The 58,582-nt window shown below is 47.7% G+C and overlaps 8 protein-coding genes and 1 pseudogene across 14 annotated transcripts; 5 read left to right on the top strand and 4 right to left on the bottom strand.

Moving 5' to 3' along the window:
- Positions 1 to 6,184: 6,184 nt before the first annotated feature.
- Positions 6,185 to 11,447, top strand: LOC112877980 (probable protein arginine N-methyltransferase 6.2). 2 transcript variants are annotated; one of them, XR_003225620.1, is made up of 13 exons: positions 6,185 to 6,415; positions 6,869 to 6,934; positions 7,057 to 7,125; positions 8,291 to 8,326; positions 8,926 to 8,991; positions 9,217 to 9,285; positions 9,385 to 9,462; positions 9,558 to 9,636; positions 9,746 to 9,840; positions 10,027 to 10,111; positions 10,515 to 10,708; positions 10,782 to 10,947; positions 11,061 to 11,447. XR_003225620.1 is itself a non-coding variant. In XM_025942357.1 (13 exons), exons 1-13 carry the CDS (start codon positions 6,206 to 6,208, stop codon positions 11,101 to 11,103), a joined length of 1,209 nt encoding a protein of 402 aa, XP_025798142.1. In that variant the 5' UTR covers positions 6,185 to 6,205; the 3' UTR covers positions 11,104 to 11,447. The 2 variants fall into 2 exon arrangements, 1 of the variants encoding a protein (XP_025798142.1); XM_025942357.1 differs by having other exon boundaries at positions 10,829 to 10,947.
- Positions 11,448 to 18,003: 6,556 nt separating this feature from the next.
- On the bottom strand, positions 18,004 to 19,068 carry LOC112872815 (BTB/POZ and MATH domain-containing protein 2-like). The gene has a single exon (XM_025935857.1). It carries the CDS (start codon positions 19,066 to 19,068, stop codon positions 18,004 to 18,006), a length of 1,065 nt encoding a protein of 354 aa, XP_025791642.1.
- A 13,287-nt stretch (positions 19,069 to 32,355) lies between these two features.
- On the bottom strand, positions 32,356 to 39,680 carry LOC112875101 (DNA ligase 1). 6 transcript variants are annotated; one of them, XM_025938811.1, is made up of 18 exons: positions 38,511 to 39,680; positions 38,303 to 38,419; positions 37,959 to 38,060; positions 37,765 to 37,878; positions 36,928 to 37,158; positions 36,747 to 36,841; positions 36,113 to 36,200; positions 35,776 to 35,907; positions 35,252 to 35,364; positions 34,300 to 34,401; positions 33,967 to 34,028; positions 33,725 to 33,796; positions 33,569 to 33,642; positions 33,413 to 33,469; positions 33,110 to 33,187; positions 32,941 to 33,018; positions 32,753 to 32,862; positions 32,356 to 32,661 (listed from the first exon to the last, which is right to left on the bottom strand). In XM_025938811.1, the coding sequence occupies exons 1-17, from the start codon at positions 39,663 to 39,665 to the stop codon at positions 32,794 to 32,796; spliced, it is 2,739 nt and encodes a 912-aa protein (XP_025794596.1). In that variant the 5' UTR covers positions 39,666 to 39,680; the 3' UTR covers positions 32,356 to 32,661; positions 32,753 to 32,793. The 6 variants fall into 6 exon arrangements, 3 of the variants coding, with proteins under 3 accessions (XP_025794596.1, XP_025794597.1, XP_025794598.1); XR_003225120.1 differs by lacking the exons at positions 32,356 to 32,661; positions 32,753 to 32,862; positions 32,941 to 33,018; positions 33,110 to 33,187; positions 33,413 to 33,469 and adding an exon at positions 34,485 to 34,661 and having other exon boundaries at positions 33,623 to 33,642; XR_003225119.1 differs by lacking the exons at positions 32,356 to 32,661; positions 32,753 to 32,862; positions 32,941 to 33,018; positions 33,110 to 33,187; positions 33,413 to 33,469 and having other exon boundaries at positions 33,612 to 33,642; positions 34,300 to 34,661.
- A 962-nt stretch (positions 39,681 to 40,642) lies between these two features.
- On the top strand, positions 40,643 to 41,095 carry LOC112872813 (putative ripening-related protein 6). The gene has a single exon (XM_025935855.1). The coding sequence runs from the start codon at positions 40,643 to 40,645 to the stop codon at positions 41,093 to 41,095; it is 453 nt and encodes a 150-aa protein (XP_025791640.1).
- A 990-nt stretch (positions 41,096 to 42,085) lies between these two features.
- LOC112872812 lies at positions 42,086 to 42,636 on the bottom strand (annotated as a pseudogene).
- Positions 42,637 to 47,144: 4,508 nt separating this feature from the next.
- On the top strand, positions 47,145 to 47,699 carry LOC112872811 (putative ripening-related protein 6). Its single transcript, XM_025935854.1, has one exon. The coding sequence runs from the start codon at positions 47,145 to 47,147 to the stop codon at positions 47,697 to 47,699; it is 555 nt and encodes a 184-aa protein (XP_025791639.1).
- A 2,149-nt stretch (positions 47,700 to 49,848) lies between these two features.
- Positions 49,849 to 50,440, bottom strand: LOC112872810 (putative ripening-related protein 6). Its single transcript, XM_025935853.1, has one exon. The coding sequence runs from the start codon at positions 50,438 to 50,440 to the stop codon at positions 50,006 to 50,008; it is 435 nt and encodes a 144-aa protein (XP_025791638.1). The 3' UTR covers positions 49,849 to 50,005.
- A 3,809-nt stretch (positions 50,441 to 54,249) lies between these two features.
- On the top strand, positions 54,250 to 54,705 carry LOC112877585 (putative ripening-related protein 6). Its single transcript, XM_025941926.1, has one exon. It carries the CDS (start codon positions 54,277 to 54,279, stop codon positions 54,703 to 54,705), a length of 429 nt encoding a protein of 142 aa, XP_025797711.1. The 5' UTR covers positions 54,250 to 54,276.
- A 3,105-nt stretch (positions 54,706 to 57,810) lies between these two features.
- LOC112872809 (putative ripening-related protein 6) lies at positions 57,811 to 58,356 on the top strand. The gene has a single exon (XM_025935852.1). It carries the CDS (start codon positions 57,811 to 57,813, stop codon positions 58,354 to 58,356), a length of 546 nt encoding a protein of 181 aa, XP_025791637.1.
- The last annotated feature ends 226 nt before the right edge of the window (positions 58,357 to 58,582 follow it).

The following is a 58,582-nucleotide window of genomic DNA, read 5'->3' as shown; positions in this document are numbered from 1 at the left end:
CCGGCGGGCCATTCCCGTTGCTCGCGCCCCCGCCCTGTCATGCCGCTTCTGTCGCAGCAGCTGGCGCTTCCTGGTGCCGCGTCTGCCCTGCCGCACCCTCCCTTCCCTTCCTCCACCCGCGACCGGCGGCTCCTGCCACCTTCCGCCCTCCCAGTTCCCGCCGCCGCCGCCGCCCTCCCAGTTCCCGCTGTCGCCGCACTCTGGTTCTCGCTGGCGTCACCCTCGCCACGGACCCCGCCCATCCGGTTGTCTTCCGCCGACCCCCGCCACCGTCTCGCCCACCACCGCCACTAGGCCAACCAGCCACCCCGGACCTTCTTCTCAGCCGGCGGCCACCGGAGGACCCCCCCAACTACGAACCCTAACCCTAACACATCAACGGCGGCGGCGCACATGCACCTCAGGAGCAGCCAGTGGAGGGAGGAGCCAGATCGGACGGTCCTAAAAGGTAAAAACATGCACGAATATCCAACACCGGTTTCTTAAAACCTGGTGAAGTTTGCTGCTCCGTCCACGTTTCACGCACCCAGCGCTGCCTTGGCGTGCTGACGCGTGGCCAGGCTGCTGCGTGCGCTTCCGAAAGTTTATTCAATTCGAGTCGTGACCCATCCTTATTCTTGGCCCGCACTTAGTGTCTGTTTGGTTGGAGAACCTGGTAGGACGGAACCGTTCCATTCCAGATTCTTGAATTGGAATGGTTCCATTTCTTGTTTGGTAGCCGGAACGGAACCGTTCTAGTTTTTTGTTTGGTTCGAGAATCAAGTGGAACGGAATGGTTCCATTTCTTGTTTGGTTTGAGAATCAGGTGGTACAATCACCTTAGCAGCACCTTGGGTGAGCTTACCACCATATTGGTAATCACATACTCCATACAAACATAAACTAAACATTGACACAAGTATAATAACACATACAAATATTCCAAATTTAAAGGCACATATGCCCACTTAATTAAAAAGTACATAGGTCCAAAAGTACATAGATCACTTAATTAATAGTACATAGGTCCATATTAGAGGAAGATACACAAGCAATCAACTAGAAGTTCGCATTAATAAACGTGGTCATCTGATCTTGTACAACAGTGGTAAGTCGGCAAACGCTCTAGCAATATCAGGATTAGCCACCAAGTAACCGTAGTACCTTGACTTGTCTTGAATCTCAAAACCTGGAAGATTGTCCACAATTTTAAACAATCCTTCCGGTAAAGCACGGTTTGCTACAGCAGCTTCCTTGATAGCGTTGGCTAATGTTTGAGTGCTACGCTCCAAAACTCCAGCCAAACTCTCGTTTGCAGCCTCCACAACCTTGGCTTTCTTGTATGGTCTAGTGGCAGCACTACATGATACCCCATTGTCATCATTTACATCACTTTGTGCCTGTCCATTAGTCATCGCTGTAGCAGCCCCATTGTCTTCATTTTCAGCAGTGCAATCCGCATCTACACCAAGGGGTTCATTTAAGCTCTTTGTAAACTGCCCTGTAGCAACACTATTGCCAAATATTGTTGCTAGATTCCCATAATAAGGCAAAGGCTTGTTAATATATTCATCATCACCCTTGTTTTTGGGATTCTATCAACAAACAAAATATTTATTAGAAGATGACAGCAACAATATATGCAATTATAATAGAAGATGGCAGCAACAATATATGCAATTATAATAGAAGATGGCAGCAACAATATATGCAATTATAATAGAAGATGGCAACAACATTTTTACCTCAAAATGGTTCCGGTAGTGCTCATGATCAAGAGAAATAATGTATTGATCTTCATCCCAAAGTGCACCACTCAAACTTCTAAGTTGGTTGATTTTGACATACCTTCTCCTCAATGTCTTCAAGTGATTACCAATATGATCACCTGTCCTATTAAGTTTAAACTTTTCATTCAAAGCCTCAGCACACTTGTTGAGATGGACCTTCTTGAAACCAGTAGATGTTTTGAGGCCCTCATCTATAAAGTTTGCAAGAAAAGTGTGCACAAAGGTTGACTGACTTGCTGTCCAAACTATTTGCCCAGCAGCACTTTTGGACTCTACCTCCATTGGATGAAGCTTTGTAACACCAAAGTAAAGTAAATTTGAGCAAACATAGGTCCATAAACACACAAAGATACATAGGTCCATAAACAAAAAAAAGATACATAGGTCCATAAACACACAAAGATACATAGGTCCATAAACAAAAAAAAGATACATAGATCACATATTGTTGGCATGATAGTTAAGTCGGTCTTGCCACATGGTATTGGCAATTTTCTGCCTAAAATTAATCATAAAGGCATGTTCAACAGCTTGCCCATGTGATGATCTTTCGTGGCTAATAGTAGGCACTTCCTCATCCTCCGGAATTATGAACTCATCACCCCCATCATCCATAACCCAGTTGTGAATAATGCAGCAAGCAACAACAATTTCAACTTATGTAGCAAAAGGAAAATGTGGAGTAGCATCATCAAGAATCTTGAACCTTCTCTTCAATGACCCAAAACCGCATTCTACTGTTTGGCGGAGAGATGCATGTCTACGGTTGAACAATTCTTTCTCATTTTGCACAGGATTGTTGCCCCACTCGTTTAAGTGATACCGCACACCACGGTAAGGAGGCAAAAATCCTGGTTTAGCTCCATATCCGGCATCCACTAGGTTGAAGTTGCCTATCATATAAGGGAGATGTGTGTGACAATACTAGCATGGCTATATCATGATTAAAATGGTTGAGCTAACACATTAATTTTTACCTTGTGGAACACGAAGACCATTTTGTCGTTCTAAAGCATTCCGTAAGATAAATGCATCATGGGCTGTCCCCTCCCATCCGGCCAAGACAAATGTAAATCGAAGATCAAAATCAATGGCTGGCTGCCATTACATTTTGGGTAGGGTAACTTTTCCTACCACGGAAGGCTGCCTCCATTGCCTTAGGAACTGTGGCTCGTACATGTGTACCATCAATAGCCCCGATACAATCCTATTGTAGCAGTATAAGAGCATATAAGCACCCAAAAAATGACTTATGACCTGAAAAATGATATGAAGATAGAGTTGAACCTTAAAATAAGGATCCCACTTCGGGTTCCCTGCAATTTTAGCTGGTGTTGCCGACGATGGTGGCCTAATGTAGTCCTTTCGTAGCTCCCCAACAGCATGCAATACTTTATTGAAGTAGCGACTAACAGTTTCACTAGACCTACCAAAATTGGTAGCAATTACCCTATTCCTAACATTGTGACCGATTGTGTGCAAAAACATGGCAACTTGTTGCTCGACACACATATGAATGGTGTCTTCCAAAAGGCAACGGTTTCTAAAAAGTTCACAAAAATGGAAGAATGATGCCCTAGTAAGTCTTAGCATGCTTACACAAGTTACATCATCCCTCCATATCTTAGTATTGAGATAATTGAGTCTTATCCTATCCCTCTCATCAATTGGAGCATAAGTAATCCTTCCTACAGGAGCATGACGTTCTTTTTGCAGATTCAATCACCAAGGCCATCATTGAAAGAAAATGATGTGCAGCAGCGACAAAAACTAATAGTTGGTTCTCACTATCCATCATCTATATTATACAACAAACATACAATCATTTGGCAACACACAAACTATAAATTGACAACATATAAATGTTAAGTTTCAGATATACCTTGAGCTCGCGACTCGTTGCCTCTGTTACCAATCAAAAGGGAGGTCGTTCCTGCAAAAAAGATAAGAAAATCAAACGTTTGCATCAGTGGTAAGGTATGGCAACCGCCATATCTACGCTCGGGAATCGGGAAAAAAAATTTAGGCCGCCCCTGCCCCTGCTCCCCCGCGCGCCACCGCCCCCTGCTCCCCCCGCGCCGCCGCCGCCCCTTGCTGGCCTGCTCCCCCCCCCACGCCGCCGCCCCCTGCTCCTCCCCGCGCGCCGATGCTGCCCCCTGCGCGCCGCCGCCCCTGCTCCCCCCCCCCCCCGCGCCCAGCCGCCCCTGCTCCCCCGCGCGCCGCCGCCGCCGCCTGCTGGCCTGCTCCCCCCCCCCCCCCTCCTGCGCGGCTTCTCCCTGGTTGAGGGCGGCGCCCATGGAGGAGAGGACGGAGGAAGCCACGAGGAGGAGGAAGAAGAGGGAAAAGAGGAGGGGAGGTGGCAGATCTACGGCGGCAGAGGAGGGGAGGCGGCAGATCTCACCGGAGGAGGCAGGACGGCCGGCAGCCGGCGGCCCTGGGGCGACGGGGTCAGGCGGTGAAGAGGAGTCGGGGTGGGGGCGGTGAGAAGAGAGATGCGGGGGCGGTGTCTCGTATCTGGATCGCGAGTTGGGGACGCGGGGCTGGGACGCGCTCGTTCTGGAACGGACGGGTACCTCCGATTTTTTTGGTATGGACCGGTTCCGCATATGTATGGAATATTCCATACGGAACCGATCGGTTCCACCTTGTCCAGCAACCGAGCAACCCAAAAAATGGGATGGAATGGTTCCGTCCCACCCGATCCCTCCAACCAAACGGACCGTTATTCTTGGCTGCAGGGCACGCTTCCTGCCCGAGCACCAGCCACCAGGAGCAGCGGACAGCAGGACCGAGTGGCTGAAGCAAGGCATGCAATTCCCAATTTTTCTATTACTCTGATTAATTTTCAAATATTATCATGCATCAAATTTCTCTATTACTCTGATTAGTGAATCATTTTGATAGCATTCTAAAAATGTGTGCTCTCAGCAAAGTGCCAAAGTAGAGAGAGCTTAATTCAAGGCACAAAGCTTCTACGAGACATGCACGGTGGATGTGCCGTAAGCCTCCTGATTTAATAGCTGATCAGCAACAGCGGTGGACTAAATAGTTTCTAGAAATCTTGTTCTACGAAGACCCAGGTCATCTCGATTTTGACTTTTCTAAATCTTTGAATAGTCCAATGCCTATAGTTTTGGAGGAACATAACTAGGGTACACACAGAATCTGTATATGAAAGTACAATATCTCGACACACAGAATTCATGCTCAAAAGCAAACCGCAGGGTTGAAAACCTCAATCACAATCGGGTTTCTTAAATGTTACTGCTTGAGCTCTGTCCGCGCTTCCCGCGACGCGTGGCGTCCGCTGCGAGCTCTACGGCTCAAGCGATGAGAGTCTGCAAGGATGCGACCAACAAAAACTGTGCGCTTTAGATAACACATTAATGAAAGGAAACACCCGCATATCATTAGAACATTGTGCAATAAAATCTTTAACTACAGATTTCTTCAGTTCTGAGTAACAATGAACTTTTTTTTTCTTGTACACATAAGAAGTAAAATATTTGCATATAGAGCTGCCCATGATATATCTAATCAACTGGGAAAAAAAGAACACTATAGCTAATTTAGGCATGGTGTGGTAGTCTATTGGTGATAATTTTCTGAGTAGCTGAGTTGTAGCGATCTTAATATTTTAAATAGCAGGCTATAAAATTTAGCGGCGGGGTTCTCAAACCGCTATTAGCACCACTATAGCCTACTATTGCATGTTATAGCGCGCTATTTTGTACTGCATTGGTTATAGTGGCACCTCCGTGAAATCAAGGCGCTCTTGTAGTACCACTGGAACCCGCTATTTAAAATATTAAGTGACCTTAATTGTTTATTTTATGATAAATACCTGCTATGTTCGATATGCATTCATGATGGACTAAGGGAGTGCTTCTTAAGTTTCTTTTTTATTTTAATTTGCTATGCTGGTTGGATGGTTTAGAGTAAGTATATTATGTTTTTTTATTTTAACAATTAGATATTTAATATTAGAGTTATAATAGTTAAAAAAGATATTAGTATTATAATAGGGTGCGCAAAGCGCGTCGAATATTCTACTTGAAAGACGTTGAAAGACGAATGAGCTTCCCACGTTTCGGAAAATGAATGGTCTTAACCAGGATGCTCGTGCAGACCGCAGGCCGCGAGCAAGTCAGGCTCGGTCGGTTGGCCCATCCATTGCGCCAGACATCCGCCGAAGTGGCAAGGCCGCCACTTCGGCCCATGTCTGTTGCCTGATCAAATCTTCACGCCACGGGCCATAATCTCTACCCACCTGATACTGGTTGGCCCAAACACGAAAATGGGCCCGATTGATTTTCACTGCTAGGTATCATCGAGGAGCTAAGGCCAGCCCAGGCCCAACGATGGAGTCTAAACTAGTCAGTCGCCTTCTCCGCTCTCCAGCCCCCTTCACTCGCGACGCGACAACTTTCCCCCTCATGTTTACCGGCGGTGCTGACGGCAACGGCCACCTGCCACGGCCGCGCAGGCCGCGGCGGGGAGGCCTCGGCGGCGGGGGCATCGGGTCTCCACCTGGACAGGGGTCATCGACGGTGCAGCCGTACCCCGCCGCCCCGCCGTGTACCGACTATGACATGGCCTACTTCAAGGCCTACTCCCACATCGGCGTCCACGAGGAAATGCTCAAGGTCAGACCATTCCCTCTACCGATTTCGCTAGCTCCGACCTGGTGGAGAATTGGGTGGCTGTGCTGGATAGTGCGTCGTTGGGTCTAGGGTTTTATTTCGTTCAGCAATTTTGTGGATCGGATTCGTGGCGCCATCTGTGAACTAATGCTTGTCCAAATGTGAGCGTCATTTAGTAGAACATTAACTGAAGATACCATGCCTCGCACTGAGTGGCATTGTTTGCTATGCTTGTCTTTCATATGTAGCCTAATGTGAAAGTGTTGCCCCTACTTGCTCACCGGTACTCGTACTTGTGTTCCTCTTTGTTATTTATGTTGTATGGGTGGTTTAAAGTGTCCGTAGAATATTCAGTTCTGGAAAAGAAAAGGCAAACAGGGAAGGAAACAGATATCTAGTTAGACATATATTACCATGTTTCTAATTTTGTGCTGATTTTTAGGTTGCTGATTGCAGGATCATGTGAGAACTAGTACTTATAGAAATGCTATCATGCATCATCAAGATCTAATTTCAGGCAAGGTAAGATCTACGAATATATATGTTTTCTGGACCGAATGATATTCTTGGCATAATACTGTATGTGATATAGCTATCTGTTCAGCTCAACTAACTATTGTATCTGTCAAAATGAAAATATTCAGGTCGTTTTGGATGTGGGCTGCGGCACTGGTGTTCTTTCCATATTTTGTGCTTTTGCTGGTGCCACTCGGGTAACTTGTTAGTTATTAACTTTGCACACATGTATTGCTGTCACATAGGGCAATTTCCTTATATGCTTTTGCGCTAACTGATGGATTTTCTTTGTATCCCTCGCTTACTCTATAGTTGTTTGTTGCATTCCTTATATTTGTTGCTTTTGTGCCTGCACCATCCATCCACATAGAACTTCAGTACCCAAAAGAACCACCACCTTGCTGATACTTAGCAGACAAACATTGATAATTGTATGATGATTTATCCAGATTCAGTTATTTGCATCTTTATTGTCCATTTGAAAGTCATATGCCGAACCAAGAATTCATTATTATTATATTGGTTCTTAATGTTAAAATAGTAGCATTCTCTATATCACACGCACTGACAGGTGGGACAGGCCACATCTCAGTAAGTGAATTTGGTGGCAAAAACAGTATTTTCCCTTATGAGCCTTCACATGTCACTGGAAACTGGAAAGTGTCATGATACCAGATATTACATGCCTGTGTCTGTGAAAGATTGTTCCTGGACACACATGCCATTGTCCCAATCGATGACATATCTGGGATTGGCACAGTTTCTGGGTGTCATGTAAGGAATGACCCGAAACAATATTTTTTATTCAACGTGGCAAAACTGTTGCTTTCCACTGCTACTGTTCCAGGAAATGGAACATCGTCTCATACTTGATTTCCTCCCAAGCCCTGCACTTTGTTGTATGCTAATTAAGTGCGATAAACTTGGACAATTAAGTGTGATGAACTTTGACATAATTTACTTCACTCTTTTTGAAATACAAGAGTAATAGTTGGATACTTGGCTTGAGAAGTTGTGCATTTTCTCATTTCAATTAGACACAAAGTTGCTTCAATGCATTGCTCATTTGTACTGTACAAGAGCATCTCTAGTACTAGATGTCTACTAAATACTAGCAGCATTCATGTTTAGTCTTGGTTTTTTAAGCTTTATGTTTGTTACAGTGAGACCTTTTCATTTTTTGAGAAAACATGTAGTATGTAGTGTTTTTTTTTGAAGGTATAGTATGTAGTGTAATATGAATTCTTTTCTGCATGAGTGCTGTAAATTGTTCTTAAGTTATCTATATTTGGTATTTATTTCCTTGTGTAAATGAAATATTCTGTAGTTGTTTTATTCATTTATAATTCATCTTCTTGTCAGGTTTACGCCGTCGATGCTAGTGATATTGCAATACAGGTAGATCCGTCTCACCACCTCTTTTCCCTTTTAGTTGAGATTGCCAATCTACTATCATACATTGCTGAGATACAGTAATTTTTTGCTGCACAGATATATTAATTTACGTTGTCAAATTGGAGAATAAACCTTGTATCAAAAAGGTCCATTCTCCCAGCCCTCCTTTGTGCCTACTTAACAACTTATAACTAAATATATCAGTGTTTACGAGCATTTCGTGCTGGTCCCAGTAGGAAGGGTGCCAGACCAAGGACACCCTACCCTTCTGGTATTGTTCGTGAAGTGCGCACGAAAAACTGAGCAATGGCTTGGTTGATAGAACCTCCAGATGAGAGGCCCTCCCACTCGGGCTCGAACTGGGTTGCTTGCAGATCTCTTGAATATCCCTAAAGGGTTCTGTACTGTCCTGTCTTAAGACAGCCAGGGGACTTATTCTCCCCGTGGTCGAGTTTTTCCCTTTTTTAAATTCTATGTTTGTCCTTATCCTTAAAATTGCCATTTCCATTTTCGCTGATTACCATCTGTAGTTTCACTTCTCTGGATTTTGGTATTAGCTTCTATAAATTCTATTGTTGATTTTTAATATTCTTTTAATCTAGGCTATGGAGATTGTGAGAGAGAATGAGCTATCTGATAAAGTTGTGGTTTTGCACGGACGAATTGAGGTATTTGTTTCTATCTAAACTTAGCTATTTTGTTGCCATTTGTGTATACCTGATGCTTTATTGTACTTTAATGTTAGGCTTCGATTTTCTCATGCTTTTGAGACCATAACCATAAGTTAGTATCCATGAAATTTGATCCTGCTGTCATTTGTCATTTTCTTTAAAATTCTACTTTCGGGGCTTCAATGTGTTACGCAATATGAGTGTTTGAATATAAAATTCCAGGATGTAAATATTGAAGAAAAAGTTGATGTAATCGTATCTGAATGGATGGGATACATGCTTCTATATGAGGTACCTTTCAATATCTGTATAGTTTGGACAAACTGGGCTAATCCCATGCTCATTTTATGATGGTTTGTGTGAACTTTAAATCTAGTCTTGTTGATGCAGAGTATGCTGGGAAGTGTAATTTTTGCTAGGGATAAATGGCTTAAGCCAGGAGGTCTTATTCTTCCATCACATGCATCGGTATGAATTCAAGACAAGTATTATCTAGCAACTAGGTAGTTGAAGTTGGTCTGAACAATTTTAGCTGACATACAAGATATACTTTTTTGTTGAAGCTTTACATGGCACCTATAACAAATTCTCAGCGATATCATGATAGCGTTTACTTCTGGCGGGATGTATATGGTATAAAAAGTGAGTTGCATTGTCACATTCTCTCTCAAATTATATAATATTTCTGTTTAACTACAGCAGATTCCAAAAATATGAGAACGTAACTTTACCTTTTTTTACCTAACTTCAGTGTCCTCTATGATGCCTCTTGCAAAACAATGTGCATTCATGGAGCCATCCGTTGAGACAATTAGTGGAGAGAATGTATTGACGTGGCCAACTGTGGTGAGTCCCAATTATAAATTGTTCTAGTAGAAGCGTGTGTTCTTGTCTGCTTGCCTTACGTTTTATGCACAGATCACTCTTACACCTCAGCGTATAATGCTTGTTGATTTAATCCTGCATTTTGTTGCTCTCCAAGTGTAAGGTGAGCTTATCTTTTTGGCTGAAGTACTTGGATTCCTGGAGCAGGTGTCACAGGTGGACTGTTATACCATACAAGCTCAGGAGCTTGAAACCATTACCGCCACATTTAAATTTACATCAATGTTGCAAGGTAAGTTGTACTAGTTCCTTTTGTACATGGTGAAAAGACAAAAGGGTCCATGACTCTAGATTTAACAACTATTTGCCTTGGCTGATGATTTGACCAGTAAAGACCACATAGTCAAATTATAAACTCCTAACAGGAACAAGTGCACTTTTGCTACCCTGTCATGATCTAAAGCACCCTCTATCTATAGTTTTATTGTTTGGTTGGTCTTTTTCTGTTGTCATGTCTCGCTTAGCTGCTTTCCTAAATCAATCTGTCAGTTTCATTGCCTTTAACCTTTGCTTAGCAAATGGTCACTGGAAGTTATGCTGATTTTATGTACTTGATAATTGTCAAGACTGTTTCTTTCATGTGTAGGGCAAATGTACTAATCTTACTCTCCATATCTTATTTAATGCCTTTTTAGCTCCGTTACATGGTTTTGCATTTTGGTTCGATGTTGAGTTCAACGGACCAGTTCGCCAGAAATCCAAGAAGCTAGCAAGCCAATCATTGGATGGGAACACCCAAAATGCTAGTCCAAGCAGTAAAAAGAAAAAACCAGATGTATCAATTGTTCTCTCAACTGCACCAGAAGATACCCCTACCCACTGGCAGCAGGTGATTTTTCCTGCAGTGCCAGCCTTTTTTGTTTTAGTATATATATAATATGGTTAGTTTGACATTTCCACAGGACCGCAATGGGAACAACCATAATATTGACTGGTACTCCTTTTGCAGACCCTATTGTACTTATTTGAACCTATAGAACTAAAAAAAGACCAGAACATTGAAGGTTCTGTTACCATATCTCAGAGCCTGCAACATGCTCGCTTCCTTAACATCTGTCTGAAATATTTGTGAGTCTTCTTGCTCTGGTGCCATCGTGCTAGTCAGTTCTCTCATGTCTTCTTCTGTTACTTGGAAGCTTGATATATGTAACTCTGAATTCCGCTCATGTTCTCTTTTGCAGTACTGGTGATCAGTGGTACGTCAAAGAATCCGTGATGCGATAACACGGGGAAAACTCCAACATCGAAATGTTCTTTCTAAATAGATTCCAATCTATTGCTGCGCATCATAAACCTCGCTGCCGGTCATTGCAATTTTGGAGCACTCTGGCTTGCAGCAGGGCGTCGTGATCGCAAGTTGATCAGAACGGAGTGGCATTTGCTGTTAGGATTTTGTAGGAAACCTCTTTGATTGATATTAAAATCCCTGTCTCCAAACTCTAGTGTTCCTTTTTTACCAAATTGATGTCGAACGGGACATAGGAAAAACTACATGTTGACCAGAGTAGTACAGGTACCCCTCCTGTTGTTTTGACATTTTAGTTCATATATCATTTGATTCCCTGGCACTTCGTTGTTTTTAAGAACTGTGTGTTAAAAACTTTTATGATTTTCCGGATGGTCGTATTAAAGATGAACGGGTGGAGTTTGTTTTGTGTGGGCTGGAGAAGCCGAGCAGGAGATCTGGTCATCGGGCAGGGGCGCAAGTGCGGTGGAGGGAGCGAGACTTCGAGGGCCCCACCTGCCAGGGATACAGAGACTCGTCCGACTGGGAGAGCGCCAAGAGGGTAGGAAACAATGGAGGAAGGATAGCCCGTAGAGGGGGCAGGAAGCGGAGGCGGTTCAGCCGTTCCGTGCTGTGTCTGACGGGACACTGCCTCGGGACAAGGATTGCAGCCGGCAGGGAGAAGACGCGCGGAGAACAGGGGAGGAGGAAGAGGCGGTGCGTACGATCTCTTGCTCCCGACTGACAACGCCTGCCTGCCGTGGCGTGTTGACTTGGAGAGGTGCTGGTCTAGACAGCGACAGGCGGTAGTTGCTCCTTTTTACAGCAATAACAGCCGCAGTAACTTCTTGCTCTGCATAATAGAAAGAAAGAAAGATCATGTTCGCACCTAGCTGGATAGTTGAGTACTGTACTAATTAACTGATGCATTCATCCAAATAACCTCCATCATATAGAATGTTTGGATATCAATTAGAGCCTATTTGACATCTCGAGACTAAAATTTAGTCACGTCACATCGAATGTTTGACATCAATTAGAAGTATTAAATATAGACTAATTACAAAATTCATTATATAAATAGAGACTAATTCGCGAGATGAATCCATTAAGCCTAATTAGTTCTTGATTTGATAATATTGTGTTACAGTAAATATGTGCTAGTTATGAATTAATTATGCTTAATAAATTCATCTCGTGACTTAATCTCTATTTATACAATTGATTTTACAGTTAGCTCATCTTTAATCCTTCTAATTAGCATCAAATATCCTATGTTATCCGGAATAAAAATTAATCCCTGGATCAAACACTCCCTAAATTAAAACCACAAGTAGAAGTCGTTGTAGAACATAAGTCGTCTTACCTTTCTCGTCCAGGAAGTTAAATTGCTCGCTGAGTAGCAACGGAGGTGAAGTTTTTACACTGTAGTAGAAACTAGAACAATATTGCATATGTTTTAACTCAAGAATGTTTGTAGAGAGATGTGGGTAATAATGTGGTTGCTGCATACTTCTAAGTTTATTGAACACATAATGTGTGCAGATTGTAATCTGAACAGCACTTAGGGTACGTTTGGTTCCAATGGCATAAAGTTTAGACAAGCACTTTTAATCTTATTTTAGACCTTGAAGAACTAAATAGGTGGGCCAAAAGTGCTTGTCTAAACTTTATACCCTATTAGCCCCTCTTGAAGCGACTAAAAAATCTAAAAGTGGTTCAAGGGGTGCAAAGACACACTCTACCCTCCCACCAATCCCCTCTCTCTATCACCCTTGGGGTAAAGGGGTATTTTTAACACCCTAAACTTTAACCCTCTATTTGAGGGGCTACTAAAGTTTAGCCCAAGGTATCCAAACAGGGTCTTAATAAAATCACATCTGTGTTTTATAAAAAAGAAGTAGAAGCCGTGGTAAGCAACTAAGTATTAAGCCGGTGTTTGGTCAGCTTGATTCAGGAGTTGCGGTAATTCTTGTTCGGTCTGTTGTGAAGTTAGTGCTCTTGTCCTAATTTTGTGTCAGGCTAGTAAATAGGCTCAAAACTAAGGCCCTAACAGTGAGAAAGGCCCATGAATAATAAATAAGCACAGCCAAACGCGTTTCTAGCCTGTTTTAACAGAAGTTGCTAAGCGGGCTCCCTTGTAGCCCATCGGTCGAACACCTTTCACTTGGCAGCCTAGCTCAAATCCCTTGTGGCCCATTGTTCTGAATATGCCATACTAGGCCGGATTTCCTATATATATCTTCCGGTAGATCTTAGCTTCCCCATCTTCCAGTATTTGAGATTTTACAAACAATTACGCTCGTTGGATCCCACATCCAAACCTTAGCTGCCCATCTCCTAACCACGCCGCCACCACCCTCTGCGCCGCCAGCCGCCGCCGCGCGCTGCCACGCCGCGCCGCACGGTCCGCCGATGCCCGCGCCGGCGGCTACCGCGCCGCACCGCGTGCTGCCACCTAGCTCGCCGGAGAAGAAGCGGCCCAAGTCGCCGTTCAACATTTCGAATTCAACATTTCAACATTTCATGCTTTTAGTTTCAACATTTCATCTTTACAATTTCAACATTTCGAACATCAAAATATTGAGCATGTTTACCCCCCCCCCGGCTCAGCTAATTGGGCCTTGATGGGCTTTAAAGTTAGGTGCCTTATCTGCCTTCCGGAAGCTACATAGGAGGTCCCTTAAGCAACCTGATGAATATTTCAAAATGTCCTTTTATTATTCTTGTGGGCAAACATTTTAATTTCTGCAATTAAAAATATCTAAAAAGGCGCACATAGGCTGGCTACTGGATGAGAGGATTCTTGGAATCGCAGCACGCAGCGCCAGCGCCAACCGCCAAGCCTCGTCGCCCACTCGCCCTTGTTGGGGCCACGCCAGCGCCTCTCCCCCTCCCCATCCCTTCTCCTTCTCGCGCTTTCTTCCATGCGCGCCCTTGCCACCTTGAGCACCGCCCTTGATGAGAAGCACACAAGGTACCTTTCAAAAAAGAAGAAGAAAAAGAAGAAGAAGCAGATAAGATGTTCGACCAATTGCTTGGCCGCCACTCCGCCAGCTCGGTCGTTCGGCAAGGAGGGGATGGGAGATGGGAAGGGCAAGGACAAGGGGTATCATGGAGTACTGGATCGACGACCCTGCGCGCGAGGGTGTGCGGAGCACGTCAACCGGGGTGGCGAGGACGGCAACAGCTCCACCTCCACGAGCGCGTCCGAAGGCTCGCCCATCCGAGGTGGGGTGTCCAAGGTGCGCGCCTTCTTCTTGCGAAGCTATGGAGTTGTGAGCTCATTTCTTGGTTCCTGCAGACAACACCGGCCCAAACGCCTGCTTAGCGCTCCGCCCCGGTTGCCAACCATTTGCACGTCCGCCCGGTGGGACAGCAGCCCGCCCCGCGCCATGGGCTCAAAACTAAGGTCCTGAAGTTGCTAAGCGGGCACCCTTGTGGCCCATTGGTCGAACAGCTTTCGCTTGAAAGCCCAGCTCCGATCCCGTTCGCGTCATCATCTCCTTTACCCATAAATCAATTTCGCCTGCACGCGGTGCCAACCGCCTAGCCGCAAACGGCAATCCCCAGTGCTGGCCTTCTATAAAGCCTCGTCTCCCTCCTCCTTCATCGTCGTCGCAGCCCCTCCCTTTCCTTCTCGTATTCCCACTTCCTAGAACTCCTTTCGTCTTGGGAGAAGCAAAGAAGTAGGTGTTCGAGTTCAACCGATTGCAAGGCCCGACGCCGTCGAGATGGCCGACCGGGACCCCACCAGGCGCAACGACAAGTGGAAGGCGGCTGAGTACGAGGACGGCGAGTCGTCGGCCGTCCGGAGGAGGGTGGTGAGGGAGTTGACTAGGCAATATGGCGTAGGGGACGGCAACCTGCCCATGATATGGGAGCACCAGGACTAGGTGTGTGCCCGACAGCCGTACCTTGATTCTTGCTTCCCTCTTGCGGTTTTGAAGCTCTGGTTTTTTGGTTTGGCTGCAGCGACCTTCGGCCAGGACGCCCCGCGCCTCACACAGGTTGTAAACCAGCCGCACGGCCACCTGATGGGGCAGCAGGCTCGCCAATACCCTCCTCCTCCGCTTCCGGCATACCAGATGCAAGGTCACCAGAGGACGATCATGGGGTCATATGGCGCCGTAGCTGTGGCCGGCCCGCTGCAAATCCAAGGTGTGTGCCTGACAATACCGAGCGCGATATTGTTCATTCTTGCTTTTGGCTTGTTGCAGTTTTGGATTTCTGAAGTTCTGATGCATTCCTTGGTCTACTGCAGGAACCCTGGCCAGAACGCGTCGCCCTTCGCGCCGGCCGTGAACCACCCGCACGGCCACCTGATGAGGCAGCACGCTCGCCAACACCCTCCTCCTCCGTTTCGGCATACCAGAAGCAAGGTCCCTGGAGAACGATCATAGCGCATATGGCGCCATGGCCGTAGCCGGCCCGCTGCAAATCCAAGGTGTGTGCGTGAAGCGCGTGTTTGTTCATTCTCGCTTTCGTCTTGTTGCAGTTTTGGATTTCTGATTACTTGGTTTGTTGCAGGGAACAATCAGCCGCCGGCGCAGCCAATTTCTCGGAAGGCGATGAAGTTTTGGGCAAAAGGATGGCGGCGAGCACCGGGAAACTGCGGTTCCGAGGTGGGTGCCCAAGGAATCCGACGCGTGCCTTCTTCTTGCTCCCCTCTTCTTGCGCTGTTCTGACTTCTGAGTTCTGGTTCGTTTCTTGGTTTGCTGCAGATGACACCGGCCAGAAGGCAGGGGGGTCCAAGGTGTGCGATTCTGCGCGGGCGGCCGTTCCAGCAAGCATGGACCTTCCGCCTCCTCAACCCCGCCATCAACATCCCTTCGACCTCAACAGCACCCACAACCTCCTCCACCCGTCGGTGCCGGCGTGCAGCAGCTCCAGTGCCAGCCCGCGGTCGGCAACCACCCGGTGGGGCAGCACGGCGAGGCGCCCTGAGGGGACGCCGCCCAACTCGAGCATCCAGTGCTCCCCGCCGACCAGCCCGGTCCCGGCCCCATCAATGAAGATGAATGCGACAGCTGCTCGGTCTGCGGTAAGCATCCGGCGCCAGTGCGGTCTCAACCACGGAGGCATGTCTGCGTGTGCCCTAACTGGCCTCTCAGACACCATCGAGTGTGTGGTGTGCACCTACGATCAGTAGAGGCCTTCTCAGGTTTCTGTGAGAAGATTGCGTCTTCTATGACAGGTTTCTATAGTTTTTGAAACTGATTAGGCAGTGGTTACGTTTCTGCAGTAATTGGCTCTTTCAGATGTTCTTTTTTTTCTGTCAGAGTTAGTATGTCTGAGATGCAATATCGTTTGGGGGAATGCAGAGGTTAGGTGATTTTGATGGATGCAATTGTCTCTTTGGATACTCTGTTTTCACACGAATCATCATCAGCCAATACAATATCATTTTCTGCACTCCGTCTATAATGTTATATGTGTGTGTGATTGTGATTTCTGATCAGCTAATTTCCTTGTGAATGCATAGCTGAATTCACTTACTGTCAGTCTGTCACTGAAAAGAGAAGCACAGTTATGATACTTGTTGCATTATGTCACTGGAATTAAACAACTGATATGTAACTGACATATGTTTCTCTGACTGAAGGTGTCTTTTAGTTGTTTTGAATTTGGTTTGAAGAAGTCTCACATTCTCATCTCATGTCCCCTCTCTGACTGAATTACAAAAGTCATTCTGAATGTTTTGTGACAGGCCAGTAGGCTCAAAATTTGTAGGCCTGCTCGATTCTGTGAGACCGATTGCAATTTCTCTTATGTTTCTCTGAGCTTTTTAGAACAGATTAAGCGGTTGTTACGCCTGTGCAGTAACGCCGTTTCCTGGTGTGTTTTTAGACTTATAGTAGAGTTAAGAAACTTTATGCTGTAGCAGTGGATGATGCGGTGTTTTTGATGCATACTACTAACAATTGTGAAAGCTATGAGATTAGGTGACTCATTTGTGTTCTCTGTTTGACATAAATCATACCCTGCAAACGTGTCTGGTTGTGATTTCTGAATGCTGAGGGTGAATTTCCTTCTGATGGTACTGCATATGGTTTCCAATTATAACATAGTCTGTTTTGCCACTGAATAGAGGATCGCAGTGATATTATTTGTCATTGTGATACTGTAACAGCATAAGTGATATTTTGGTTGTTTGGCAGTTTGGGAGGATAGCCTCTGAAATGAGAAGCACGATTACCGTAATGGCAAATTTATGTCGGTATTAATTACATTCGGCTGTGGTTGGTTGCATGGAGATGAAGAGGTCCCATACTCCCATTTCATGCCCCTCTAACTGAATTTACAAAAGGAAGTGTATTCCGGTTTGTCAGCTCCAGAAATTTCAGTGCCCCGCGGTTCCTTCTGTCAGGAATGTCAACTCTGAAGAGGTGCAGTTACTGAAGAATTGCAGTTACAGCAAGTTCAGAGAAGCGCCAAGACCAAGTCGCCGTTGCTGTGAACTCTTTGCCGACTTCAGTCGTGCACAGGAACTTGTTGCTGTGAATCCCGTCGAAGAACAGAGGAGGAAATGTTTAGAATGTACACAGAATAAGCCGAGATATCAAACGACATTTGTTTTCTAGTTTCGTTCACCTATATGAATTCTAGGGGCACAAAAATATGAAGCATGAAGTACAACTGTTGGGTGGTTTAAGTTGTATACGGAACTAGAAACCAGATGAATGCTTATTCTGACGTTGCACCTGTATAGCACGATCATTTATTATCCCAAAGGATGAAAAACCAAGATTAAAAAAATCTCAAAACCGCTGCAGACAGTCAAAGCTTCAGGTTTACACGGTTCAAATATATAATAATATATTTTAAGAAAAGAGCAAGGAGACAAGTAGATAACTGAAACCGCAGGCTAGGGTCCTTGATAGTCTTTTGATCATGTGTCAGCGGGCAGCGAGCTCGGAGATTAACTCCCTCAAAAGAGCAGGGAAGCTTTGGATCAGATGCTCAAAGCCACTGGTTGCCATGACCGCTTCCAAGGATTCAGTAGATTTAAGGAACTGAATGCAAGCCACCTTAAGCCTGTCACAGCAATGTTGGTCAGCCAACACCAACGTGTTTGCAACTGTGTTCATGTCTAAGCACCGGCACAGTTTTTCCTCACAAATCTGCTTGAGCCTCTGTATGGCATACCTGTCTGCCGCTTCCAACAAATGTTGAGCCATGATGAGAACCTCTTCTTCTTGGCCAGTCATCTCCGGCAATGCATCAGTGTATATGAAATGCAGCAAGGCATTGAATGCCCGGGGTACAATATCATCGATCTGTATGCAAACCCCTGTGCCGATGCTCTCTCTCATGGCGCCGAAGAGCTGCGCCTTGAAGACCGGCGACCGAGCCGCCAGAATACACTTGTGCGCGCCGAACGTCTCGCCGGCGACTTGGAACGTGACGTCGGCGCCCTCCTTGGCCACGAGGAGGTCGCCGGGATGGTGATGCAGGTTGGACGGTGGCACCATGAACGTCCAAGATCCCCTCTTCTCCCAGCGGAACGGATTCATCACCGTGACGTCGCACCTGAGCTTGAAGCAGTCGTTCACGACGAGATTCGGCGACGCCTCCACGGCCGCCTTCTCGAAGACGACGCCAACAGCCGGGGCGTCGGGGAGCGAGTAGTCACGCCAGCCTACGCTCTGGGTGCAGGCCGGCACCTCGTTCCCGGCCTGGTCGAGCAGAACGAACCTTGCTCGCGCGCACGCGGGGTAAGGGATGGTGTCGACGAGGAGGAGCCCGACGCCTATGTGGCCGGGGTACCTGACTCCCAGGGGGCACGGGCTCGGGAGGTACCGAAGGCGACACGTCCGGCCCCCGACGTTGAAAGATTCGGAGTCCGCGGTCTCGTCGGGGAGCAGCAGCTCCTTGGCGCGCGAGTAGCCCTCGATGTGGAGGAGGTGGCTCCCGGTCACGCTACCGCCGATGATGGCCGAGGCGGAGTCGGACGTCGGCATGGCGGCGAGAGCTTTGGCGACCAGCAGCTAGCGTCGGCGATGGCGACGACGCTTCTCGACTCAACTAACTATAGAAACTTGCTAGGGCTGCGGCCGATGGAATGGGCCGCTACTACGCACGGTCCGGCCTGGTGGGCCAGCCGCACGCGCGCCGGCCGCTGATCCTCCCCCGTTCAGGGAGATGGACGCGGTCACCGTGCCTGCTTCTCCTCGCGATCATGGACGCCCCTCAACCTCACGATCGGCGTCAACAGCACCCGCAACCTCCTCCACCCGTCGGCGCCGGCGTGCGTCAGCCACCGCATGCGCGTCCTGCAGTGCCCGGCGGCGACGACCAGCCCGTGGTGCCGTGGGGGCGGGGCGTCATGGGACTCTTCCTGCACGAGCCCATGCCCGTCCCCGAGGACCTCAGGTGCGCTTCTTGCCGTGCCTGTCCGGGATGGTTGGCGATCCACTCGCCGCAGCATGTCTGCCTGTGCGACATCTGCCGCTTCTACGGCGTCGTGTGCCGGGTTTGCGCCTCCGCTCAGGCGGCGGCTCCGCAAGGGGGCGTCTAGTTCTAGACCTGCTCGTCGCGGAGGGCCTTGGATGCAGTGAGAACGATTGCGTTCTCTCTGAATGTTTTCTGAGCTTCAAGGAACAGAATAAGCAGAGGCAATTACTGCAGAATATTCTGAAATATATAAGTGATTTACTGCTAGATTTACCGCCTTTCCCTACATTCCAAGTTCCAACCAATCATTTACGGCTAGATTTATATGACGCATGGGTACTTTAACTGAGTTTGCTGTCTGACAATTCTGTAACTTTCAATAACCAGTAATATTGGTTCATTAAATGTAGAGCTTGTTTGTCTTTTCCAGGAATTCTGTAGCTCTTAATAACCAGCGTTAGCTCACACATTACTTTGAATAACCAAGTAGCTCTTGACCTATTACTAAAGATATCTCTACAGTTCAGGAATTTCTTAGATCAGATTACATCTCATGAGCAAAAAGGACAGGCTGATTTGAAATACCATTTATGGTTGCATTAGACAGAGATCAGATTATATTTGCATGTAGTCTTTTTGCGTTGGCAGTAAGTTGGATCATGTTTCTTTTTAGGAAGTCAGGAGGGGAGACCCCCACCTAAAATTTCATTGCAAGAGAAAAGCTTTACAAAAGTCGAGTACACATTCATCAGTGCAACAATGCATCGAAAGGAAAAAAGAAAGGAAAACACACAAAAAGAAGAGGAGAATTTTTTTAAAAGGATGTAAAAGGAAATGCAGGGAACTGATGTTTGCAGTAAGCTTTTCTTGATCAAATCGTGGAGGAATCTGTATTACAGCATTTTGATCTCAATTCTAAATCCAGTCTTTTGTTACGTTTCTCCTTGTTTCCTTTTTAAGTTGTATGCTTCCAAAGTGTTATCTGCAGTTAACCTTGATCACTGAAGTTAGAACCGTGACGACTGACGACGCCAAATATTTCCAATTTCTCACAAGCCACATATTCCAGGAAACTGCGATTATGGTTCTAGGCAATTCAGTTCCTTGTTGTTGGTGTGTTTGTCTATGCTCTTAGTTGAGCCGTGCTGTTCTCATATAAGAATAGAAGACTGTAGAGAAACCCAACTGTGTCCAAAATTGCATTGCCTGAGGGCATGTGAACAGCATGTGATCAACTGTTTCCTCTTCATTGCTTCCATACGGGCAAGATGTTCTTTTCTTTCTATTCTTTCTTAGCAAGAACAGCTCCAGTTTGCAGTCGTCCTTTCATAGCTAGCCAAGCGAAGATCTTACAGTCGTTTGGTGCTAAAGATGTCCATATGACCAGTGTAAATATGGACGGATTATTCCTCCAAATTTGAATATATAATAACAGGATTTCACTTCGAATTCTTTTGTAGGACCAAATCTCATTTCTGTCTGGCCTTCTTCATTTAATTGTAATTGGTTAATTTCAGAAGTTGCGGCAAGCCTTCTTCATCGGGCAGTGTCAGGTTGCTTGAGGGCCAGTTTTTTTTCGCTTTTATTTTTACTGAATGTATGAATCTAGTCATAGATTGCCTTATCCTTTACCATCGAGATGATGTTAGGTCTTCATTACTCTGTGGCACTTCAAACATATGGGCTAGGTGTCAGAAATCTTCACGGTTTGCCTCTGCTAATTAGACCTAGGGTTTATCAGTTCAAAAGTTCAGTTCTCTTATTAGACAAACAAATTCGATTAGCAGAACGATTGATTTTTTAGTGTTCTCTAGAAACTTTCACGCAAAATGTTAATTCAGGTTGGGAAAAAAATGCCAGTGTTCTTTTCATGTGATCTTTTGATATTTGCTAGCTGCATAATGTAAAGTGCTCATGTAGCTATACCGAGGTCGCCTCATAACGCCAATGGCATTGACGCTAAAGCCATTATACAATAGCGCAACATACGCTAGTGTTGAACCATGGGTTAAACAAAATATAATAATTTGGAACGAAAATAGCATTTTAATGTGTATTAAAGAATTTTTTCAAAAAAGGTCATTCTTTATATTTATCGGGCTATTAAATACTAAACAAATTTAAGAAATGAGAGAATTCAAAATAGCTACCAGAAAGACTAATCCAATCCATAATAATATACCGGAAAATACAACGTTTAGCGGGAGAAGCAAATACAAGGGGTACACTAATTACTAAGACTGAGGAAGTCATAATTAATGCAAAAATAGCTAATTAAAAAGCAATAGTCATATTTAAAATCCTCCAAACTACCTTCCAATAAAATTACTGTACAGATTCAAGAAAAAGAATCATACTGAAAATTTATGTTAGGCGTAGGCTCAAAAGTCAGAACTAAGGCCCTGACAGTGAGAAAGTCCCATGAATAATAAATAAGCACAACGAAACGCTGGTTTCTAGCCTGTTTTACCAGAAGTTGCTAAGCGGGCTCCCTTGTGGCCCATTGGTCGAACACCTTTCGCTTTGCAGCCCAGCTCAAACCCTGTTGGGGTGGGTGGATCATCTCCTTCCCTTCCCCCAAAATCGATTTCGCCTGCACGCAGCGCCGACCGCCTAGCCGAAAGCGGCAATCCCCAGTGCTCGCCTTCTATAAAGCATCGTCTCCTGCCCTCGTCGTCGTCGCTCCCCCCTCCCATTCCTTCTCGTTCTCCCTCTTCCTTGAACTCCTCGTCTCGGGAGAAGCAAAGAAGAGAAGGTGTTCGAGCTCTCGACCGATCGCAAATCCCCACGCCGTTGGCGACGGTGGGAGGAGTCCGAGGGGTGGCGAGATGGCAGACCAGGACCCCACCAGGCGCAAGGACAAGAGGAAGGCGGACGAGTACGAGGACGGCGAGTCGTCGGCCGTCCGGAGGAGGGTGGTGAGGGAGTTGACAAGGCAATATGGCGGCGGGGACGGCAACCCAGGACCAGGTGTGTGCCCAAGAAAATCCGAGCCCGCCCGCCTTGTTTCTTGCTTCGCTTTCTTGCGGTTTTGAAGCTCTGGTTTCTTGGTCTCGTTGCAGGGATCCCCGGCCAGGACGCCCCGCTCCTCGTCAACCAGCCTCACGGCCACCTGATGGGGCAGCAGCAGCAGCACGGAGGGAGTAGCTCCCGTCACGGCCTTCAGCTGCAGGCGCCGGCCTTGGGGGACTCGCAGCTTCAGCCCATGGGTTCTCTTCCACAATCCCCTCTGCTTCCTCAATACTCGGCGCCGGCGGCCGCGTCCGGGGCGCTGCAAACCGGAGGTGGGTACTGGGCGACGGTTTGGGAGGTGAGTCGCCTTTGCCAAGACCCTATGGTGCGACGACAGTTCCAAGATCGCGACCAGCAGTACAAGATGACGCACCCCAGCCCCGTCCCCGAGGACCGGAGGTGCCCGACTTGCCATTACTATGAGAGGTGGATGGAGGATCTCCCGCGGCGGCATGACTGCCCGTGCGCCGTCTGCCACATCCTCTACGCCGTCGTGTGCGTGGAGTGTCTCTCCGCGTCCTCTGCCCCAGCGGGCATGGGCCTTCCCGGCCAGGACCAGGCCGCGGTCGCCAGCCGCCCGGTGGGACAGCGTGGGGTGGGGCCCGGAGGGTCCGCCGCCCAACTCGGGCAGCCCGACCTTCAGCCGGGACAGCAGGCATGTCCAGTGCTCCCCGCCGACCAGCCCGTGGGACTCCGTCGCCAGACCGCACCCCCTCGTCCTCATCAACACCCGCGACCTCCTCCACCCGTCGGTGCCGGCGTGCAGCAGCCCCAGAACCAGCTCGCGGTCGCCATCCGCCCGGTGGGACGACAGCGCGGCGAGGTGCCCGGAGGGTCCGCCTTCCAACCCTGCTGGCGTCCCGGCCTTCAGCCGCCACCGCTGGCGGCGCATCCTGTGCCCGGGCCCGGCGCTGGCGACCAGCCCGTTGTGGTGTTGCCGTGGGAGTGGGGCGCGATGGCCGTCCCCGAGCACCTCAGGTGCCCGTTTTGCCGTATCCGTCCGGGATGGTTGGCGACTCGCTCGCCACAGCATGTCTGCCTGTGCAACATCTGCGTCTCCTACGGCGTTGTGTGCCATGTTTGCGTCGCTCGTCACCAAGGCCATCGGATTCAGTGAGAACGATTGCGCCTTCTCTGATGGTTAATTTTCTGGAACAGGTTAAGCAGTTGTAACGTTTGTTCAGTAATTGGCTCTTTGGGATGGGGTCTTTTAGGATTCTAGCAGAGTTAGATGCATGTGGATAATGCAGTAGTTTTGATGCATATTGCTACTATGTGATGCTGTGAGAGTAATTTTGACTCAGCTGTGCCCTCTGTTTTGACATAGCAATCATCATCAGAAAATTCCGGTTTGAGAAGTATTTTGTTCCTGCATTCTTTGATGATATATCTTTGTGATTGTGAATTCTCCCGGCTGATGGTTTATTTTCTTATAACTGAACTGTATGGTGTTGGGTCCTCTTATTATCTGTTTTTCCACAGAAAGGAGGAGCATGATATTTTTATTTGCCATGTTGTTGTACTGAAACTGCATAAATGGTATTTTGGTTGTTTGTCTCAGCCTCTGTAAAGAGAGGCGCACACAACTACCATAGTTTCCTTTTTATGTCAGTGTAACTGTATAACTGAAACTTGAGGTCCTACAGTCACATTTCATGCCCCTCTCTGAATTTACCAAAGAAACTATATGCTAGTATTAAGAATGGACAAATTACTGAAGAACTTTCCTTTCTATTAGTGACATAATTTCAATTGAAAATCCTCTGTCAAATATCCTTTTCCTCATAGAACGGGTGCGCATTGCGTTCCCATTCAGACTTTGATTGTGCAAACTATTTCCTCTTTGTGATCGGTTTTTTAGGATTCTGTCAGAGTTTGTATGCTTGCAACGTAGTAGCATTTTGGTAAGTACAGCGGTTAGGCGAATTTGATACATGTAATTGTCCCGTTCAGATTCTTTGTTTTGACATAAATCATCATCGGCCAATGCTGGTCTCAAAAGCATCTTTTACTGCACTTTCTGTGATGCTATATGTGTGTGATTGTGGTTTCTGATTTCCTTGTGAATGCATAGCTGAATTCACTTACTGCCAGTCTGTCACTGAAAAGAGAAGCACGTTTGTGATAAATATTTGCCACGTTATGTCACTGTAACTGCGCTGCTGATGTGCAACTGGTATCTGTTTCTTTGCCTGAAGGTAGTTTTTGTTGTTTTGGATTGGAGGTGAGGAGGTCCTATATTAACATATTATTTGTTTTTAGACTTCTAGCAGAGTTAAGGCCCTGTTTGTTTACCCATAGATTATTTAATGTAGCTTAAATAATCCTCAATGGTCAACAAACGTCTTAGATTATAATCTAGATTATATAATCCATGTCCTAGATTATGATAATCCTATAAGCTATGGAGGAAATGCTTATTTCAGATTATAAGCTAGATAATATGATCCTACAATTATAAGCTAGATTATATTATCTAGCAAGGAAACAAACAGGGCCTAAGTCGTTTTTTTCTGTAGGAGTGGATAATGCAGTTGTTTTGATGCATACTACTAACAGTTGTGATGCTGTGAGATTAGTTGACTCATTTGTGTCCTCTGTTTTGACATGATCATATCTTGCAGAGGCTGGTTTGAGGAGTACTGGTTCATGCAGGCTTTTGATGCTACTGTCGGTGATTGTGATTTCTGAATGCGTGGGTTAATTTCCTTTTGGTGATTGAACTGCCTGTTTTGCCACTGCCGGAATGAAGTGCATTGCGTTCCTCCCCATCCCAACACCAAACTGCTCGGTCGAGGTGCGCGCTTGCCGGTCGGCATGCGCCGTTCCCTGGCAACGTGCCGCCGCACCTCCTGGACGTGTCAAGTGCCGCCGGACAAGAGCGCAGGCGCAGCGGCGGCGGGCGGCGGCGGCCCCGGATGGTGCAGCCACGACAGAAGCCACGGATCGATGCGCGTGGCGCCGCGGCGGGGACAAGATGCGCGGGCCGGAGCTCTGACCGGACGTGTCCACCCTGGCCCGGAGGAGAAGCCCCCTCCGCCAGCATGCGGCAGCACGACGTCGCGGAGTCCTGGAGGCTGGAGCGGCAACTTCTTCCCCGCCGGCGAAGCACGACGTCGCAGAACACGCACCAGCCCGAGAGCCGCGTGCTGACCACCGACGCGAGTGCCGGCGAGAAGCGCGGCTGGGCCTTGCCCAGAACACTTGTCCGGCTGGCAGCGTCGGTGCGGTGGCCCAGGCACCATGATCAACTGGAGCGCTACCGCTCTGACTGGGGCACAAGTCATCGATGCATTGCAGTAGCCGACCTATCCAGCAGCACACGAATCTCACAATCTGACTTTGCAAAGGATGCCCATAAATCGGAATGCGAAAATTTCTTTGTTTCTTGTGAGAATTCTACAAAATTCTACTGGATGATTCTTGGAATCGCAGCACGCAGCGCCAGCGCCAACTGCCAAACCCAGCGCCGGCCTTCTATATAAGTCTCGTCGCCCTCGTCGGGGGTAACACCAGCGCCTCTCCCCCTCCCATCCCTTCTCCTCGCGCTTTCTTCCTCGCCCGCCCTTGCCTCCTTGAGCGCCGCCCTCGACGAGAAGCGCGCAAGGTGTTCGACCGATTGCTCAGCCGCCACCCCGCCAGCTCGGTCGTTCGGCAAGGAGGGGATGGGAGATGGGAAGGGCAAGGGTATCATGCAGTACTGGATCGACGACCCGGCGCGTGAGAGCGTCGGGAGCACGTCGACCAGGGCGGCGGGGACGTCTGGCGGCGAGGACGGCAGCGGCTCCACCTCCACGAGCGCGTCCGAGGGCTCGCCCATCCGAGGTGGGTGTCCAAGACGCGCGCCTTCTTCTTGCTTCCCTCTTGTTGCGAAGCTTTGGAGTTCTTCTGTCTCATTTCTTGGTTTCTCCGCAGTCAACCGCTTGCAGTACGAACGCCGGAACGCCTGGCTCTCCGCCCTGGTCGCCAACCAGCCGCACGTCCGCCCGGTCGGAGAGCAGCCCGCCCCGCGCCACGGGGGAGCAGGGACATACGGCGACGAGGACGACGGTAGCTCCACCTCCAGGAGCGCGCTCGAGACCCCGCGCATCCGAGGTCGGTGCCCATCAAAATCGACGCGCGCCACGTTCGTGCGTCCCTCTTTCTTGGCGCAGTTTATGGAGTTCTGGCTCATTTCTTGGTTTGCTGCAGGCAACCCCGGCCAGAACGCGCCGCGCTCCGCCCCGGTCGCCGACGAGCCGCGCGTCCGCCCGGCGGGACTGCAGCACGGCGTCGTGCTCGGAGGCAGCAATCCCCGTCACAGCCTCCCGGGGCAGGCGCAGGACTCGGGAACCAGGCTGCCTCCGTCCAATGTGTGCCCGAGGTGCCGCAACTCCGTCTTCTACAACAACGCCTGCGTGTACTGCAAGTACCAGGCGTTTATCGCCCATGGGGAGCCGGCGCTCAAGAGGTCGCGTCTCGGCCTTGAGGGGCAACCGCAGGTGCATCCCCGCGACCAGCGCGACCCTTGGCCATGGTCAGGTTGGCCTCAACAACACCCGCAACTTAGCGCGCAGGAGCTCCGGCTCGATCTCAGCCGCAAGGCAGAACAAGTTGCTGCCAGCAGCCGCCCGGTGGGAGAGCGCGGTGGGGCGGCCGGAGGGCGGCCCGCCGCCCAGCTCGGGCTTCCCGGCCTCCAGCGGCCACCACCGCAGGTGCATCCCCACGATCAGCGCGCCCCTCGGCCTCAACAACACCCGCAACTTGCTCCACCCGTCGGTGGCAGCGTGCAGCAGCTCCAGCTCCAGGTCAGGCGCATGGCAGAACTACTACCTGCTGCCGGCATCCGCCAGGTGGGAGAGCGCGGCGGGACTGCCGGAGCCGGAGGGCGGCCCGCTGCCCAACTCGGGCTTCCCGGCCTCCAGCGGCCACCACCGCAGGTGCATCCCCACGATCAGCGCGCCCCTCGGCCTCAACAAAACCCGCACCTTGCTCCACCCGTCGGTGCCAGCGAGCAGGAGCAGCAGCTCCGGCTCCAGCTCAGGCGCATGGCAGAAGTACTAGGTGCTGCCGGCTTCCGCCCGGTGGGAGAACGCGGCGGGGCAGCCGGAGGGCGGCCCGCCGCCCAACTCGGGCTTCCCGGCCTCCAGCGGCCACCGCAGGCACATCCGGTGCCTCGCGCGGGCAACACCCAACTCGGGCTTCCCGGCCTCCAGTGGCCACCGCAGGCACAGCCAGTGCCCCGCGCCGGCAACGCCCGACTCGGGTTCCATTACCGGCCCGTAGCGTTCGGCCTCGGCCCCGGCCCCGAACACGAACTCGAGGACGGCTGGTGCCCGGCTTGCCGTTCCTATCCGGCGCGGCCGCTGCTTCAACCACGGAGGCATGACTGCGTGTGCGTTACTTGCCGCGACGTCGACCGCATCGTGTGCCCGGTGTGCGCCTCTGGGTAGGCGACCGGCAGGCAAGGGGGCTTACTTCTTGGAACTGATTAGGCAGTGGTTACGTTTCTGTGAGAACGATTGCGTCTTCTCTGATGGGTTCCTGTGGATTTTGGAACTGATTAGGCAGTTGTTACGTTTCTGCAGTAATTGGCTCTTTCTGATGGTTTCTTAGGCTTCTGTCAGAGTTAGTAGTACTGTTTCTATGTAGTAGCATTTTGGGTAATGCAGCGGCTAGCTGACTTTGATACTTGTAATTGTCTGATGTGGATTCTCTGTTTTCACTCGATCATCATCGCCCAATGCTGGTCTGAAAAGGCATAGTTTACTGCACTGCTGTATGGTTGTGAGCGTGATTTCTGATTGGCTAATTTCCCTTGTGATTGCATTGCTGAATTCACTTGAAGAAGCAGAACTTTTATAGGTATTGTTTGCCCAATGTCACTGGTATTTGCTTCTTTGCCTGAAGGTATCGTTTAGCTTGCTGCCAGAGTTTGTGCGTTTGCTACGTTCTGTCATTGGAACTGAACAACTCGTAGGCACCTGATATTGGTTTCTCTGGCTGAAGGAGATTTTTGGTTGTTTTGAATTGGAGGTGAGGAGTTATCATATTCGCATGTCATGTAGCCTCTTTTGCTGAATCTATTACGAAAGGCAATGCATGCTCGTATAGTCGTGTACAGATCTTGAAAGGCAACGCGTGTGGAGGCTGCAAGAGCGATGGCCGTGGTGCGGAGGGAGCACTTATTCTCGGGCCCGTGCCGATTGGGGCAGCTTGGCAGGTGCCGTTCATTTTGAGGAACGTCAAGTCTGCAGAAGTGTTGTTACTGAAGAATTACAGTATCAGTAAAGTTCAGAGAAGCGCCAGGACGAAGCCTACGTTGCTGTGAACTTTTTGCCCACTTCAATTGTGTGCAGGAACGCTTTTGAAGAGCCGTTCATCATGCATTAAGCCTGTTTTCAGATTGTAAACAGCACTTGGTTGGCTTTTAAGGTAAAACTCTGTATAAAGCCTCGAAGTATAAAAGGCTACAGGTTTCTGCTCTGCTATCGATTCAGAACAAGAACCCCCTGCTCAGTAGACTAAAAGCAGAGTAATTTAGTTGCCTTCAGATGAACCATATCTATCAATCCAACATCACATTGGTTCAGGCAGCAACTTCTTGTGAGTTCTTCAGTTTCTTCTCTGAATTTCTTTGTCAGATATCCTTGTTCTTGAATGGAGCATGAGCCTCCGATGCAAGCATCTGTTTCTCTGTACATATCACATCCATTAGCAGCTGCCACTTAAACTTCAGGGACAGTGCCTATTTTGCATTGAGCTTTTGACTGCAAACTTATAGCACTAATAAAGCAAGCATCACTTCCACGCTCTACTGATGCAATTACAATTTTGTTGCCACTTTTCATCAATAGTGTAAAGGTACTAGCAGCTGAACTTGTACCATGAATAGCATGCATGGAGATGTTAAGAATTTGGTAGGTTTTTCAGCAGTGGGTTGATCATTGTTGTCAGAGTCTGAAGTATCCTCCACATTTTCAACAGGAATGATAGAGAAATTTTTTTTTCTCCTTATAAATTTCAGCATGAAATAGGTAAACTTGTAGCCTGTTGAATCGCCCCGGATTTCCTAAACGGGCTCCCTTGTGCCCTTGTGGCCCATCATCAGTGGCCGAGGTCCCATTCCGCCCGTCTCCTTCCCCCAAAATCCGGTTTCGCTTCTGGAAGCATACGCGCAGGCGCAACGACAACCGCCACGGCGCAACGGTAAGCCCAGGGCCGGCCTTCTTTATATAGCCTCGTCTTCCTCGCCGCAGCGCCTCTACCCCCTGGAAATTCCGAAATTCCTTCTCGCCCTCGCGCTTTCTTCCACACGTGCCCTTGCTTCCTTGAGCACCCCCTCGGCGAGAAGCAAAGAAGGTGTTCAACCGGTTCTTCTGCCGCCGACCGCAAGGGCAAGGGTATCATGAAACCGATTTTGGCAGATGTAGGGCCAGTTTGGTAGAGCTCCAACTGATCCTGATTCTCTGTGGGAGCTGATTCTCTAAGAGAAGTGATTCTGTGGCTGAAGGTGATTCTCTTTTATTCTCTAGCATAAACTCTTAAAATTAGGATGGAGAATCACTTCACAGAATTAGGAGAAACTCCTTTTTTCCGCTCCCAGCCTCTTAGTTCATTTCAGAGAATCACTCCACAGAATCAGCAGAGAATCACTTCTCTCTGAAAAACTATTTGGCAGAGCTCTTGCTGGATTCAGCAGAGAATCAGCTCTGGAAGCTCTGCCAAACTGACCCGTAGTTGTTTCTTTTGGATTCTCTGTTATCACATGAATCGTCACCGGCCAATGCTGGTCCGAAAAGTACTCTACGTTGCTCGATTTGTCTGATTGTGATTTCTGATTGGCTAATTTCCTTGTCGACCGTTGAGGCTGCGATGGCGACGGCCGTGGTGCCGCGGCAGCTCCTGATCATCAGCGCTTCCTGGTCCTGGCCAGGGCTTCTCGCTTCTCGCTTCTCGGTGCCCCTGATCCTTCTTTGTCAGGAGCACCAAGTCTGATGTCTGAAGAAGTGCAGTTACTGAAGAATTGAGGTTACAGCAAGTTCAGAGAAGCGCCAAGACAAGTCGCAGTTACTTTCAACTTGTTGCCGAACTTCAGTTGAGCGCAGGAACCCCTTTCAAGAACCCACCATCGTGGACGGCTACCGTTTAATTTCCTTTCCATTAACACCTGATGTTGTACATTTGGCGGCTTTAAACCTGTTTTGGTGTTGTAAACAGCACATCACAAAAGAAACAGCACTTATCTGGATTCTTGGTTAAAGCTCTGTATTAAACCTTGAACAATAAAAGGCTACCAGAACAAGAACCTTAGCCCTGTAGACTTTCTATCAATCCAACACCACAGTGGTGCAGGCAGCAACTTCTTATGCGCCTTCAATCTCTCTGAGGTTGTGTCAGATATCCTGGTTCTTAGACATTCTTCCTTGCATTGCCGACGTGCCGTGGGCCTGTGGTGCTCCCCGTGATATACAACGCTTCAGTTGGGCCTAAAATACACACACGGCCGGAAAACCGATCGGATCTGTGATTGGGCTCTAATGTGGCTTTCGTGCATATACAATGAGGCAGTAGGGTTATTGACTGGGTTTTTGTCGTATGATTTCCTTTTGGTGTTTTAGGTCCTTTTGTACGCCTAATGCAGATGGGTTTGCTATGTATTATCGTCAGCTAATTCAAATGGGTATTTTTTTAGCAGAATGCAATTAGTTTTGCGGTAACACAACACGAGGCAGTAGATCAGATTCCTGAAGAAATTCACCCTTTCATTATGAAGCGAATTCAACTAGAAAGCTCCAGCACCGGTACCACCTTTTCGTCACCGCACCCTAACAGTCTAAGAGCATCTCCAACAGCCGAGTTGGATAGGTAATTAGCTAAAACGGGGTAAAAACGGATCCAACAGCCTCTCTATTTCCCAATCCTCGCTATCTCGCTAGCCATCCGCGGTGCCTCATTAGCAATCTTCGCCAAGCCCCATCGCCTCACCATCTCCTCCCGCACCCTCCCCCTTCTTTCCCGCGCGCCGAGATCCACCTGTAGCCATAGGGTGCCCCTCCTTTCCCTCACCGGCGGCAGCGCAGCAGCCTCCCTGCCCCTTCCCTTTCTTCCCCACCGAGCAGCCCTAGGGAGCCTCCCTCTCTCTTCCATGGAGCACCTCCACCAGCCCGCGGCAGCTCAGCAGCCTCCCTGCCCCTTCCCTTTCTTCCCCACCGAGCAGCCCTAGGGAGCCTCCCTCTCTCTTCCATGGAGCACCTCCACCAGCGCTCATCCAAGGCCAGCTGCAGGCATGACAAGCGGCCGGGCCGGCGCCTCTAGCCTGGGGCGCCGACGCGTAGGCAGCTGCGACCAGGCAGCCATCGCAGGGCAGCTCCCGGCGCAGGGCGGCTCCAGACACGGCGCGGCACAGCCCAACAACCCGCTACGGCAGATCCAAACAGATCCCGACGGGGCGGACGCCAGCAGTGCGCCTCGCCATACGGGCCACCAGCCGCGGGGGCAGCCAAGCGCGGCCAGCCACCGACGACCCAGCCACCTCGACACGACTCCTGCCAGCAAGGGGAGTAGATAGGGGGAGGGGCATCGGCTGCTGGTGGTGGAGGCAGCAGAGGAGAGGGGCGCCGGATGAGCTGCTGCTCCAGGCGTGGAGAGGGAGCTCACGTGGATGAAAAGTAAGATTTGATTAGTCTATTGGTGTATATCCAAATATAGAGAGGGAATTTTAGCTAAATTGATAGCTAAATGAAAATATGTAGAGTGAAATTTAGCTAGGCTTTTGGAGTTGCTAACGGGCCTCACTATGGCACACACTTTGCCAGCCCTTCTGCCTCAACGCGACTAAGAGGCGTCCGCGTGCCAAAGGGTAAGATCGGCATGATTGCACTTCATTTCCATCTGTGCTTTGGTTGCTATAAAGCTCCACTTTCTTGGCAAGGTGAAAATTGCTATGCTAGTGCTAATGCATGTCCTAACGTACTTACTGGGTTAGTTTGATTCCAACCCCCTATGCCGCATGCACAACTCACAGAATCCACGTGGTGAACGGTAAAAAAACGAAAAGAAAATGAAGCAGGACACATCATCACAAGGAATGCACAAATCTGAATATATCCCAGACTGTTCAAATCAGGACGAAGCAAACCACTAGGAACGCATCCTCTGGCCAATACCTGTTTTATGATCACAATGATAGAAACCCGTAAATGAAACAGATTACGGTTGAGATTAAGTTGGAAACCTGTAACGGGACTAGTGCTTTACCTCAATGAGTCATGCATTCAACGCAAAAAATTGGGTCAGCATCAATCATCGTCCTCATCTTCCTGGTTATAACCGTGGTTGATTTTTTGAGCCCGGTACATGTCAGCAACCTGCAAAATTTGGACAGTCAGTATTGAGACATTACAAAACAACAAACAATCGAAAATAGCATGCAGCAGAAAACTTACTTGCTCAGAAGTGGTCGCCTGTTCTGGGCTTTTATCATCCCGTAATCGCAACAAACGAGGAAATCTCAGGGAGATACCCTAGTTCAATTTGACCTTTTAGTCTTCTGTTCATATATGCAAAGCACAATCTAGAAAGGGAGGAATAACAATGCCAAATAGAACTACCAACCTTATTTGGATCGACTATACCATTAGCAGCACGATGCACAGGACTTATGCTCAGATCTGCAGCTTTCACCTCCCACACCTGAGAAAATTTAATTAAATTAACCTGCTTGACCACTGTGATTGCAACCAGCAATCTTCAGGGCAACATGAAATGTTTTAAGCATGTAACAACAACAATTCAAGGACTGGTTTTTAATGAGCAGAAATCAGGGGGGTCAGATTTGAAAGCATAAACAAAGTCTCCAAAGAAACCAAGAATAAAGTGAAATGAAAATAAATTATCAAGATTTAATGTGCATATTACCTCTGACGGTTCAAACCACACATCAGGGTCCATTGTGTCAGCAAATCTGTAGTATGCCTGTACAAATGAAAGCATTACTACGGATGACAACAGAACACAATAACAAATTATCAATAAGAAACTGTCATTCAACAGAAGGGCGAAGGAATTCACCACCTTTGGTTTTTCTATCACTTTACTTCGAAGGCTTGAAGAACGTTCTTCAAGCTGTTGCTCAGAAAATCCAGTACCTAAATGCATCAAGATGTAAAGAATGAAGAGAACTCAAAGTAGCAGCTTCAGTTTTTCATTTTTCTAAAAAAAGTAATCTACCTATGTTGCATATTGTTTGATATTCTTCGTTCTGCTCATCATAGCATGCCAGAAGGAATGATCCAAATACACCTAATAAGCATAACAAGGGCAGAAGAAACATGTATTAGCAGAGGAAAAAAAATAAAGCAATCGAGCTTTGTAAAAGTGCTAAATGAACAGACAGGTGTAGGAAGAAACACAAATAGAAACATTCAAATTTAGTTCATTTTCAGTGTGCAAGATGGAAAAGAACCATCTACCTGCTCGTTTTCCTCTCCCATAAAAGGCAGCAATCGGTACCAAGTCCAAAGAGTCTCCAATGCTGCCCAAAATAAAAGGAATACACCACTTCTAAGACACAATTAATAATGGTTCTTTATATAGGTTTCTACTGAAATACAGTTCACATGGTCCCAGATATTAACAAAAAGTCAAGACAGCTCAATATAAATGATCCTTGGAGATTTGGAGTTTGGACTGCAGCATAAGAAATAAATAAATTATAAATAGCCTGCCCATTATGATTTTCTAGATTTGCATGCGAATGCAATGGAAAGAAAGAGTTGAATCAGCATGACTTGTGATGCACTAACCTATCCATGTAGTCCTTCTTAAGTTTCAACCAATTGTTTGATCGCTTCGCTGGCTCATATGTAGCGTCTTTATCCAATGTCTTGATAATCAACCCTTCACAACTTCAGTAACTTAAAACTTAGTGCAAGGAAAAGATCTTGGCAAAAAAAAAGGAGACGGAAGGAGGGGAGGGGACGGGGGATACCTCCACAACATAATCATTCAATCAGAACTTATATATCAATAAAAGGAGACGGAAGGAGGGGAGGGGACGGGGGATATCTCCACAACATAATCATTCAAAAAAGGAGGGGAGAGAACAACGAGATGGTAGTTAAAAGAATATTGCCTAACATTGCATACTGATAGTTTCATGTAACCCCTGCACAGAAAAAATTCTTCGCGTTTTATTTTCAGTCCCAAGGTGGATACAGATCTGTAAGCTTACCTCTTACAACAATAGAATTCTCCATGTGATACTCAAGGAAAAGTCCAGGCAAAGCAAACAGCCAGTATAGCATATTCCATGCTATAACTAAATTTAAAGAGAGAAAGTATTGTTGTTGGACAGCCAGAGGCCACATTGAACATGGTAAAGGAAAATTGGAGAACACTTAAATTGCTGCCTATGAAGAAAATGGTTATCCCGTGAAGCAAATGTGCAACCACCTTTGTGTTTCATCAATCCCAAAGAAAATGTTTGAGGGCTAGAAGGAATGATTTATAGGATTCTACGTCAAGTCCAAAGGATTGACTTTGAAGGGATACCTTTTTAAATCTATTATTCTTTAAAATTTACTGTAACTTCCACCTTTCCATCTTACTAACTTGCTCCTATATGATAAAAAAATCAATGCTGTGATCAAGTGTTTTATTTATCTTGCGCTGAAACTTGCTCCTATATAACCTTGAAACCATTGAATTAGTAGAAGATATATTAATAAGCTGGCCATGTATAGATATTTCAGTTACCTGGAGTTGACAGCTGTGTCAAGAAATTTCTGTATCTCCTCAAGGTCATTTGATGTAATTGCAGTTGCCAATTGAAAAACACCTGGTACTTCCTCGAAAGAGTTGTAAAGATGCTGCTAGGTATTCAATGCAAAGGAATAATTAGACCTCTGGAGAAAGAACACATGCGCGTGCTCTGTGTGATTCAATACCACGAACTTTTATATTTAATAGCTTCAGAGTAGAATACTCCTCTGGTTTTCTGAAGATACATATGTGCCACATATTCTGGAAAAAAAAATAATGCTCCCTCCATCAAGTATATGAGTATATGACGTTAAGGGCAAGCTAACTTGTCCTCAACGTCATATATTAAAAAACAGAGGGGTGATAGTTAATAGGCTCTGCTAAGCTGGCTCAAAAATTTCAAATGAACCATAAATGGTTAAAAACTGATCGCAACCATGGGATAGCACAAATAAGGTAATTCAGTAGCAGAACAAAATGATATTGTACATTAAGAGTCTACAGGACAAGTACAGTACCTCTCGACGAACTTTGAGTTGTTCCTGGAGAAGAGGTTGTCCATTTATGTAAAGAATATCAAAGCCAAAAGTACAGACTGAAATTTTGATGTCATTTATGGTAACACCCTTGCGGGCCCTTGTGCTAAGTATCTGCAGAGAAGAAACAATCACTGGCCCTTACAAGTCAAATAGCAATTGCAAATGTAGACAGAACAAGGTTGCCAAACTGAAGCGATTAGTTTACAACATAGAACATCTCTGGTTTACAGCATCTAGTGTTGCATGCTCGGATATTTATATGATGTTCACTTTCATAAGTAACCAACTGGAAATTAAGAGATAATGAAATACAAACCTGGAAAGGCAAAATTTTCTGTTTTTCACGATCATAGGCAACAATTTCACAGTCCAAGACAAATGATTTGACTGTAGGCTTCCGGAATCTGCGTTGAGATGCTAAGATAAGATGGACGGGAACTCAAAGTGCAGGAGAAAAACCATAAATTTGGCTACAAAGTTCTTGAGCCAGTAACCAGATTAGCTTTAAAAAGCTTGTATAAGTGGGCGTACATAAAACAAAAACAGAAGGAAATGGCTTCAGCTTTAATGAACACATGCAAAATCAACTCAATATCCCCGATATATATAGGAATTCATGACTGGAATTGCCAGGTAAAAAAATATCATAGGCCAAAAGAAGAAAAGAACAAAGGTGGACAGAGCCAACCTGTGGTGGTCTTTCATTCAAAAGATGATGAAAAGAATCCCAATCAATACCCCAAAAGGTCATCATTATACCATTTGTGAAGTTAGAAAACCATTCAATTATGTGCAATCTGATGAAAAATTTATAACATGACTATCGGATTGGTACAAACATCAAGCATGGGCTCTAAGGCTATAACTAAAATTGCATTATTTTTGTGCTTCTTCAGGTGGACACTACAGAATTACAATGGTAGGCAAAAAATATATGAAATGGAATATACCTAGAAACAGCATCAACAACATCTGGATACTTTCCGGTGTTTCTTTCAGCATTCCGACTATAAATCTCTACTGAACCATCCTCCATGCAATGTATCTAGATTCCAGATTATAAAGTGTCAACTGAGATGAACATGGGTCAAAATATATGAAGCGCTAAACAGTCATGCGGCTCGACAATACCTGAGCCCTTTCACCATCATACTTGTACTCACAAGTGTACTCAAGACCCTGAAACTTGTCAATGATCTCCGAGACAGATTTCGTTGCTTTTGCTAACATAGGGCCAACAGGGACACCTATGGAAAATTTGCATGTCTCTGGAAGCTTCCAAACTCCAACTTCAAGTAATGCTGGGACAATTTTATCGTAGATTGGAAGAACTGAATATACTTGTTTAATTATTTTTGCAGCCTTCAAGAATACAATAAGAATCATTAAGTGACCATTCACAATTGGCATTCATGCAAATCCTTTAATACAATGTTAGAAATAAACGGTGTTTACTTGTCAACATCAAATCAACAATCCTCCACATGTAAGCAACAGAGACTTGGATAAGGTGAGTTATAGGTTTAGTATTATGCACAAGATTGAACTACCTGATGCCCCTATAGGAGGATTAAGAAAAACATGGAAGTCACAAAAACTTTGTTCAAGTCAATTTTCAATGAACAAGGTGGCAGCAGTATGTTACTACATTGGTTATTCTAAATAGCTACCCCCAAGCATTGACATGCTCAAAATTTGCTAAAAATGATTTATAACAGGGCAAGAATTAAGGATGTTGACGAAACACAAATAGAACCTTGTGAGTTAAACCCCTCCTCCCCAAATCGTGCTTACACTTTTCATTTCACGTGACCTTCCCTATATTGCATAGTTGCATGATACCACAGCTGCAGAGTTGATTAAAAAAACAAACAAAGAGCTTGTGTGCAGGCATTGACATGATTCCACACCAACCCTATCAAATCAACTAAAGGATTTATGTAAATAAAAGCCTGAAACAGTAGTCACCTCTTCAAAAGGTGATTGAACTTTTGGCGGTGAAGATTTTTTGTCAGAATATACGGCAGCTTGCCCAAGAGCCATTTGGACAGTTTTCTCTGCCAACCCGATCCTCATCTTTGACTGCAACAAAAGTAACAATTTCAGGAAGACATTGAGTACACACCATGCGAAGTACTCTGAGTGACCATTCCACGATTTACCTGAAGAAGACGCGTGATGTATTGAGGTTCACAGTCAGTGGCAGCAACAAGAAGTCCCTTGATATGGTTTCTTTTTTTATCTTGACTGTCTTTGCCTGACTCCTGCATAAACGATACTTGTTAAATGATTTCTCAAGTGAAATAGTGTGCTAATGCATTATGGAACCAAATTATCCACTTTGGCACTCTCTAATACCAGGCTCACTACATATTGTGATTTTACTTCTGCTAGTGCGTGTCTTAATATCACCCATTGTCCGAATAAAAGCAGTTCAATTTCATATTGAAAATCTTGCTGATTTGGTTGAAATACTGCATGAGAAATGGAAGAAACGATATATAACCTTTGCAATTGTCCGAAAAGTGCTAAGCACCCGAGATATTGTCAGTGGTTTTGGCTTAAACATCATCTTCTGCGATGACCTGCTTGCTTTCGCCACAAGCCCCAAATCACCCAATTCCTACAATCGCCAAGGGAAACAACAAATAAATTTATGCCTCCAATTCCATAGAAGTTGAACTGATGAACATACCTTCACCCAACTTTGTTACCTTAAGATCCTTCTTAACATGCTCCTCCTTACGTCCATATGCTTCTGCAAGTGCGCGGATGACTGATGCGTCCCCAATTCCAAGCTCAATCCCCTCATGAGGTGGCGCAATCCGATTGGCTGAGAGGTATACTGTTGCAAGGAGATCATCCGGTGTCGTTGCCATCACCGTCCGGAACACATTTGACAGGATTTCAGTTATGACAATCCGGCCACTCTCGTTGGAGATGAGATCAAGCGCCAGAGCCAGAAACAGGAATGGCACAGGCTCACCGGGATTCCAATAGGCAGCAGCCATCGGGTCAAACTCAGTGCCTTTCTTCTTCAGCTCTAGGGTGGTATTCTTCTCTTCGGACTTTGGGGAATCTTTGGTTCTGGCCTTCTTCGGTGATGCGGGCTGCTTCTTCTCCTCCGCTTGGGAAGCAACTTGGCCTTTAGCCTTGGTCGGCGAGGGTGACCTCTTCTTCTTCCCATCCGTCCGCGAGACAAAGTCCGATTTGGCCGCTAGGGTTTTGGACCTCTTTGGCGACGGGGAATCCTCCTTCGCTCCATCCAATTGCGCGGCCGCGGCTGCACCCTTGGACTTCGCCGGCGACGTCGACCTCTTCTTCTCGCCAGCGGCCCCGTCAGCCAGCGACTGGGGGGACTTCGCGGGGGACGACGCCCGCTTGGACCTCGCCGGCGAGGGCGGCTTCTCCGATACCGCCGCGTCCTCCGGCTCGGCCTCCGCGCCGTCGGGCTGCGCCCGGGGCTTCCTCGGGGACGGCGCCGCCTTCTTCGCCTTGCTGGCGGCGGCCCGCGCGTTCCCCATCAGCACGTCCGCCACCGTGCGCTTCCCCCCGGCGCCGCCCCCGGAGGCCGACATTCCCGCCGCCGCTGGCGCAGTTACCGCCCCGGCCCGCTTCGCCCTCGCGGCCGGCGGCTTCTTCTCCGCGGATTTGGCCGCGGCGGCGGCCGCGGTCGCGCGGCGGCGGGGAGAGGCGGCGGATGCGCAGGAGGAGGAGGCGGCGACGAAGAGGCGGGGACGGAGGAAGAAGGGGACGAGAAGGGGAGGCGGGGCGAGGGCTAGGGCTAGGGTTTTACGCGAGGGGGGCGGGCGGCATCGGAGGAGGAGCGGGGAGGTGGTGGTGGTGGAGGTGGCTCGGAGGAGGAACATGAGAACAGTGAGCAGGGAGGGGTTTTAGCCGGGCGAGCCGGGGCGGGCGGACGGGCTGGGTTGGAGGCGGGCGGACGGGACCCGCCCGAGGGATGGCTTCGCGCGGGAGGCAAATTGGTCGGGAGCTTCGCGGACCACGGGCGGTAGGGCGGGAGCCCTGGATTTTGCTCTCTTCTGCACGTGCTGGAAGCAGAACAAGAAATAGGGCCGAGGGCATATATAAATTTTAAAATTCAACAATTCTAAAAATACTATCTTTTTATAATGGAAGATGCTCGAGCAGATTACTAATTTTATTGTCAATACCAAAATATTCTTAGTGATCGCCAAAACACACCTCACTCTTACTCAAATGTAGGAGATTCCTCCATATATTCTATCCATTAAGTAATCTGCTGCAGCACTAACTACAAAAATATAAAAAATATTAATGATGATGAAAGGAAAAATATATAAAGTAGATGAATAATCTGCTGGAGATGCTATTGACGAGAAAAAACTCCCGTCCCAACACCCGTGCCGACTGACGCCACGGGTTTGCAAATTAGCTAGGCAAGCAGAATGCATGCCCTGTGATTTCTTACGAGAATGATGGAGCTGCATACGCATGAACATCGCTTCTGCGTCTTGCCCTGCTGCTTGCTTGGAGTGTCACGGCCGACGGCCGACCTTCTCACATGTTCCACCCCTCGGTTCGATGTTACACACTAGCGACACCATCAGATCCAAAACCATCGTTTTCACAGCTAGCGCACTTGTCCTGGTATCGACCATGCATCGAGTGTGCCGAAACAGTATCGTACTTCCCGAAAAGAAAGGGTTCGTGTCGCAGTTCTCAAACAAGAGCCGCGATTGGCACGCGCGGGCTGTGCGGACACGTGCGGACCATCCCTCCCGCACGCGCCTATTTAAACCACTCGAGCCGTATAGCTGAACACGGCTAGATCCAGCAAGCGAAGCCGCCGGAGCACACAGCAATGGCGCGCGCCAAGCTCGCGTTCCTGGCCGCCGCCGCCGCCGTCCTGCTGCTGCTGCTGGCGCCGTCGCGCGCCGTGGCCCGGCACCACCACCGCGCCCCGGCGGTGTCGCCCAACAAAGGCGGCGGCACCCGCGCGGTGATGACGGTGAACGGGTTCGAGAAGGGCCAGGAAGGCGGCGGCCCCGCGGCGTGCGACGGGCACTACCACAGCAACGGCGACCTGATCGCGGCGCTGTCCACGGGGTGGTTCGCCGGCGGGCGGCGGTGCCACAAGCCGATCCGCATCACCAGCGCGCACAACGGGCGCTCCGTGGTGGCCCGCGTCGTGGACGAGTGCGACTCCCGGCACGGGTGCAGGACCAACGTCGTCGACACGTCCAAGGCCGTCTGGGACGCGCTCGGGCTCGACACCAACGTCGGCGTCGTCCCCGTCACCTGGTCCGACGCCTGATCTGTCGGCGAACGAACGGCCGTCGCCGGTCGGCCGGCCGGCAGGGTCGCCGGCGGCGGGCAAGGGCACCGGTACGTGCCGTCGTCGAGTCACGTCGTGCCCTGGACCCCTGGTCATCTGCCTCGATCAGGGCGGAGCGGTTTATGTGTGTGTGTCGCTATCGCTACTCTCGAGGCAGACTTGTAGAGTGGCACAATAAAACTGGTTGCACGGTCCGTGCGAGGAGCGACTTCGTCAATCGTCATCCTGAAAAGGGTCATCAGCAGTTGCTGTCACTGTCACTGTCAGTCCCAGTTTGGAAACGATGGTCCGTTGAGTAGTCGGTGGCATGGCATGTGTTCGTCGTGACGCGTCGTTAATTTGATCTTTGATAGGGACCAATATGATAAGCCTAGGCCCCCGACAAGTCGGCGTCGCTAAACTATGGCGATCAAAATCAACAAGCCAGCAAGGTGAAGTTGGCAGTGAAACCGGCGACTCGGTAGCTCGGCTGCTGATTTTTTTTTTTAAATTGATTAGGCGATCGCACACAGACAAATTTTATAGAATTCCCAGCTCGTGAGCTGATCACAAATAAAGAATGAAATAGGAGCAAATCAAAAGCAAGCTCTGCTGCTGCTAAGCTCGCGCCTGAAAGAATGAAGCAGTTCTTCTGCAGACGCAAATCAAACGAAATAGGAGTAATTCATCAGAAGTAGAATGTATAGTTGCGTTTAACGAAACGAAATAAATCTTTGTAATTTTAGGGAGCATATAACTAGAACCAGTATGATGTTACAAGAGAAACACACGACGCCAACCAGCTTGTTCTTGCACCTCATCAGAGATGTCTTATTCTGCCTCTGTCCACCGCCAAGCGGACAGTCTAGCAAACTACCACCAGCACGGCAGCACCAGCTAGAGCTCGGGCACCAACCGCACGCCGCCGCCATTTCCGATTTGCAGCCACTCGCCGCGCGGACGCCGGCCGGCCGACTCGGTGGACGGCGTTCAGGCGTCGGACCACGTGACGGGGACCTCGCCGACGCCGGTGTCGAGCCCGAGCGCCCTCCACACGGCGGGCGACGTCGCGACGAGTCCACGATGTTGCCGCGGCACCCGCGGCGGGAGTCGCACTCGTCCACGACGTGGGCCACCACGGAGCGGCCCGTGCGCGCGCTCGTGATGCGGATCGCCCGGTGGCACCGGCGCCCGCCCGCGAACCACCCCGTGGACAGCGCCGCGATCAGGTCGCCGTCGCTGTGGAAGCGCCCGTCGCACGCCGCCGGGCCGCCGCCGCTCTCGCCGCGCCTGAAGCCGTTCACCGTCATCACGGCGGGGGTGCCGCCGCCGCCACCGCGCCGCGCCGACAACGACGGCGGCGTGCCGTGGTGAGGCTGCTTCTCGTGCCGCATGCCGGCCGGCAGGTCGAGGTCTAATGCGTCGTCGGCCGCGGCGCCCACGTCGACCGGGCCCAGCTTACTGCTCCGCGGAGCAGCGGCGCACGAGACCTGAAACAGAGCAAGGATCGCGATGGCTACCGCAATCTTAGCGTTCGCCATTGCGGACTTGCTGAGCTCGCTCGAGGTGCTAGTGTGCCCATTGGCTCCAGCCTCCAGGTGGGTTTATATACGTGTCCTCCTAGGGTTAGACGACCACTCGCGTGGGCCGAGCTGCCTCCAGTGGATGTTCTCGAGATCGTTGAGCTCGATGCGTGGTTACTGGTTAGTGGCCCTATCCGAGACGAGTTCGTCGTAACCGCGATGCTAGCTCTGCACTATATGCGGTGGCACGTGTCAGCTTCGATGTTACCACACGCGCGCGGTGATACCTGCGCAAGTGCAAGAACAAGCCGCCGTTTTTGGAAGCGGAAGCGGGAAGCCTCCAGATGTTTCGGTGGACATCGTCCACCCGTTGGCTGACCAACCGATGCTGCCACGTCCAAACGAGTGACACCTCTGAAGTCTGAAAATTAAACCGGATAGCAAGAGTACGATGCCCCACCACTTCCAGGGCTCCGACAGGTGGTGATTGTACAAGACTCGGTCCAACTTAGACGAGAGAGTTGCGCTGGTTTGTTTGGACTTGGTCACCCGTTATTTTTAGTACTCGTTCGTTTTGCTATGTAGAATTCTTAAGAAACTGCGTAGATTTATACACCATCACAAACTGAAATTGCCTCGGCGGCTACCTTTTTTTTTTGCGCCTGAAATAAAACCGCTAAAAAAAATGTAATTTTCTTAACCGTAATCTAGGACGTGTGGAAAATTACAGCCGCGTTGCTGGACCACGGTGCATGTAAACTCTAGTAGCATGAAGCATGAATCTACAAAAGTTCCGAGCAGTGGATTATGAAGTTTTGATTCTTGGATAAACAACCATGTTAGATGTATGGAATCTTACTTTCGAGAGAGGTGGGGGTGGGGGGCAGGGTTCAATCTTGCATGGTTAAAAGAGAGAGGATTGAAGAGGGATTACTAATAGATAGGAATCTATGTGACAAGAAGTGTTGTTTGGATCGAGATGAGTATGCATGTGGGCCCTCGACAAGAGGCTAGCGCATAGTTACGAAAGAATTCAAGAAAATCAAATGGCACTGGTACGTAAGGGCGGACCTAGCCCAAAAGTTAAGGTGGTGCTTGCTCATCCAGGAGCTTGTGTTATCTTTTTGAAATAAGATCCAAGTTTACTGAAATCTAGAACCTGAGAGGGAGCATGTGCCCCCACTACGTCACTAGTAAACTTTTTGACCGTGTTGATGTGACCACCAGGTTTGACGCGGACCGTGGTGATTTGCAAAGCTGCTTACGTGATGAGCCCAGCTTGGCTCTCGATGCTCTCTTTCGCGTTAGCTGCTTTTCAGTCGTACATGCACTTGATTTATTTGCACCGCTTATATATTTTCATTAAATTGATTGCTTCTTTTAATATACGTCGTTATTTATTTTGTAGCTCGCTTCCTTTGCCTTTAGCACTGGCGGACCCAGGGCCCGGCGACCCTGAGCACTTGGGCAAGGCACAACAAAGGCAGACAAACAACACGTCTCCATTGCCCATAGTATCTAAGCACTAGCAGATAGATCAATTAATTTGCTAGTTATAAAATCTTATGGGGCCAAGCAGCTTATTGAAAATTTGCTTTTTTTGCTTTTTTTTCAATAGTCATATTTAATTGATAAGGTTGTCCAAAATATTAACTAAATTAGGCCAATACAATTAAGTTTGACTATGTTACTAGTCGACGTATCTGTATAAACTTGTTCTCCGACTGCTATATTGGTCCAGGCTCTATAAAATCTTTGGGTCCGCCACTTGCCTTTAGCGACCAAATCACCGCTGCATGGTGGAGCTGACAGGACAAGTGGCAACCATGATTAACTATCTGATGTCCATTGTATCCAACCTGTTCCTCCATCTTTCCCTGATGTTGCTAGACTTTGTAATAGAAGATCATTAACTCGCGCCATCTTATCTCTCTATCATCGTCCTTAAGATTTGTGATATCCTATCAATTGGGCTTTATCTTCCCTAAATCTGTTACCCTACATGTCATGTTAGTATGTATATATATGTACCGTCATGGACACACCCAAATTCAACATAGGGTCTAGGGGCACACACTACTAGAAAAGGTTTTTAGGAGCAGGTAAAATCATATTTTAGGGTATTTTAGGGGCGGGTGCGGTACCTGTCCCTATTTCTCGCAGCTAAAAATTGCTATTTGTAGGAGCGGGTAACGTGCCCGTCTCTGAAAATCGATTTCTAAGGATGGGTCATGGTGTCACCCGCCCCTAAAAATCATTTTGTAGGGGCGGGTTAGAACATAACCTGCTTCTACAAATTAATATCCAGAATATGAAAAAAAAGAAAAAATCAAAACAGCAAAATAAAAAAGAAAAAATATTCCCCGGCCTCGTGCGTACCCTCCTCTCCACCATACTACAGTCATTTCTGACTCTATGAGGTATGCTATTCTTTTATACTAACTCTGATATTGATTTCTAGTGGCGGGTCATACCATCACCAGCCCCTAGAAATCCATTTTTGGACGGGTGAAGCCACCACCCGCCCCTAAAAATATTTTTCTATTTTATTCCAAAAATTTATTTAAATCTTTACATATAGCAAAATAAATAAGAAAATATGAAACTTCTACGCTGATAAAAAATATACCAAGTATATTTCACTGATTAATATTGTGGAAATCTCAAAGTATGATTTGAGTTGTATGAGATACTATATAGTCATAGCCATATAAGAACTTATAATAATTTTTTAACTATTAAATGACCTTGAATGAAAAAGTTATCAACTATAAAGTTTTAGATCTCGTCAACCTCTACAATTTTGAGATAAAGTTCAACTTCATCCGACATCATATGGAAAAGTTGTATTTTTTTTGCATGGAACCATTTGTAGGGGCAAATCATGCCATCACCCGCCACTAAAAATGCATTTTCAGAGATGGGTAACGCCATCACCCGCATCTAAAAATATATTTTTAGGGACGGGTGAAGCCACCACTCAGCCTTGAAAATGGTGGCATTTCTAGGGGTGGGTGCCCGCCCCTACAAATATTTTTCTAGGAGCAGGTCGGATGCTACAGTAACCGCGTTACCTTTTAACCCGCTCCTAGAAAAAACAGGGCGTTATTACAAATTGTTTTTATATAGCAGTGACATGCCGTCTCCACTCATATTTTGAATTTCCGTGGACTTAGCGTTATTTCGAGTACATAACAAAGGTTGACGCGCTATATCAATTATTCCTCGCTCAATTTTTGCTGCTCCATTTAGATATATTATTACGACACTACAATGTGCAATCGTACACCCACTTCAAGTTTTTTTATTCATCAAATGATTTGGTAGGCGGCTGTGCGACATGAATATAATATAGAATCGCTGTGTTGGAACCCGATTAGTCAATATCTAAGTCTGTATGCAGCTAGGTAAATTACAAATAAATTAAAGGAAATGCTGAGTGTATCTGTTATTATAATTTAACTCATAGTGATTGTGTCTACTACCTAAACTCTTTGCAATCACCCATGTGATTATATGCAATGCAGGTTCACCGATTTATATGTATATACATTGTAATATTGTTGGAAAGAGTTTTGCATACCGCTACCCGCTGATGGATCCTGGGGTCAATGGCTGAAGCTCGAGGACCCAAACACCGAACCGATGTTGATGAAGCCAGACCAAGGGAAGAAACTACGGAGTATTGGAAGTTTTTAGCTTCGAACCAGTGTGAGCCGTTGGATCATGAATTGTAAAGGTAGGTCAACCTATGTATCTTGAACAAGAGCTAAGTCAATCTGAGTATGTGCCACCATATTTCTGAGACTGCTCTTTTTTTTCTCGATCACGTAGAAGAGCTGAATATCTTTATATTAAGAAGAAAAAAAAACTAAAGTAGTTCAAATTACACAACGCAAAGCGCTGGCAAGAACCGTGGAGCCATATATTACATAAAAGGAACAACCAAGAAAGCTGAAGCAGACAGTGATGTGACTTCCCAACTTGTTTGCCTTCTAGTCCTAAACGCGATGAAATTAACCAAAGAAAACACAGACATCCTGCGGTTCTGATGAGGATGAAAATTACGTGCACACGTTGGCATCATTCCTGACGCCACGCCGGTCACGCAGTGGCCAGTCTGCCCGTATAGATTACATGAAAGTTGGATCCCCTCTCATTTGCTTGGGCTACGTACAAACTCGATCTGTCGCGATTCACGGCGGACCTTTAGTTCTTCCCCTCCGATATTACCGCTGTAACACGAGCCACACCATGAGATCCAAAACCATCGTTTTTACCGCGCACTGTCGCGGTATCGAGCGCACCACCAAGGAGTATCGTGCTCATCTAAGAAAAATGGATTCGTGTATCGCAATCCTCAGCCAAGAACTACAAGAGATGAGGCCGTCCCTCGCCTTCGCCTGCCGCACGCGCCGCCTATTTAAACGGCCCGACCTGAAGCACACCACGCACGGCAGCAAGTCGAGTCCTCCAGAGGCTACAGCAGCAGGAGCTGATCAGCACTTGGGGGCAGCAATATGGCGATGTCCAAGCTCGTGTTCCTGGCCGTGCTCTTCGTCCTGCTGCTGCAGGCGTCGTCGCGCGCCGCGGCCCGCCGGCACCACCACGACCACGACCACGACCACGACCACCACGATCACGACCACGACCACCACGATCACGGCGAGCCGGACGACCCGTGCCGCGGTGGCGGCGGCCCGGGCCTGCTGGGCCACAAGGACCACGGCTGCTCGTCCCCGGCCGTGTCGCCGCACGGCGGCACGCCCGCGGTGATGACGGTGAACGGGTTCCAGAAGGATGAGGACGGCGGGGGGCCCTCCGAGTGCGACGGGAAGTACCACGACGACCGGGAGATGCTCGTGGCGCTGTCCACGGGGTGGTACGCCGGCGGGCGGCGGTGCCACAAGCAGATCCGCATCACGCACAACGGGCGCACCGTGGTGGCAAAGGTCGTGGACGAGTGCGACTCCCGGCACGGGTGCAAGACCAACATCGTCGACACGTCCAAGGCCGTCTGGCACGCGCTCGGGCTCGACACCAAGATCGGCGAGGTCCCCGTCACCTGGTCCGACGCCTGATCGAGCGAGCGGCCGTCGCCGCCGGCCGGCCGGCGGTTGCTGCTGCTGCTGCTGCTGCTGCTGCTGTCGCATCAGTAGAGTGTGAGGCTGTGTGCCTGTACATGTCCTGATGAGGACGGTACGGGTTGATGTGCGTCGACGTAGGTGGCTGCTCTCGACTCGAGGCGTACTAGGTAGAGTGGCAGAATAAAACTAGTCGCATGGTGTGTGCGAGATGCGACTTTAGCATCCTGTAAGTGTGATCAACTGTTGCTTTCGTCAGTCCCAGTATGAAATTGTCCTTGTTCTGTTGAGTCAATGGCATGCATGAGCTCGCCACGCGATCGTTTGATGGGGACTAACGCGTCTAGACCCCACAGGGGTAGTAAAACTATGGCAACAATGGCGACCAAAGTTGATTTTATTTGAATGGAATTTTGGTTACAATAGATGTCAACCAGCAAGATGATGATGTGATTGTGAACTCGTCTGGTCGAGCGAGCTCTCCTGATAAGCTCGCACCTGAAAAACAAGGTAGCCGGATTCCACGCTTCGACTAACTTGTATGGGAAATTTCAAATACCACCTACAAGGAACAAATACACCACCGATCCGTTTGCAAAATCTAGTGCTTAGGTGACGCGATGACACTAACATTTATTTTTCTATTTTTTCCAAAAGGAAATGTTTCCAACCCAATTTTTACAAAATTCTCAGTTAAAAGCTAATAAAAGTAATAAGAAAAAATGTACGCAAATGAAGGAAATAATCAAAAGCAAAGTCTATTACTGCTTCTCCATCCATTCTTGGTAAAGATATCCAAGATGATGGACTCCAACCCTTTACTTGCCGAACGGACAGTTTCCCTTGATTCCTTACGCTGCAATAGGGACCAAAACTGCAGTAGATATCACATTTTATTTTTCTACTTTGATACAACTTCTTGAGTGTTTCATTTTGACAATCATCGTTGAGAAGATGCAAGGGTGAGTAACTGCGCGCTAGAACGGACCGAGTTGATTTAGGGCATGCTTGGAACATGAGTATCCCCTACAAACTAGAATGGCCAGGGAGCCTGGTGGATTCTTTTTTTTTCTCAAAATTGTTGGGGATTAAAATGTTATGCTATGTAAAGTCAGGTTGGGGAAGAAGATTCTTCAAAATTAATAACGGCATTGCATTGGAAAACACCATCTTTTGTCATCCAAAAAAGAAACAAAAAGACACGGACAAGAAAATTCAAAATAAATTAGACACGTTTATTTCCGAGCAAAGATCAACAGGTAATAATGGCACGATAGTAATCCTCGTATTACTCCAAAAGCATGCTGTAAAAGACATCTTGATCGTTCTCCATGCTGTAGCAAGACTGCAAAAGCATGGAGTGGCACTAAATTTCAAGGAAGTCGTGTATCAATTGTCCTCGCTCAAACAAGTGCTAAAATTTTCTTTTACAAGAAATCTTTTTTTTGACCAAAAGCGTTCTTTTCCGGTGCGAAGATAAACATGATCCTATATGCACTCTATGAGAAATTTATTTTATTCTTATGCATGAAGAACTTGTTATCAGAATGAAAACATCCCCGCCTGCGATCTACATCCAAATATGCAAACACCCGATCATTATTACAAAATCTCAGCACTAGTTTGAACTTTTGATCTTTATAATATCTATATCTTCATTTAAATATGGTTACCAACAATTGCAGAAATATTTTCATATGACTGAGGAATTCGGTCGGTTCAAAGTAGCAGACAAATATAGAAGATGTAACTAACAAAAAAATAAACTACAAAAATGCTATAAGTTTTGGGCTTTTTGTTCTACATCCCTGTTCCCTTGAAAATAAATACGGTCAGATTCTCTAATTAGTGCGGTAGCGGCTTGGAGTCCATTTCCTCTACCATGACTTATTTTTCCGGTTTTTTCATTATGATTACATGATGTTTAACCTATATCCAACCAACCAGCATGTTTGCATGCCTCTAAAACAAATTCAAAGTATAATATGGACACTCAACAATGCGTGGCAATATATATGAAGCCACTAATTATCATCTCAAAGACACTGAGTACATATAACTAGGACCAGGGTGATCTATACTAGTCTTACAGGGGAAACACGTACACACCGACCACTTTTTATTCTGGTCCTGATCACAAATGGTAAATTGTTTTTTTGAAAAGCAAACGGTAAATTATTCTACCTCTCCCTCAAGCGGAGAGCATAGCAAACCACTAATTGCAACTAGCAGCTAGCACACAAACTGCACGCCGGCGCCATTTCCAGCCTGCCCTGGCCTTGCCGCGCGGCCGGTGGACGCGTTCAGGCGTCGGACCACGTGACCGGGACCTCGCCGGCGTTCGTGTCCAGCCCGAGCGCCCTCCACACGGCGGGCGACGAGTCCACGATGTTGCCGCGGCACCCGCGGCGGGAGTCGCACTCGTCCACGACGCGGGCCTCCACGGAGCGCCCGGTGCGCCCGCTCGTGATGCGGATCGCCCGGTGGCACCGGTGCCCGCCCGCGAACCACCCCGTGGACAGCGCCACGATGAGCTCGCCGTCGCTGTGGAAGTGCCCGTCGCACGCCGCCGGGCCGCCGCCGCTCTCGCCGCGCTGGAACCCGTTCACCGTCATCACCGCGGGGGTGCCGCCGTGGCGCGACGACGACGCCAGCGCGCCGGGCCGCCGGGCCGCGGCGCGCGAGACCTGAAACAGAGCAAGGATCGCCAAGAGCACGAGAACTTTAGCGCTCGCCATTGCCGAAACTCAGCTCTAGGCGGTGAGCGCGCTTGAGGTGCTCGCTGGGAACTGGGATTTGGGATGCACTGGCCATTCGCTCGCGAGAGCCTTATATAGGCGCGCTGCCGGGGGTGCACGATGGCAGCAGGTGTGTGAGCCTACCTAGCCGGCCTGTGGGTTTTCTTGAGATCGGTGAGCTCGATACCAGGTCGATGGCTCTATCCGATCGAGACAGCTGCACTGAAGCAGTAACAGCGATGCTAAAGCCTCTGTACGTGAGGGTGACGGTGTCAGCTGCGATGTTTACCACGCGGGCGCGGTAATACCTGAGCAAGAACAAGCCGCCCGTGTTTGCCTGTTTGGAAGCTGAAGCTGGAAAGCTGCAGATGTTCCAACAGATGTGCTCTCCCACCACACCTATTGGCTGATCAATCGAAGCTATAAACTTCCAAACGTTTGACGCCTCAGAAAACCGGGTAAGAGTATGATTCTCCAGTGACTGTTAGACCCAGATGTTCCAATAGATGTGTTTTCCAAACCGACAGGGTGGTTGTGGTCAGACGACCTGGTCCGGTTCAGAAATCAGAAGAGGGAGCTGCGTTGGTCGTTTTGACCTCTCGTCCTCAAAATTTTGAGTGGTCATTCGTTTTAACTTGCTGTGTCAGTGGCAGAAATATGGAGCACTGCCCATTCGATTGATATATAGGTATGCGAAACTCGTATCCATTTCAGAGAGGTGTCAAATCTGCAGTTAGGAATTGGTGTAGTGGTAAATCTGCGGTTTTCTCCGGCTGGTTTCCTCCTTCGCAACCTGATAGGTCACTGAGGTTACCATCGGACTAGAGCCTATATATTGTCAGTGTTTTATCCTTGTCATCATCAGTCCACCATTCCTGAAATTAATCTAGTCTGCCAACATATACAGCGTTACTGAACCAAGACCATGATAGGGCGATAAGCAATATTTTATTGCTGAAAACGCTTCCTATAAGTAAGCTTTGTTATGTGGCCCTGCACAGTTCCGAAAACTAGTGCTATTGTATGAGTAGAAATTAGTAGTTCACAAAAAATGAGTAAAAAATCAGAAAAATTCATATTTGAGAATATTAGTGCAACCACAGGTGGTTCAAATCAAGGTTAGCATTGTACCGTGTCTGAAGAAACTAAGGAACATAGTGCAGAATATTTGTCAAGGTATCAATTGCATAAGTATGTGGTGGCTTATAGATGAGAACTGATTGCACAAGGTGACAATGAGAAGGCATTACAGTAGAAATATTTTATCGCATCATATGCATAGAAGTTCTCCACAAAATTAAAGGGTATCATTGACCAAAAAAAAAAGAAGTCCAAAGGGGGGCAAATATATAATTACATTTAGAACTACAAGAACTAGTACTTGATAGCTTAGCCACTACATGATTCTAGATATTTAGAATTCTCACTGCTGAAACTGCAGGCAATATTGACCTTACCTTGCTTCTTCAGTATCAACAGCTAGCTAACTTATACTAGTATGTTGATTGGGTGTTTGGATTGGGTAATACCGGTATTTCATCAAAAACACATGCCCAATATAATACCGGTATGAGGAATACGATCATGTCACCAAATTCCTCACAGGCACATGAGCAGCTCATGTCAGCCTAGCATAGCTAGTAAGCTAGCTATTCCCTTAATTAGTTCCTGATACTTCATTCAAAAGGTTGTACATGTACCGGATCCTTGTCAAATTCACTCTTACTCGTTGAACACGTGCCGTGATATAACTCGTCTTTTTATCATTGAACTTTCTTAGACGAGGTTTGAGATTAAGAGAGTGTTTAGAATTTTTGTTTGAGACAGAAACTGAATTGAAATATTTGGGTTACTAAGATTCACTCATGTAGGAATAACTAGGAAGAAGATGCGTGGACTACTTTACCCCTAGTATATATATATATCCGTCTCATGAATGGATTCTGGAAAAAAAAGAGATTAAGAAAATCTCATTTAAGCAATGAAAGAAATCGGTGCTCGTAGCTTAAGAGGAGGCAAATTAAAAATCTTAACATATGGCTCAAACTAGTTTGCACAAAATATAAATTAGAACATACTATTTAGATATGCAACTATGGTTCCTCTAGTATGAAACTCTCATCCCAAATAAAATTTGCAACCTATAGCCAATCCTAACAACTAAGAAAGTAAAGGCACACAAGTTGCAAGTACGAAATGCGGTAATGTAAAGGAGGGAATGAGAGAAAGCAAACTCTTAACGCGAGGATTTATTCCGTGGTACCGATATGCACTAAATCACCCATAGTCCACGTTGTTGAAGCAATCACAAAAAGTATTGCTTTCTAGTCACCGAGTCTGTTCCTGAATGCCTCTTGACTTGCCACAAAGGTTTGGCCACTAAGGCTCACGCCAAGTCCCTCGGTCACCTTGATGCCGCCTTCGCTACAGAGCTTCCCACGAAGGAGGGGTCTCCTCGTCCCCCGCACAAAGCCGGCGTCGTAGCTCCACACCAAGCCGGAGTGCCACAAAGACTCCAAGAGATCGGCATACTGAGGTACAAGCTTGAGGTTCACTCAAGAACCATCACAAGATCAATAATACCTTACTCTCACACTCTCTCTAAACCTAGCCTAGAACTACACCTCACAAAACTTGTGCTAAACCTAAGGATTCGATCAATGAGCTTTTTGATTGGTTTGGAGAACTTCAGCAGAGTTTCTGTAGTTTCTCACGAACTCCAGCAGCCTCAAATGGCCCAGGGTGCTGCCTTATATAGGCTAGAGATCCACTCCTAGCCGTTGCATAATTTTCTGCCAAAAAGCCTAAAGCGCCGGTTAAACCGGTCATAGCCATCGGTTTAACTGGTCACTCTGAATCTGCATGCTAGCCGTTAAACATCTCTCTGCCACGCTTGAGCTTGCTTGCGTCATTGCACGACGCACCGTCAATTCAACTGTGCGTCATTGCACGAAGCATCCTCAGTTCAACTGGTCCTGAAGGAATTCTCTGAGACAGAACGCAGCAACTCCAAATTCGGTACTGTATCAATAAACTACGAATGCACCGACGACTATGACGGTACCGTCGGTTCAACCAGTGCCTCTGTATTTCTTCACTTGATTATCATTGTAGCTGACAGATATACCGACCCATACCGTGGGTTGAACCGGTGCTATTGACTTGATCACAGTAGCAATTCTCCAATGCACCGGTAAGTTCATTTTCCAGACCGTCGGTTTAAACTGTCGTCCTTTTCTTCTGCACCTTGTCCAAAATATCACAGCTGCTATTTGGACATCTTGACAGCGATTTGGACACTTTAACTATAGATTGGATTTCATCTATGGGATCTGGAAATCCTACAAAACTTGAGCTTACTTGTTAGTTCCATTGACTATATTGTCACACAATCGTCAAAATCATAATTATAGTCTTACGGGACCATGTTTCTTACGAGCAATATTTTCAGGAAAATGTTTCGATCGGGTTTTCAGACATGTGCAGTTAGCTTCCGTGCGTGCGTACGGCTGATCGTCCCTCTCCATGGATGTCATGGCTGTTCCTGTGTTTGGAGTGTGATTTTTTCGAGCTAGCTACCTGATACCGCCCACATGTAAACTGGAATTATTCCAGCCCCCATCAACGACTTGTTCTTCGCCCTGGATTTACCATGCACCAGCATTGCCGGCGAATCTATGCCAAAAAACCGCAGATCCTATAACAACTAGGGTCTCTTCCCCTTGTTATAGCCTGCAGCCATCGCGCTATATAAACACCGCGAGACGCACAGAGCCTGGCAAGAAACTGCGAGAGGCAAAAGAGCAAGAAACTGCACGCGCAAGCTGCAAACAGCAATGGCGAACGCCAAGCCTCTCGCCGCGCTACTGCTGGCCGTCGCCGTCCTCGCCCTGCTGCAGCTGGTCCGCGCCCGGCACTCGCCGGCCGTGTCGGCGCACACCCCGGCCGTGATGACGGTGAACGGGTTCGAGCGCGGGGGCAGCGGCGGCGGGGCGTCGGAGTGCGACGGGCACTTCCACAGCAACGGCGAAAGGATCGTGGCGCTGTCCAGCGGGTGGCTCCGGCTGGACGGCACGCGGCGGTGCAACCGGATGATCCGCATCACGAGCCGCGGCGGGCGGTCCGTGGTGGCCAAGGTCGTGGACGAGTGCGACTCCTCGCGCGGCTGCGGCGAGAACATCGTCGACTCGTCGGCGGCCGTGTGGAAGGCGCTCGGGCTCGACACCGACGTCGGCAGGGTCCCCGTCACGTGGTCCGATGCCTGATCGAGCTAGTACGTGGCCGAGTGTATCATCAGTCAAGTGTACTGGCAACGCGCCAACGCGTGCGTGGTCGTCATAGACTCGTAGCAGTATGAATTATCGTGCTGTAGTAAGATCGAGCTAGTCACTTTGAAATTATGTCATGTTAATTAAAGTTCCTGTTTTCAGAAAAAAATAAGTTCATATTAAAGTTGCCTTTAATTTCTGCAATTTGTTGGTGCATACTTTTCAGCTTGATGGATAGATAAGTAAGGTCATATATATGACCAATTAAGTTTCAGAGCCGAGCGATTCAAACATGCATGTTGTGAATAATCAAGCAGGCACATGCCTGGATTATTGGATTATGGACGTCCTAGCTAGTTAATTAATTGCTGAATCTCAGTACAGATAGCAGAGATATCTAATAGGGTCACATAATACACTCCTCCGATCCTTGCTTAAGGCCATACTAACCTCGCTATCTACACCCAGATAAAAAATACTCTGCTCGGAGTATGTTCGTTTTCCTTGAAAGTGGTTTGCAACCTGCATAGTGAAGCACCGGGTTTCTCTTTGAAACAGAGCCAATTCCATGCACTCTCTCTCTTTCCTGGCCGGGCATGGCGTTAGTCTAATCTTCTGTCCGAGGCCGGCCAGACCCCTAGTCAGGACACAGGACAGGTAGCTATCCATACATGTAAATTGTCAGTTGTCTTCTGCGGCTATCCGTAGTTATGTTTCGAGCGTGCTAGAGCCAAAAATAGTGCTACTGGACTACTGCATATAGTATGTTTCATGCAGTTGTTCTCCACGAAAGGTCTGCAAACCAAGATTTCTGCAATCTTTCAACACGTAGTGCGTTTCTTATGGTCTCTGGCAGGCAAGGATTTTGGCATGGATTCCATCGTCCTAATCTAATGGACGATCGAGTCGCAGGCCGATTCCAGTGTCATCGGACAAGAAGAATTCTCATAGATAAAATGGCATATGAATTGGATGGCCTTCGGTTTTATCGATTTGTGAACATCCATGCGAATCCGAAGATACATCGAACACACGGATTTAGTCATCTAGAGTATGTTTTGCTTCTGGTACGTTTAGGGAGTCTTGCTCAACTACCGGTCGGGGTGAGAGATGTGGTTAGCTAGTAGTTACGCACCCCAACCATCGTACCCCTTTGAACTAATAAGAAAACGAGAAAATAAATTAAATCCAGGGCCAATTTGAGGAGACTAGATCTAACATAACTGTAAGGTAGAACTATATATAAGGCTGTAACATATGAATAAGCTTATTAAGGAGCAGATCAACAAATCACATAGCAAACTTTTCGTAATTTCTCAGTTTTCTTTGGTAGTTTTGCTATGTGATATGTCCATGTTGTAATAAGGTAAAAGTCCGCATTACACCCTCGAACTATAAAAAAATTCGATTTTCAATCTTCAGTTACAAAACTGGATGACAGAGGCCATCCAACTGTCGAAATTGGGCAAATTTAGCTTTTTAGGTGGTTTCGAAAGTGGTTTTTTATTTTTTAAAAATTTAAAAAATATTCAAATTTAGACTAAAAAATTCATAAGAAATTAATTTTAAATATAAAAAATACGAAATGGGTATCAAAAGTTTTCTAAAAATATAACCTATCTATTGGTACTCCGGATCCAACTTTTTCATATTCATAGTATTTGGTTGCTTATAATTATACCTATTATTTTTGAATAAATAAGATTCAAATAGAGCAATAATATCATATTTTTAGAAAAAAACTTGTACTAGTTTCATATTTTTCTGATTTAAAATAAATTAGTTTTGATACTTTAGATCTAATTTGAATTTTTTGAAAAAAAAATACAAAACCACCTTCAAAACCATCTAAAGGGCCAAACTTGTCCGGTTTCAACAGTTGGATGGTCTTAATTATCCGATTATATAGTTAAAGGTTGAAAATTGAATTTTTACGATAGTTGGAAGGTGTAAACCGAACCTTTTCTTACAATAGTAATCTACATGTGACGTATTGCAAGCCCTTACCCCTATGTATAACAGCCCCTGCCAATTTGCCTCAAACCTTGGTAGAAACTAGGGAGCCAAACTCATTTTATAAATGTGGCACACCCCTCAGTGTACAATTTTGATTGATCAGTCTTAACCCTTAGGTGCACGAATTTCACAAGAATTGTTCGTATTTAATTTGGTCAATGTTCACTCTCACAGTGTAGAAACTACCAAGCTAGTCGGATAAAAAAAGAAAAAAATAAAATTACCCACATTTGACACTACAAAAACCAGAAATACCTCTTTACCTATTTAGGAATTATCCAGCACCGTCGTTATACAAGAATTAACCCAAATACCCCTATACCTATTTATAAACTACTCATTGTACCACTACCTCATGGAAAAATCAACAAAAAAATACCCCTACACCTATTTATGAACAACCCACCACTACCATTACAAAAAATAATTCAAAGTAGTCATGTAATGCTTCTTTACATCCACCTCTACTATTTACTAAAATTGACCGAGCACGGATAAAAAAAGAGAAAAGAAAAGAACACGTTTGTTATGCAGCATAAGTGTCCATTCAAATGAATAAAATAAAAAAGTGTAACACGTTGTCTCTCCCTCAGTCTCACAGACGATGTGTTAAATTACGCTTGCACTAGCGAACTGAGCGTAACTCAGCTTGTGGTGGATCACATGTCCACCCGGGTTCGAGTAACTTCGATTGAGCAGCCCAAAATCAAGCTACTTATCAAACGGAAACCTCTAGACGCTTGCAGCCTCCAAAGAAGGCGTAATTCTTGCCCAGGTATTACCGCGCCCCTGCGGCCACCACCGTAGCTGACACCATCGGATACCAGAGCATCTCTGTCACGATGCGATTCTATACCCATTACCCAGATACAGCCATGAACCTTGTATCGAGCTCTCCGGTCGAGAATTCCACAAAGGACGACGGTTCAGATCTCATTTTCTATTTCCAACTAAAAAGCAGACGCGGGGCACCACGAACGCGTCGTCGTCGTGCAGCCCTCGCAGCCTCTATACACATATATAAACCCCGTGCACCTCGAGCCGAAAGGCCAGTGCGCTTCGTCAAGCACCTCGAGCTTGACAATAATGGCGAACCCCAACGCCAAAATTGCGGTGGTGCTCGTCGCGGTGCTTGGTCTGCTTCAGGTCTCATGCGCCGTTGCCCGGCGGCACGGCAAGCCCGGCCCGTGCGACGACGCTGCGGCGGCAGACTTCGTCAACGACCTGCCGGGACGCCTGCGCGGCCACAAGAAGGCACCCCACCCGGGAAGCCACCGCTGCGCGCCGGCACGCCACGGCGGCGGTGGGACCCCCGCGGTGATGACGGTGAACGGGTTCATGCGCGGCAAGAGCGGCGGCGGGACGTCGGCGTGCGACGGGCACTTCCACAGCGACGGCGAGCTGATCGCGGCGCTGTCCACGGGCTGGTTCGGGAGCGGGCACCGGTGCCACCGCGCGATCCGCATCACGAGCGCGCGCACCGGGCGCTCCGTGGAGGCCCGCGTCGTGGACGAGTGCGACTCCCGCCGCGGGTGCCGCGGCAACATCGTGGACTCGTCGCCCGCGGTGTGGAGGGCGCTCGGGCTCGACACCGACGTCGGCGAGGTCCCCGTCACGTGGTCCGACGCCTGAGCCGCCGTTCGCCCCCCCCCCCCCCCCTCCCTGCTGGCCGGCCGGCCGCGCTCGTTCGTTCCCGTGATGATGCCGCCACAGCTGCTTGGGTCGCTCCCTCGCTCGTTCTTGGCCGGCAGCTGGCAGCTCTAGTTCTTCTACGACGAGTAGTTTGCGTTTTCTTGCTAGCCTCCGGCTCCGGCCCTCCGCATGACGGTGGGACTGCAGCTAGCAGAATAATAAATTG

This window comes from Panicum hallii, chromosome 9 (assembly GCF_002211085.1).
Source record: "Panicum hallii strain FIL2 chromosome 9, PHallii_v3.1, whole genome shotgun sequence".
NCBI classification, from domain to species: Eukaryota; Viridiplantae; Streptophyta; class Magnoliopsida; order Poales; family Poaceae; genus Panicum; species Panicum hallii.
Note: the sequence above shows the minus strand (reverse complement) of the source record. Positions and strands in the feature narration are given on the sequence as shown.

Coding starts and splice junctions, on each gene's coding strand:
- LOC112877980 (XM_025942357.1), top strand. CDS start 6,206: ATGTTTACCGGCGGTGCTGACGGCAACGGCCACCTGCCACGGCCGCGC. Junction 8,327..8,925: donor CTAGTGATATTGCAATACAG/GTAGATCCGTCT, acceptor CTTTTAATCTAG/GCTATGGAGATTGTGAGAGA. Junction 10,112..10,514: donor ATTTACATCAATGTTGCAAG/GTAAGTTGTACT, acceptor ATGCCTTTTTAG/CTCCGTTACATGGTTTTGCA.
- LOC112872815 (XM_025935857.1), bottom strand. CDS start 19,068: ATGCCGACGTCCGACTCCGCCTCGGCCATCATCGGCGGTAGCGTGACC.
- LOC112875101 (XM_025938811.1), bottom strand. CDS start 39,665: ATGTTCCTCCTCCGAGCCACCTCCACCACCACCACCTCCCCGCTCCTC. Junction 37,159..37,764: donor TTCAATCACCTTTTGAAGAG/GTGACTACTGTT, acceptor GTATTCTTGAAG/GCTGCAAAAATAATTAAACA. Junction 33,643..33,724: donor TCAAACAATATGCAACATAG/GTAGATTACTTT, acceptor TGATGCATTTAG/GTACTGGATTTTCTGAGCAA.
- LOC112872813 (XM_025935855.1), top strand. CDS start 40,643: ATGGCGCGCGCCAAGCTCGCGTTCCTGGCCGCCGCCGCCGCCGTCCTG.
- LOC112872811 (XM_025935854.1), top strand. CDS start 47,145: ATGTCCAAGCTCGTGTTCCTGGCCGTGCTCTTCGTCCTGCTGCTGCAG.
- LOC112872810 (XM_025935853.1), bottom strand. CDS start 50,440: ATGGCGAGCGCTAAAGTTCTCGTGCTCTTGGCGATCCTTGCTCTGTTT.
- LOC112877585 (XM_025941926.1), top strand. CDS start 54,277: ATGGCGAACGCCAAGCCTCTCGCCGCGCTACTGCTGGCCGTCGCCGTC.
- LOC112872809 (XM_025935852.1), top strand. CDS start 57,811: ATGGCGAACCCCAACGCCAAAATTGCGGTGGTGCTCGTCGCGGTGCTT.